The sequence below is a fragment of the Pelophylax lessonae genome (genome assembly GCF_965119305.1).
Source record: "Pelophylax lessonae genome assembly, chromosome: 10".
Lineage (NCBI taxonomy): Eukaryota > Metazoa > Chordata > Amphibia > Anura > Ranidae > Pelophylax > Pelophylax lessonae.
Window position 1 is genome coordinate 225,852,466 of NC_138777.1, and position 72,089 is coordinate 225,924,554.

Sequence of the window (72,089 nt, forward strand, 5' to 3'; positions counted from 1 at the left end):
AAACATTCTGTGCTCACTTTTTTTAGCCTGCAGACACAAGGGAGAGTGAGTTACGTTTCAGGGAAAACAAGAATAGATGGCGGTATTGAAGACTGACCATAGAAACTGGAAGTGCTGGGTTGTAGATTTTGGGTCCATTCAAGCTTGGACACCTCAGCTGTTAATTCTATTGGCAGCAAGTAAGAATTAGGAAGGATATATTGTTGCCTTTATCAAAGACACTAATGGAAGCCGATATTGAAACAAAATTGGTAGTGGTTTATGTTTGCCAGCTCAGCTCCAGAACTTATTGCCCCAGTTTTAAGAGCACTCTGAAGTAGCTCTGTTCTGCCACTAGGAAGTACAAAAGGATACCCTAAAGGTAGTTAATAAGTTAGTTCTCCCATTAAGGGGCCTACGTAATTCAGCTGGGGGTCAGAAACTTGCTTTGAGCTCTGGTGTGCACTCCACAGAGGCCAGTACCAAGGTTCTAGGCTGGGTCAGTCGGAGGCTGTGCCAATCAAGGAGACATTGCCATTTGTTCTGTTCACTCTCTACTGCAGGGGTGGGGAACCTACGTCCCGGGGGCCGTATGCGGCCCTCAAAGTCATTTGGTCCGGCCCCCCATGCAGCTGAGTCTGTGTCTCTCAGCTCATCTGTCAGAACGGAGCCAATGCTTCCTGTATAGTTCCGGCTCCGTTCTGCCAGTCTGAGTGAGTCACAGGCGGAGTGATATCAAATGCACTCCGCCTATGAACATTACAGGAAACATCGCCACTTCCTCTAGCACGGCGCCGCTGCTAGCCAGCATTTCCCACCAGCAGCACACACAGCAGTACCAGCCAGAACCAGCAGTACCAGCCAGAGCAAGCAGTACCAGCCAGAGCCAGCAGTACTCACAGCAGTATAAGCCAGAGTCAGCAGTATCCACAGCAGTACCAGCCAGAACCAGCAATACCCACAGCAGTACGAGCCAGAACCAGCAGTACCCACAGCAGTACGAGCCAGAGTCAGCAGTACCTACAGCACAGTACCAACCAGCAGTACCCACAGCACATTACCAGCCAGCAGTACCAGCCTGAGCCAGCAGTACCCAAGGCAGTACCTACAGCACAGTACCAGCCTGAATCAGCAATACCCACAGCAGTACCAGCCTGAGCCAGCAGTACCAGCCAGCAGTACCCATAGCACAGTACAAGCCAGCAGTACCAGCCTGAGCCAGCAGTACCCACAGCTGTACCCACCAGCAGTACCAGCCAGCTATACCCACCAGCATTACCCACCAGCAGTTCTTTTCAAAACTTACCACCACAAAGTCGACTGCGCTCCAGACTGACCGACACAAACCTGGAAAACCAGTTGCGAGTAGCAACATCATTAATACCAGCTAACATCACACACCTCACCAAAGAGAAGCAGTTGCAGCCATCCCATTAGGGGTGAGTTAATTAAATTTTTGACCAAATATAACAGGCACATTTTTAAGTTGATAATTTTGTACGGCCCCCGAATGATTTTATAAATACCCAAAAGGCCCTTGGCAGAAAAAAGGTTCCCCACCCCTGCTCTACTGTGATGTTGGATGTCATGCTGCGTTATTCCCTCCAGACAGTAGGGGGAGAGACATAGCTGAGAAAGCCTATTGACTTCTATGCAGAACTCTAAGAGTCATGGGAGTTGTGGTCAAAGAGTTGTGTACCCTTACTGCACCTACACTGCATGCTGGTTTATTAACATTGTCAGTAAGTGCACCAACGCTTCTTAAAGGGCCCCAATGATAGCTGACAGAAAAAAAAACATAAAGGACTGCCCCTCCTGCAAAACCATCCTGTAAATCACTTTTGTTTCCTTCTTCCCTTTCTTTCATTTCTTTGGACAGTGTACATCCAGTCAGTCTAGGCCTAGCATAGTCACCATCAATGCACTTTGGCAGTATAGTTTCTGTGTTCCATAAATTAAGCTTTATTACTTCCCACTGCTGCACTTTAGATGATCTTGCTACTGTTTATGCTGATCTGGATGCCAAGCGTCATTTTATGCCTATTTGTTATTACTATTCACTCTGTATGCTAAATTGTATTATTACCATTGTTGATCCATTTAAATGCTTGTTTCGATACCATCTCTATCGGGTGACAATAGATTGAGTTTGCCTTTACTAACTGGTTCAGTGCCTGTTTTCTTTAATATGATACTACTAATGGGTACCAAGTATTATTTTTGTGATTGATAAGTAGCGGTGTGCACTATGTGAGCACCATCATCCACTAGTGGTGTTAACTTTGTACTGCAAGCTGCAGCCCCCATAGCATTCCTAAGGCTCTATTCACACCAGCGTGTTTTGTAAATGCACTCAAAATTATGCTTTGTGGTGCAGATTTCCAAAACGTGTAAAAATGCACGCTGTCCTGATGTGTCATTCATTGTTAATGGCAGTCCAAAAGCGGAAAGAAAGCACATGTTTTGCCGCAAGAAATGCAGCAAAATGCACATAAACAAAATGTACAAGGGTCAACGCGGCAAAAAGCTACATGAGCTACATTTGTCCCATTGACCTGAATGGGCTGCTCTATGTGTGTCATGTGAAAAACACACAAAAAAGTACAAATAAACACATGTTTGGAAAAAGCTAGGTGTGAATGGGACCCAAATGCGAGCGAGCGTAAAAAGTATTTTACATAGCTATATTTCCAGCATTCAGTTGATGCCATGTCTTGTATAAAAGATATACATCAAGCTTAGTGTGTCACATCTGGCCCATTCGATGAATCACAGGAAAATACGAGAAGATGGAGCTGCATCCATCATCCCTTCAACGCTACAATGTTGCAAGATTATTTTACATTACGGGTGAAGACACAAAATGCTTTGGAGCAAGTTTAATGCCAACACATTTACAATGAGATTATATTCTTTAGGAAATCCACAGGACTATTTTCACGTTACTAAAAAACAACTCCAGGGTGAGCCAAATTGAAATAAAAATGTATCTTTTCCTGTTTAGATCTATAGAAAAAAATGACTTGGTAACCACACTCAAGGGCCAGCTTTAAGGATAGTGGGTATCCTTAGGACATCAGTATTGACACATGAGTTCCATGAAAGCTGAGTTTTTCATTTTTGGAGATGCTGGAAAGTTAAACTACATGACAATTACTTTCACCTCTCAAGGACTATTGGTGAGATCTATGTGATGAGTTTCTGGGTCTGTACACCTGCTGAGCCGACTATGAGGGGCTCCCACTATCACTACTCTACGTTACTGGATCTGTACACCTGCTGTGCCCATTATGATGGTTTACCACCATCCCTGCAAAAAGTTTTTGGGTCTGTACACCTCATGTGCCCACTATGATGGGCTCCCACTATCCCTACTATAAGTTCCTGGATCTGTACACCTGCTGTGCCCACTAAGAGAGCTTGCCACCATCTCTGCACTAAGTTCTTAGGTCTGCATGCCTGCTGTGCACATTATGAGGGGCTCTAACCATCCATGAATGGAGTTCCTGAATCTCCACACCTGCTATGCCCATTATGAGGGGCTCTCACCATCCCTACATTGAGGGACTCTAATCATCCCTACATTGAGTTCCTAGGTCTAAACATCTATTGTGCCCATTATGAGGGGCTTACAAGATTCCTGGACTTAGTTACTGGGTCTACATTTAAGGGGGTGTTGATCTCCTTCCCTTTTTTGCCACTTGGTGGTGCCCTCCAGTAAAATATACTGTATAATGTGAGTGAGTTGCAGGGCCAGGGGGGTTCAGGTGAAGAGTACCAGGAGGAAGGAGCTCAGTTCCATAGATGGCCCCCATGGGACTTAGTGGGGCCCTTTCTGCAAACATGTGAAACTTCCAGTGTCTGGTATTCCCAGATGGGGCATCAGGGGAGGTCAGGAGGGGTCATTGTGCCTGCAGAATGGCAAAAGTGCCAACTGCAGTCAACCAACAGGGTGAGAAAGTATAAAACATTCTGTGCTCTAAAGTGATATTTGACCTGTTTTTTTTTTTTTATATGGAATTGAACAGCCTGAAATCATATGTACTATAATTGTGTTCCCTGACCTTGTTGTAGACAAGTTGTCTACTTTGAAATTAGAAAGTAAAGTTTTAAAAGCATATTGGTCTCATCTCCATTATTACTTGTGGCCTATCCCAGGGACCAGAACCTGGCTCGTCCAGGAGAAGTTCGGGGTGAGGTGATACATTTGCTGGGGAATGGGCACTTTATTTGCTCCCTTCAAGAGTGGGGACACACACTAATGCTAAGAAGGGCAAGAGGACTGTTAGTGGTACCCGGAAAGAAAATGTTATGCCCACATCGTATTGGCCCGGCCTACATGTATACCTGCTGTGATTATTATGAGAGGTTCCCAGCATCCCTGCATTGAGTTCTTGGTTACGCACTCCTGTAGTGTTCACTCCCATCATCCCTGCATTGGGTTCCCTGGTCTGTATACCTGCTGAGCTCATTATGAGGGGCTCCCAACATTCTTGGACTGAGTTTCCTGGTCTGTACATCTGCTGTGCTCACTATGAGGGGATATGAACATTCTTGCACTGAGTTCCCAGATCTGCACACTTGCTGTGCTCATTATGAGGGGTTCCCAACATTCCTGGACTGAGTTGCCAGATCTGCTCACCTGCTGTGCTCTTTATGAGGGGTTCCCTGGTCTGTACACCTGCTGAGCTCATTATGAGAGGCTCCCAATATTCCTGGACTGTCACGTACCAGTCGGATCAGAACTGCATCCATAACCCCCAGAGATTAAACTCGGTTATCTTGGCTACTGTGGAGGCACCACCTACTCACATTTTGCGGATGTATTCTGCAAACAGAAAGCAGAAGTCCTACCTCCACATCATGCCTTTGGCTGTGCAATCAACCTGATTCCTGGAGCACCTCTTCCAGGAGGAAAGACCTATCCTCTGTCCCAACCGGAGCAGAAGTCTTTGGAGGAATACATACAGGAAAGTTCAAAGAGTGGTTTTATCCGCCCTTCCTCCACACCCGTAGGGGCAGGATTCTTCTTTATTGAAAAAAAGGGTGGAGGTCTTAGGCCATGCATTGATTATCAAGGACTGAACCAAATTACTGTAAAATATTCTTACCCTTTGCCTCTCATTCTGGAGTTGTTTGAAGTTTTAAAAGGAGCTACTATTTTTTATAAAACTGGACTTATGGGGGGCATATACCTTGATTTGAATAAAGGAATGCGATGAGTGGAAAACCGCTTTTAATACTTGGTATGGGCATTATGAATATGTAGTTATGCCTTTTGGCCTCTGCTGTTTTCCAACATTTCATGAATAAACTGTTCCAAGACTTTAGGAACAAATTAATCATAATATACCTAGATGACATATTAATCTTTTCGAAATCTTACCCTGAAGCTTGTTTTTCACGTGAAGCAGGTGTTATAGCGCTTACGTGAAAACCACCTTTATGCCAGGTTAGACAAGTGTGCTTTTCATCAAAGTCAGGTACCGTTCTTGGGGTATATCATCAGTCCTAAGGGTTTCCAAATGGATCCACAAAAACTGATGGCTGTTCTCCAGTGGCCCCAACCAAACACACTCAAAGGTGTCCAAAGTTTCCTGGGGTTCACCAATTATTACAGACACTTCATAAAAGGTTTTGCCACCATTGCTTCCCCCCTTACATCTATGACCAAGAAAGGGGCAAACTGTAAGGTGTGGTCCTCAGAAGCAATATCTGCTTTCCAGAAATTAAAGATTTAGCATGGCTCCAGTTCTCTAGCATCCCAACCCAGATCTTCAGTATATCATTGAAGTAGATGCCTCTGAAGTGGGAGCTTGGGCTGCGTTTTCTCAAAGACAACCAAGATCTGGCAAGATTCAGACGTCTCTTGGGAGGGGCCCTAAAACCTATTTATTCTATGGGTCATAGTGGATAATTTTTCATTTTTTTCTAAAATGTCTCACTTTGTCCCAACATTCTTGGACTAATGCCTCGTACACACGCATCGATAGTTGGCCGACCGATCGGCCGTCTTTTGTCCAGTGTTGTTGTGTTGAAATGTGCTCTATTCTGCACACAAATTTTCTCGGCCAACAAAAACCAACTGCAGAAGTGATGTCATGTGCTGGTTTACTTTCAGTGTGTTTTTTCCTCTCTGAGCATGCCCAGTCTTGCTCATCAGATTTTTGTCTGCCGAAATCTGTACTGACTGACGGAAAATCCGCCGTTCTGTTGACGGCCAACAAAAATTTTATAGCTTGCACACCAGATTTTGTTTGGCCGAAAAGTCGGAGTCGGTTGTTGAAAGCATCATACTAACAAGCCGACAATCGGCCGATTGGACGTTGGCCGAAAATTCACGGCCAACTATCAATGCGTGTGTACGAGGCATACGTTCCCAGATCTGCACACCTTCTCTGCTCATTTTAAAGGGGCTTCCAACACTTCTAAATGGAGTTCCCTGGTCTTTACACCTGCTGAGCTCATTATGAGGGGTTCCCAACATTCCTGTATTGAGTTTCTGGGTCTGCTCACCTACTAATCTCATTATGAGGGTCTGCCACAATCCTTCTTTGTTTTATATTATGGACAATCCAACAGGAGGAGCTGGGAACACAAAAGGGGCAGGGACACCCAATTCTCCCAGCTGGATAGTAACAGAGTCAGTAATTATGTCAGGAAGATTACACTGTTGGAGTATCAAAGGCAAAAAAGAAGCCAGGGGCCAGCTTGGTCCACAAAGCTTTACCTAAAGAGGACCAGGGCTTTTTTTCAGCGGGAACGCGGGGGAACGCAGTTGTGGCACCTCCAATGGGTGCTGGAGGGTCACTGATGCTGGCTGCTGGGAGATCTATTGTTGCTGGAGGGGATCTATTTTTGCATGGAAATCTATTGTTGCTGGTGGATGATCTTTTGGTACTGAGGGTTAATTGTTGCTAGAAGGGATCTACTGTTTAGGGAGGAGTCCACTGTTGGTGGCTGTTAGGGAGTCTATTGATGTTGGCTGCTGGGAGATCTTTTGCTGCTGCTGGGGGTCTATTGCTGCTGGGGGGGGTCTATTGCTGCTGGCTGTGGGGGATCTATTTTATTGCTTTTCTTGTTATCATAACTTAATCCTATACATTCCAATACAAAATTATACTTGGCCCTATATTCTCTAAAAGGGACTGTACTGGAAGCTGGGTAGGGGGTGGAACCAAGGGTCAGTGCTCGGACGTTGGAAGGGGTGGAACCAAGGGTTAGTGCTCGGAGGTGGGTAGGGGGGTAGGTGGGTAGGGGGCGGAGACACGGGAAGTAATTTAGAAGGGGGGCTATTCTCTGAGAAAAAAAGCCCTGAAGAGGACTAACCCTTGAAGAAAACCTGTTAGTAATAAGTTGAGACCCTGTAATCACGTTCACCTGCAACCTGACTTTTGTCTTCCTCTTTAAAAGCTTTAGCTCTATTTTTCACACCATGCATAAAAAACTAGCCTTAACCCACAGCACAGAAAAAAAAATTCTTATGCAAGTCAGCTTAATAAAGTAGTCCTTCAACTTAGGAACAATTACTGTCATTTATCAGCCTGAACGGCAATAAGGCAAGAATCGACAGCTCTCAAGAGCCGCAGCGCTTGCTGGGTATAATGATATGCAAAGCCACAGCACTCCACGGCACACCTGTCTCCGGCTCATCAATACATCTTTCTGTACCTACAATTTATCAATAGAAATGTGGTAACCTATGAAGGCATGGCAAAGAAGATAAATATGACCCGGGGACTGATTAAAAAAAAAAGAATCGGGAACATTTGAATTTTAAGTGATAAAGTGGCAGCTGCTTCTAATTCTCATGCGGAAATGGGATCCTCGCGGCCTTTGTTGAACAGGAGTAAGATGGCGTGGAACACAGCGAGCATAACAGCTAAAAAATAAATAAAATAGCTGAGATTTATGTTTGTTCAGCTGTTAAAGGAACATGTCTGTCAATTATTAAACTTTTATATTTAAATCATAACTCCACAAAAAAACTCTTACTTATCTCCTATTCTATTAAAATTTGGCCCCAAAGGCAAAGGTGTAACTAGAGCCTTCAGGGCCCCGGTGCAAGAAACCATGAAGGCCCCCCCACCAGGCCCCGGACCAGGGCCCTTCCCACTGATCCCGGAGCCCTTTACTCCCATCATGGGACCCTTTATTATGGTCCCACAGCGGGCCACCTTCCTGCCGTCTTAGCAGAGAGCCCAGTCGCAAGTGCGACCTTTGCGACCCTGTTAGTTCCGCCACTGGTGTCATTAGTTTCTTTATTTTTGCTGTTTTATCTGAATAATTTACAGCAAAAGGAAGCAGTAAATAACTAATACAACCATAAAGCTGGGGTACTGCTTCATTCTTTTTTTTTTTTTTTTTTTTAACCCAGACAACAGATTTACAGTTAAGATTTCTTCAATAAACAAGTAAGAAGAATCACAGATTTCGTTGTTTTCGATTGGCCTGTCTGATCTGTGCAAATACTAAAACCTGGTTTAAAAAAGTTCTATTTAAGTATGAATTCATAACCCAAAAAAGTCCTCTTTTATTGCCGTCAGCCTCCTCCAAATCTCCAAATTCCTTTTTCTTTTTTTTTTTCCTGCTGCGATCTGACGTACTATTAGAGGGTGGCTACCTTTGTTCTTCATGGCCCTGCTGTATGTAGGAAGGCATCCACCCTGTCTTGGTCTCACTTTATGTAGGAATGTAGCCACCCTGTCTTGGTAACACTCTATGTAGAAATGTAGCCACCCTGTCTTGGTAACACTCTATGTAGAAATGTAGCCACCATGTCTTGGTAACACTCTATGTAGGAATGTAGCCACCATGTCTTGGTCCCACTGTATGTAAAAATTTAGCCACCCTGTCTTGGTCCCACCGTATGTAGGAATGTAGCCACCCTGTCTTGGTCCCACTGTGTGTAGGAATGTACCCTCCCTGTCTCAGTCCCACTCTATGTAGGAATGTAGCCACCCTGTCTCAGTCCCATTGTATGTAGGAATGTAGCCACACTGACTTGGTCATGCTGTATGTAGGGATGTAGCCCCCCTGACTTGATCCCACTGTATGTAGGAATGTAGCCACCCTGTTTAGGTCCCAATGTATGTAGGAATGTAGCCACCCTATTTAGGTCCCACTATATGTAGGAATGTAGCCTCCCTGTCTTGATCCCACTGTATGTAGGAATGTAGCCACCCTGTCTCTATCCCACACTATGTAGGAACGTAGCCACCCTGACTTGATCCCACTGTATGTAGGAATGTAGCCGCCCTGTCTCTATCCCACACTATGTAGGAACGTAGCCACCCTGACTTGATCCCACTGTATGTAGGAATGTAGCCACCCTGTTTAGGTCCCAATGTATGTAGGAATGTAGCCACCCTATTTAGGTCCCACTATATGTAGGAATGTAGCCACCCTGACTTGATCCCACTGTATGTAGGAATGTAGCCACCCTGTCCTGGTCATGCTGTATGTAGGAATGTAGTCACCCTGTCTTGGTCTCACTATGTGTAGGAACGTATCCACCCTGTCTTGCTTCCTCCCAAGATGGACTATGGGATATGTAGTGTGCATAGAGCAGTGCACATGACTGCAACTACCTTGCGCTGCTTGTTCCAAACAAGTGAAGAAGAAAAGGAGGGGTTCAGGAAGATGTTACAAGGAAGCAGAACATAGTAGGAAAGTTCCAGTCATTTTTTGTATTTAATTAAAGTCAGTGGCTACAAAAAGTGTATCTGCTGACTTTAAACACACACTCACCTGTCCCACGGTCCAGCGATCCGGCCCCCCAAACCCTCACTTCTCTCCCCCGCCTCTCCCCAGCACTGGCATCACAAGTGTGGGCACCCGGCTGTGACAGCTGGTGGCTTCACAGCCAGATGTGCACTGCGCATGCGCGAGTCGCGCTGCGCCTCCTCATTGGCCCGGGCAATCTTCTGGGACCAGAAGATTGTAGGGAGGGAGGGGGAGAGGGGAACTTAAGCTCGGGGCGCCGCAGTGCTCCGAGCGGAAGTGGGAGCGGGTACCTGTCAAAACTAGGTACCCGCTCCCCCCCACCCCCCCAAAAAAAAAAAAAACATGATAAATATGGCATGTCAGGGGGTGAGGAGTACTTAAAGCGGAAATTCCACTTATGGGTGGAACTCCGCTTTAAAGAAAAATGAATTACAGGCCTACTAAGTAGAGGATGTGTTTGGACGATTTTTGAGGATTCATTTAGTGTCACATTAGAAGCTGTTTAGGAATCCATATGATGGTGATCCATGAACTGCAGGTTTTCCTGCACCAGTAAAAGTTCACGATTTGCTGATCGCCCTTTATTCTCGCTGTGTTTATCTAAGCATCGCTGTGATTATGAACAATAACTCAGACCATCAATATTCTCGTATTTTGCAGAGTTCGTGACACGATATAAAAGATTTATCTGCTGGCGAGGATCTTCCCTCAAATGTCCTGAAATAACAGAGGCTCCTGCAGTTGCTGTAACTCAGTGCTAATGACCAAATGTAAGAGTATACAGCACCTCCGAGGAAATACGGCCTGCTGCCTCCCTGCAATAACACAATAACTCTTTTCCAAATATTTTATTCCAATATATTTATTTTTAATGTGCTCGACATTCATAACCACCGGAAGAGCCATGCTTGGGGTTCAAAGGAATTAAAGTGATATATTTTACGGATTATTTATTTCTCATCATCATATACTCTTGACTTAGTTATCACACTACTGTATATAGACCCAATTATCTCAGTCTCTAACCCAGAGGAGCTTACAATTAAAGGATTGTACCCCAGGCACAGCACACACATACACAACCTAAGGCCGGTTCACCAACTATTATGCTTTTGTAAGAAAACCGGAGCAGCCAGGTCTACAGCACATATTCAATGAAGAATATACACCGGCCGCTTTATTAGGTCCACCTTGCTAGTACCGGGTTGGACCCCCTTATGCCTTCAGAACGGCCCTAATTCTTTCAGCCATAGATTCAACAAGGTGTTGGAAACATTCCTCAGAGATTTTGGTCCATAGTGACATGATGACATCACGCAGTTGCTGCAGATTTGTTGGCTGCACATCCATGATGCCAATTTCCTGTTCCACCACATCCAGTGGTGGCTGGTGCTAAATTTATTGGGAGGGGCGGCAAATAACCTACTCCGCCCCCAGGTCCGCACTCAGCCCTCCATGGTCCCCAGCACTCAATGCCTACCCCCCCGGGTGCGCACTCAGCCTTCCACGGTCGCCAACACTCCATGGTTCCCCTCACTCAGCCCTCCAAGGTTTCCCGCACTCAGCCCTCAATGGTCCCCCGCACTCAGCCCTCCACGGTCAGCCCGCACTCAGCCCTCCACAGTCACTCTGCCCTCAGCCATCCATGGTCAACCCGCACTTGGCCCTCCACGATCCCCTGCATTCAGCCCTCCACAGTCCCCTGCATTCAGCCCTCCACGGTCCCCTGCATTCAGCCCTCCACGGTCCCCCGCACTCTGCACTCTACGGTCAGCCTGCACTCAGCCCTTCATGGTCCCCTGCACTCAGCCCTTCATGGTCCCCTGCACTCAGCCCTCCACGGTCACCCTGCACTCAGCCCTTCATGGTCCCCGGACTCAGTCCTCCACAGTCACCTCGCACTCAGCCCTCCACAGTCACCCTGCACTCGGCCTTACACGGTCACCCTGCACTCAGCCCTCCACGGTCACCCGCACTCGGCTCCCACGGTCACACCGCACTCGGCCCTCCACAGTCACCCTGCACTCAGCCCTCCACGGTCACCCTACACTCAGCCCTCCACAGTCACCCTGCACTCGGCCCTCCACGGTCACCCGCACTCGGCCTTCCACGGTCACCCCACACTCGGCCCTCCACAGTCACCCTGCACTCGGCCCTCCACGGTCACCTGCACTCGGCCCTCCACGGTCACCCCACACTCGGCCCTCCATGGTCACACCGCACTCAGCCCTTCACGGTCACCCCACACTTGGCACTCCACGATCACCCCGCACTCAGCCCCCCATGGTCACCCCCCACTCAGCCCTCCATGGTCACCCCCCACTCAGCCCTCCAAGGTCCCCCGCATTCAGCCCTCCATGGTCACCCCCCACTCAGCCCTCCAAGGTCCCCCGCATTAAGCCTTCCACGATCATCCCGCACTCAGCCCTCCATGGTCACCCCGCACTCAGCCCTCCACAGTTTCCTCAGCTTCTCCTTCCGGCCACCCCAATCTGCCTTCTGTCCTGATTGGCTGGGAGGAGAAGTCAGAAGACAATAGCGAATACTGATTCGCTAGTGTCATAAGTGGGTGGGTTCACAGCGCAGTTCACTGCGCATAAAGCCCAACCTTTTTCAAGCCAAAGAGCCTCAGGCTGTAAACATGTGGCTTGAAAAAAAATATACTCATAGAAACCCTGCAAGATATGGGGCAGCGCCCCAGCACCCCTATGGACCGGACACTTCTGACCACATCCCAGAGGCAGTGCCGGGATATGGTCATCTAGAGCACAGGTGCACCCCCCCCCCCCCCGAGATGTATGATTACCTGTTTGCGTCAGCAAAAATCCCTGCCCCCGCCCCCCCAAAAAAAATCAAGCACTAATCTGCATGCTTACCCTCTAAGCATCATCAATCCCCCTTCCTCCCAATACAAATCCCCCCTGCTGAAATCCTCCCTCCTGGCACCAATCTTTGCCTCCCCCCCCAGCTCAGATCCCCCCTCTCCCCATATGCCCCAAGCACAAATTCCCTCCCCCCGAAAAACTTCCCCCTCCTAGCACAAATCCTCTGCTCCTCAAATTTCCCCTTCGCACACAAATCCTCTTCCCCACACTCCAAATCCCACCCTCCTAGCACAAATCACAAATCTGAACTTAGCACAATTCTCAACCAACCCCCCCCCTTCCCACACCATATTACCTTTCCTAGCACAACCCCCCCCCCCCCCCCCCACACACACACAAATTCAACCCTCCTAGCACAAGTCCTCTTCACTCATCCCCCCTGCCAACACAAATCCTCCCAATTCTCCCATTCTAACACACCTCCCCAAATTTCCCCTTCTAAAACTAATCTTACCCCTGTCACCCACACATCCCCCCCCCCCGATTCCCCCTCCCAGCACAAATTGTCTCTCCCCCCTGACTTGTATCTTAGAGTAGACTTATAGGAAAATCAGCGAGCCAATCACACAAGCAGGAAATTACATTTCTGGGGATGTTCTGTATACCTTCTGTATAAAGAATGCCTCCAGGCGGCTATATTACATTTTACAGAAAGGTAATTTTTAATAACATTCAATTACAATATGACTTGTGTAGCAATTGTATACACTGTATTGTTATTTTTTATATGATTTGATTTTTTTCCCCTATGAAAGTAGAGTTACCCTTTAATCAGTTCCGGATCATCCAGCGCATATATACTGCGGCAGGGCGGCCCGACTGCACAAAATCATGTACATGTATGTGATTTTGTGCAAGCAATCTAGGGGGCACACGCGTGCCGCGCCCACTGTGATTGGACACAGCAGGATCCAATCAGTGGGTCCCACCTATCATTCGGAGGAAAAGCAGAACGGTCTGTCTATGTAAACAAGGCAGGCCGCTGTTCTGTCAGGGAATAAAAGAGAGATCTTGTGTTTCAGAAACATAGATCTCTCTTTTCTTCCAGTGCATCCACCTCCCCCACAGTTAGAAAGCACTCCCTAGGAGCACACTTATTTCCTTGATCACCCCTGGTGTTAACCCCTTCCCTGACAGTGCCATTTATACAGTAACAGTGCATTTTTTTTTTTTTTTTAGCACTGATCACTATTGGTGTCACTGGTACCCAAAAAGTGTCACTTAGTGTCAGTTTTCTCTGCCGCAATATTGCAGTCCCGCTAAAAAATTGCTGATCGCCGCCATTACTAGTAAAAACAATAAAAAAATAAAAAGTCAATAAATGTATCCTATAGTTTGTAGATGTGATAACTTTTGCACAAACCAATCAATATATGCTTATTAGGATTTTTATTTTTTATTTTTTTTTACCAAAAACATGAATCAGAATACATATTGGCCTAAACTGATGAAGAAATTAGATATTTTTTTTCAAATTTATTGGATATGTTTTATAGCAGAAAGTAAAACATTTTGTTTTCTTTCAAAATTGTGGTTCTTTTTTTTTTTTCGTTTATTGCACGAAAATTTCAAATGATCAAATACCATCAAATGAAAACTTTATTTGTGGGGGAAAACAAAGACATCAATTTTATTTGGGTACAGCGTTGCATGATGGCGCAAATGGCAGTTAAAGCAACGCAGTGCCTTATCACAAAAAAAATGGCCTGTTTATAAAGGGGGTGAAACCTTACGGAGCTGAAGTGGTTAAATTCATTTTTGCAGATGAAAAGGTGCAGCTTCAGTTAAAGAAGGAGGTGCACAATTGTAGCAAAAAAACATGCAATTTCCTAGTTCTGAGACTAGTCTTGTTTAAAAATCCCAAAGTCGCTCATTTGAGACAAAAGTAATTTTGTGAAGAATAAATAGAGGAAACAATGAATGTGAGATCTGGAGAGGTGCAAAGGGTCAATGAATTCATCTAAGTGACATGGAAAATTAACAGCTGGGGATAGGAGGGCAGAATCAGTACAGAGGTGCTTTGTGACAATGTAGTGGTCATGATCAAAAGATTTAATTGTACAAAATAATTGCAACATTCTTAATTGACCACTAGATGGCAAGCTCAATCCTGGCATCTGAACAAAACTGCTCACAATAGTATTTAACTGATCGTTTTTCTCTTATAATATATATACTGTATGTATATATATATATATATATAATCAATTATAATATGTATATATATATATATAATTAATTATATATATATGTATGTGTGTATATATATATATATATATATATATATATAAAATCAATTATAATATGTATATATATATATATAAAATATCATTAACTATATATATATATATATATATATATATATATATATATATATATATATATATATATATATATACATATGTGTGTGTGCATATATATATATATATATATATATATATATATATATATATATATGATATAATCAATTATAATATGTATGTATATATATATATATATACAATAAAATATAAAAATAATTTTATATATCTATATATGTGTGTGTATATGTGTGTATATGTGTGTATGTATGTGTGTATATATTCTAAATATATAAATATATATATATATCTTTATTTTATATATATATATATATATATATATATATATGTGTATATATATATATATATATATATATATATATATATATATATATATATATATATATATATATATATATATATATATACACACACACAGAGTCCTGGCCTCAATCCAAAAGAACACCTTTGGGATGAATTAAAACAGGGACTGCGAGCCAGGCCTTCTCGTCCACATCAATGTCTGACCTCACAAATGAGCTTCTGGAAGAATGGCCAAACATTCCCATAGACACTCCTAAACCTTGTGGACATCCTTCCCAGAAGAGTTGAAGCTGTTATAGCTGCAAAGGGTGGGCCAACTCAATATTGAACCCTATGGACTAAGACTGGGATGCCATTAAAGTTCATGTGCGTGTAAAGGCAGGCGTCCCAATACTTTTGGTAATTTAGTGTACTTTAGATGATAGGTATTTATATATGTAGCTCCAACCATTAACACAGAGCTTTACATACTACACATCCATATCAGTCCCTGCCACCAAGGAGCTTACAATCTAAGGTCCCTATCTCACATACATACATACTAGGTCCAATTTAGATAAGAGCCGATCAACCTACCAACATGTCTTTGGCATGTGGATGGAAACCCATGCAAGCTCCTTGGAAATAGTGCCCTGTTTGGGATTCAAACCAAGGATCCTAGTGCTGCAAGTGCTAACCATTGAGCTGCCCTAAGCTGCTGTTAGCATTTTTTATTAGGGGAGCGGGGGCTGGGAAATAATGCGGACATTGCATTATTCATGTAAGGTCCACTTTAAGTCCTGAGGCCACGTATTTTGGGATGGTCACGCACAACACAATAAAACCTATAAACCACTGAAGGAATATTACACTCGGCAAACAAATTGCATCCATAATTCTTTAGCATTGCTACAGAGAATGGGAGACAGGTTAAGTTGCCAGGGAGTGGACGAGGAGCTGATACAATCACCAAATCATAATGTTCAAACAGCATGAAGTCATAAAAAGTAGGTGAAGCATGTTCCTCCCTGGCGTCTCGTGACAATAACCACCTTCTGCTGTGGAGGAGAGCCTACATTACCCAATCATTCTAAATCTAATATGAAAGGGGTAAAGCATGGCTACATTTTCCTACGTATGTCATCTGGATAGCACAAAAAGCGTAGAGGGAGCAGAAGCACCAAAGGTTGGAAGGAAGGAATGCAATCAGGAAAGGTTCTTAGGCTGGTCCAATGTCTAAGGTCCCTATCCCTATCTAAGGTGTTCCCCTTCTCCCATGCATACATACTGGGAACAATTTATACAGGAGTCAATTACCTCCTAGCTTGTCTTGGGAGCGTGAACATGGAATGGCCAAAGCAGTGGGTTGGTATTCACTTGAAGCGCTCCCCACCCCCCCGAAAGGGCCCGCTGATTTGCCACATGCTCCCTTCCCCACTAGTTCAGTGACATCAACATTCTCCCTTCTGGCTCAATGAACAGTGTAGGGCAGGCATCACTAAATGGCAGACCAGGAAATTCTAGAGCACTTCATGCTTCCCTCTGCTGACCATCTTTATGGAGATGCTGATTTGATTTTCCAGCAGGACTTGGCACCTGTCGACACTTCCAAAACTACCAATACCTGGTCACATGATCATGGTATCACTGTGCTTGACTGGACAGCAAACTCGCCTGACCTAAACTCCATAGAGAATCTGTGGGGTATTGCCAAGAGGAAGATGAGAGACACCAGACCCAGGGGCGTAACTACAGGGGTTGCAGGGGTTGCAACTGCAACCGGGCCCAATGCTCCAGGGGGCCTGTGCAGCTCCCCTGTACACCTGGATAGGAGGGGCGGTGGGGGCAGCATGTAGAGAAATCACTGTCCTCCTTTTTCCTCCTGTAGCTGCAGGAGGAAAATAGAGGAGATTGGTTCTTCTGTATGCTGCCCCCAAAACTCCTCCTATCCAGTTCACTTGTGTTCTGCTGTTTCTGGGCCCCTGTGTGCTCCCCTGGCCAGGGGACCATGGGGCCCTTCATGGTTTCTTGCACCGGGGCCCTGAAGGTTCTAGTTACGCCTCTGACCAGACCCAACAATGCAGACAAGCCGAAGGCTGCCATCAAAGCAACCTGGGCTTCCATAACACCTCAGCAGTGCCACAGGCTGATCGCCTCCATGCCACGCTGCATTGGATGCAGTAATTTATGCAAAAGGAGCTCCGACCAAGTATTGAGTGCATACTATACTGTACATGGTGATGGACATACTTTTCAGTAAGCCAACATTTCTGTATTAAAAATCCTTTTTTTTTTTTATTGGTCTTTTGTAATATTCTAATTTTCTGAGATACTGAATGTTGGGGTGTCACTCGCTGTAAGCCATAACCATCAAAATTAAAAGAAAGTAATGCTTGAAATATATCACTCTCTGTGTTATGCATTTATATATAAAATATAGGAGTTTCACTTTTTAAATTGAATTACTGAAATAAATAAACTTTTTGATGATATTCTAATTTTATGAGATGCACCTGTATGTACATCCTGACTACAGGTCCCTGTAGCTAACATAATAAACAACAATACATGATAAAGCATACTGTTAGCTGGAGCACCTCTCCCTAGAGGGAAGCCCTCCTAGCAAACTGTAGAGCAGGGGTGTCAAACTCAATTTAATCGTGGGCAGCCTCAGCAGTAGGGTTGTCCTCAAAGGGCCAGTTGTGTCTGAGGTGCACTATGTACAGAGTGCAATGTTCAGGAGTGCATTACGTGCAGAGTTCAAGTCTACACTATGTACAGAGTGCAAGGTTCAGGAGTGCGCTACGTACAGAGTGCAGAGTTCAAGAGGACATTACATACAGAGTGCAGAGTTCAGGAGGACATTACGTACAGAGTGCAGAGTTCAGGAGGACATTACGTACAGAGTGCAGAGTTCAGGAGGACATTATGTGCAGAGTTCAAGTCTACACTATGTACAGAGTGCAAGGTTCAGGAGGACATTACGTACAGAGTGCAGAGTTCAGGAGTGCGCTGCGTACGGAGTGCAGAGTTCAGGAGGACATTACGTACAGAGTGCAGAGTTCAGGAGGACATTACGTACAGAGTGCAGAGTTCAGGAGGACATTACGTACAGAGTACAGAGTTCAGGAGGATATTATTTACAGAGTGCACAGTTCAGGAGGACATTTACGTACAGAGTGCAGAGTTCAGGAGGACATTACGTACAGAGTGCAGAGTTCAGGAGGACATTACATGCAGAGTTCAAGTCTACACTATGTACAGAGTGCAAGGTTCAGGAGTGTGCTGCGTACGGAGTGCAGAGTTCAGGAGGACATTACGTACAGAGTGCAGAGTTCAGGAGGACATTACGTACAGAGTGCAGAGTTTAGGAGGATATTATTTACAGAGTGCACAGTTCAGGAGGACATTTCGTACAGAGTGCAGAGTTCAGGAGGACATTACGTACAGAGTGCAGAGTTCAGGAGGACATTACGTACAGAGTGCAGAGTTCAGGAGGACATTACGTGCAGAGTTCAAGTCTACACTATGTACAGAGTGCAAGGTTTAGGAGTGCGCTACGTACAGAGTGCAGAGTTCAAGAGGACATTACATACAGAGTGCAGAGTTCAGGAGGACATTACGTACAGAGTGCAGAGTTCAGGAGGACATTACGTACAGAGTGCAGAGTTCAGGAGGACATTACGTGCAGAGTTCAAGTCTACACTATGTACAGAGTGCAAGGTTCAGGAGTGCGCTGCGTACGGAGTGCAGAGTTCAGGAGGACATTATGTACAGAGTGCAGAGTTCAGGAGGATATTATGTACAGAGTGCAGAGTTCAGGAGGACATTACGTACAGAGTGCAGAGTTCAGGAGGACATTACGTACAGAGTGCAGAGTTCAGGAGGATATTATTTACAGAGTGCACAGTTCAGGAGGACATTTACGTACAGAGTGCAGAGTTCAGGAGGACATTACGTGCAGAGTTCAAGTCTACACTATGTACAGAGTGCAAGGTTCAGGAGTGTGCTGCGTACGGAGTGCAGAGTTCAGGAGGACATTACGTACAGAGTGCAGAGTTCAGGAGGACATTACGTACAGAGTGCAGAGTTCAGGAGGACATTACATACAGAGTGCAGAGTTCAGGAGGACATTACGTGCAGAGTTCAAGTCTACACTATGTACAGAGTGCAAGGTTCAGGAGTGCGCTGCGTACGGAGTGCAGAGTTCAGGAGTACATTATGTACAGAGTGCAGAGTTCAGGAGGATATTATGTACAGAGTGCAGAGTTCAGGAGTGCGCTGCGTACGGAGTGCAGAGTTCAGGAGGACATTACGTACAGAGTGCAGAGTTCAGGAGGATATTATTTACAGAGTGCACAGTTCAGGAGGACATTACGTACAGAGTGCAGAGTTCAGGAGGACATTACGTACAGAGTGCAGAGTTCAGGAGGACATTACGTACAGAGTGCAGAGTTCAGGAGGACATTAAGTGCAGAGTTCAAGTCTACACTATGTACAGAGTGCAAGGTTCAGGAGTGCGCTGCGTACGGAGTGCAGAATTCAGGAGGACATTATGTACAGAGTGCAGAGTTCAGGAGGATATTATGTACAGAGTGCAGAGTTCAGGAGTGCGCTGCGTACGGAGTGCAGAGTTCAGGAGGACATTACGTACAGAGTGCAGAGTTCAGGAGGATATTATTTACAGAGTGCACAGTTCAGGAGGACATTACGTACAGAGTGCACAGTTCAGGAGGACATTACGTAGGAATGCACAGCGATTGTTTACGCGCCTGTGTGCACAGGCACATTACAATTAATGGGCTGTATTTTAGCTCAAAAAGCTGTACTGAGCTTTTTCAAGCCGCAAGATGCTCAAACAGGAGTATCGTGTGCAAGAGGGGTTACGCCTGAAATTTACGGCTGAAATGGAGATGCTCAAACAGGAGTATTGTGTGTAATGGGCCATACACACTATACAATTTTCTTTAGATTTTTTTCCTTTAGACTTACCAAAACCATATAACATGAGGTCAAACACTTTCAATTTGCATGCAGTCAGGCAGGCCCGTGCACTACATAGAAAAGGTAAATCTAAAGGAAATCTGACAACAAAAGTTGTATAGTGTGTATCCAGCTTAAGAGGCCTTAGCAAGCAATGTATTACTTTTTGGCAGTTGCTCAGTTTCAACTTGTGACAGCAGATGGAGCCACTGAGCTCGCCATCTTTACCTTGTTTAATGCTTGCTGGAAGAGATATATCTGTTTCTCACTTTTTTTTTTCCCCCTTCGTCTTCCGCCGAAGTGATATATGTCCCTGCATGATCTCAAAGCCAGGGCAATTTAAAATAGGAATTTATGGGCTCCCTTAATGTATAAGAGGGCATAATTTTGTCAAAGTTTAGCACGGATGTAGGCATTTTATGACAATAATTTACTTCCTCACTCTATAAGTAATATGACTTGCAGATAAAAAACTTAGGTCAAGCATCTCAAAAATTAGATGAATCCCTTCAAATGGGACATAAAATGTAAATAAATAAAAAGGAAAAAAACTCGAAGTTCTGGTTTACTTTGTGTGATGGAATTATTCCTCGGGATAAATCATAAAAAGAAATGTTTCTGTAAAACAGAAGAACATCATACAATTTTGACCTCTCCCAACTGACATGATTATTACGGCGGCGGCATAGCGAAGAGTCTTCAAATAGAATTGTCTTTTTTTTTTATTTAACAGCGCGGAGTACGCGTTTCGTTAAGGGCGGTATAAAAAAAAATGAAAGAAGTTCTGTAAAACAAACTAAGCATTACAAATGTGTTTATGGATTTTGTTAGGAACGGCATAAAATAAAAATGAGGCATTTTATAGGCCTGGTCACATTGGCGTAACGACCTCCATTTTTAAGCTGAACTCCGGGCAAATATAAAAGACCAAAATGAATGCAGTAAGAATAATTATTAGTACATCAGTACATGGATTTTTGACCTTTTTTTATTTGCATACAAGCAACTTAAAGCGGAGTTTCACCCTAAAAACTATCTTTGCACCGTCCGCTAGCTTAGATGAAAAAGAATTGGATAATTAAAACATTTTTTTGTTTCATTTACCTTGTTTTTAATGAAAATATACTTACCTTCCTTCCTCCCTCTGTGGCCCACGACGTCACTTCCTCCTTGCATTGACTCCTGGGAGATGAGCGTCATTGATCGATCAAATTATACTTACCTTCCTTCCTCTTCCTCCCTCTGCAGCCCACGACGTCACTTCCTCCTTGCATTGACTCCAGGGAGATGAGCGTCATTGATCGATCAAATTATACTTACCTTCCTTCCTCTTCCTCCCTCTGCGGCCGCGGCCCACGACGTCACTTCCTCCTTGCATTGACTCCTGGGAGATGAGCGTCATTGATCGATCAAATTATACTTATCTTCCTTCCTCTTCCTCCCTCTGCGGCCGCAGCCCACGACATCACTTCCTCCTTGCATTGACTCCTGGGAGATGAGCGTTATTGATCGATCGAATTATACTTATCTTCCTTCCTCTTCCTCCCTCTGCGGCCGCAGCCCACGACATCACTTCCTCCTTGCATTGACTCCTGGGAGATGAGCGTTATTGATCGATCGAATTATACTTATCTTCCTTCCTCTTCCTCCCTCTGCGGCCGCGGCCCACGACGTCACTTCCTCCTTGCATTGACTCCAGGGAGATGAGCGTCATTGATCGATCAAATTATACTTACCTTCCTTCCTCTTCCTCCCTCTGCGGCCGCAGCCCACGAAGTCACTTCCTCCTTGCATTGACTCCTGGGAGATGAGCGTCATTGATCGATCGAATTATACTTACCTTCCTTCCTCTTCCTCCCTCTGCGGCCGCGGCCCACGACGTCACTTCCTCCTTGCATTGACTCCTGGGAAATGAGCGTCATTGATCGATCGAATTATACTTATCTTCCTTCCTCTTCCTCCCTCTGCGGCCGCAGCCCACGAAGTCACTTCCTCCTTGCATTGACTCCTGGGAGATGAGCGTCATCGATCGATCAAATTATACTTACCTTCCTTCCTCTTCCTCCCTCTGCGGCCGCGGCCCACGACGTCACTTCCTCCTTGCATTGACTCCTGGGAGATGAGCGTCATTGATCGATCGAATTATACTTACCTTCCTTCCTCTTCCTCCCTCTGCGGCCGCGGCCCACGACGTCACTTCCTCCTTGCATTGACTCCTGGGAGATGAGCGTCATTGATCAATCGAATTATACTTACCTTCCTTCCTCTTCCTCCCTCTGCGGCCTCGGCCCACGACGTCACTTCCTCCTTGCATTGACTCCTGGGAGCCGAGCGTCATCAATCCCAGGAGTAAATGTGCCTGCACCGGCCCTGCTCGTCACTTCCAGTGCAGGCGTGTCATTCCCTGTTGAACGGCTTCTGGGCATGCGCAGAAGTTGTTTAGGGATGACGCCCCTGGCCCGGAAGTGACGAGCGGGGCCGATGCAGGGCATTCTGATACCCCAACGTCACCGAGAGGACACGAAGAGGGTCTGGGACACTTCAGCTGCACACCCCTGAGATGGCAGCGCTGGACAAGACATTTTCAAGGTAAGTATTTCTTCTTATAGGTAAGTGAAACTGGGGACAGCTCAGAGACTATCAATGCTTAAATGCACTAGCCCTGACTGTCCCGGGGGTATTTTTATCTTATAAATTTTTTTTAGCCCGGAACTCGGCTTTAAGTACCTGAATTTGACCTGGAATTGGCATCTTGCAGTCCTTGTATAGCAGAGCTATGTGCCAAAGGGAAAAGCAGAACAAGGAGTGCTGAGAAGGAGCATGCTGATTTGAGGAGAGAGCAGAGTGGCAGAGAGAGGTGCTCATCAGTCTGCTGCTTCTCCTTACACTGTCCAGTCTAGGTTCATATATTTTAACCCGGGAGACCGAGGGCATCTAGTGGCAGAAAATATGTACTTTGGGGGAGCATCTCCAGATTGAAGCAAAAGATTTTGTTTAACCTCCCTGGCGGTCTGATTATGTCAGAATTTCTGTGCTGAAAGCTGTACATTGTTTTGCATGGAAATATGTTTCATATTTTAGGCCTGTATTTCTTAGGAATAACTCACTTAAATCTGTCCAAACAAGAGTCTAGTAGACATTTCGGATATGATAAAGTCTGAAACACGAAATCATAAATTATAATGTAATAATAATACATTTCACCAAATCCTTCATTGTTTTCGAAGTGGAGATATTTCATTATGAGGGAGAATCTGTACTCGGGGGCGCTGCCTGATCTGTATCGCAATCAATAGAGCACCGAGTCCGCACATCGCTGAGCTCAGTCGCAGAATCGTCGCTGTTGTCACTTTTAGTACCTGATGTCCCACCAATCGCTATCGCTCAGTCCTTCAAATAATTCCGTCGCTGTTTTCCAGTTCGCCCAAAAGCGTTTTTGAGCTAAAAGAACACTTTTTGGACGCCATGGAGGTTATCAATTTTCCAGGCACAAAGTATCGCAAGAAGTACAGGTAGGGCACTGGAAAAGCCTCTAGGTGAAATGCAGTGGCGGCTGGTGTATACGGGGAGAAGGGGCGCCGCCCCCCCATCCATGCGTCCGGCCCCCTAATCTACATTCAAGGAGTTCAATGGGGATTTTTTTTTTTTTTTAGCCATGTGATTAGAGCCAGAGTCTCTCACAGGCTAAAAAAAAGGGTGGGCTCCGGGCGCAGAGCAGTGCGCCCTGAGCCCACACAGTTGTCGGACTATAGTGAATGAAAATTCACTATTGTCACACGGATCCTCCTCCTGGTCAATCAGGAAGCGGGTTCTGAGACCCGTTTCCCAATTGGCTGAAAGGAGAAGCCATGCCATTGGGCATGGAGGAGGAGGAGGGAGGAGACGCAGAAGCTGCTGTCGCTGATGTCCAGGCAGGGTGAGTGATCCTGTCCTGTCCTGGGGGTCCTGTCCTGGGGGTCCTGTCCTGGGAGTCCTGTCCTGTCCTGGGGGTCCTGTCCTGGGGGTCCGGTCCTGGGGATCCTGTCCTGGGGGTCCTGTCCTGTCCTGGGGGATCTGTCTTTGGGGTCCTGTCCTGTCCTGAGGGTCCTGTCCTGGGGGTCCTGTCCTGGGGGTCCTGTCCTGTACTGGGGAGTCCTGTCCAGGGGGTCCCGTCCTGGGGGTCCTGTCCTGTCCTGAGGGTCTTGTCCTGGGGGTCCTGTCCTGGGGGTCCTGTCCTGTCCTGGGGGTCCTGTCCTGGGGATCCTGTCGTGGGGGTCCTGTCCTGGGGGTCCGGTACTGGGGGTCCTGTCCTGTCCTGAGGGTCCTGTCCTGGGGGTCCTGTCCTGTACTGGGGGGTCCTGTCCTGAGGGGTCCTGTCCTGGGGGGTCCTGTCCTGGGGATCCTGTCCTGGGGGTCCTGTCCTGTCCTTGGGGTCCTGTCCTGGGGGTCCCGTCCTGTCCTGGGAGTCCTGTCTTGTCCTGTCCTATCCTGGGGGTCCTGTCCTATCCTGGGGGTCCTGTCCTGTCCTGGGGGTCCTGTCCTTGGGGTCCTGTCCTGGGGGTCCTGTCCTGTCCTAGGGGTCCTGTCTTGTCCTGGGGGTCCTGTCATATCCTGGGGGTCCTGTCCTGGGGGTCCTGTCCTGTCGTGTTCCGGGGGTGTGCAGTCTGGTGTGGTCCGGGGGGGGGGTGTATGGTGCGGTCTGTAAGCCGCCCCCCTCCCCGGGCCACTGGTGAAATGGCATGATACAAAGTTGTAATTCTAACAGATTACACTGTATCATGTCATTTTCTTTTTTTAATCGCGGCGCTCGCAGGGAAGGGAACCGGAAGAAGGTGCCGGCATCGGCCGAGCACAGAGCGAGAGGACAGCGGGAGGATGGCTGCAGGAAGGCTGGGGAGGATGGCGGGGGAGGACAGTGGGGGATCGCAGGGGAAGGTGAGTATCATTCTGGGGTAATCCCGAGTGTGGTTTGGGGTTACCGCTTTTAGTACTGAAAATTAACCCCGAGCCACACTCGGGAATACCGCCAGGGAGGTTAAATATTTTATTAGGCTATTCCTCTTTTTATTTTATTTTTTTATTTTTGGCTGGAGTTCTGCTTTAACCACTTGCCCTCCGGAAGATTCACCCCCCTTCGTGACCAGATAATTTTTTGCGATACGGCACTGCAATACTTTAACTGACAATTGCGCGTTCATGCAACGCTACACCTAAATAAAAATGTCCTTTTTTTCCCACAAACAGAGCTTTCTTTTGCTGGTATTTGATCACCTCTGCGGTTTTTATTTTTTGCGCTATAAACAAAAAAAAAATGACAAATCTGAAAAAATATATATATTTTTTTTTCACTTTCTGCTATATAACATTCCCCAAAAAAATTAAATTTAAAAATCGAATTTTTTCATCATTTTTGGCCAATTTGTATTCTGCCACATATTTTTGGTAAAAAAAAAATCCCAATAAGTGTATATTGATTGGTTTACGTCTACAAACTAGGGTAAAGATTTATGTTATTTTTATTTTTTATTTTTTTCTACTAATAATGGCGCCGATCTGTGATTTTTAGCGGGACTGCGACATTGCTGCGGACAGATCGGACCCTTAACTGACATTTTTGACACTTTTGGGGGGACCAGTGACATTACTACAGTAAAAATAGTTGCTGTACTAATGACACTGGCAGGAAAGGGGTTAACACCAGGGGCAATCAAAGGGTTGAATGTGTCCCTAGGGGGTGCTTTCTAACTGTGGGGGGGTGCCCTAGGGGGTGCTTTCTAACATGGGCTTGCTGCATGAACACAGAGACCTGCGTTTCTAAATAAGAAAATAAGAGGAACACAGGATCCCTGTGTTCATAATTGACAGAACAGCAGTCTGCTGGGTTTACAACAGCAGAAATCGCCTCCGTGAATTGGCTTTCACTGTAGCGAATGGGCGCGTGTGCACGCCCCCGCTAGCGGTCCCATGAAGCAACCTGCAGGTACGTCGTTTCGTGGGACAGAGACAACCTGCCGCAGTATATGTACTGCTCGTGGTCGGCAAGTGGTTAATGGAACAGGATCAATATATTTTTTTTTTCTTTAGGTTAACAAACGCTTTAAAAATAAATTCTGTAATTTCCCCATTACAAATAAATACTCAAAATAAATATAATCACTAAGCCCCTCCCCTTCATGACATTGTTGAAAAGGGGAGGAGCATGGGTGACCTTAAAATGATGCTCCCCACCACCCCACCCCCAAATAAGTTATGCGGACGCCCATGAAGTCCACAGCTAGAAATTCTAGGGGGGGGGGTGTTTTTCTCAGCACAATAAAGCATGGAGACACGGATGGATTGGGGAGTTTGCGTTGAATATTACAAATAAATTAAAATAAATGAATTTTCTGTTTTTTTAACCACTTCAGCTCCGGAAGGTTTTACCCCCTTAATGACCAGGCCATTTTTTTGCAATTTGGCGCTGCGTTACTTTAACTAACAATTGCGCGTTCGTGCGACGCTATACCTAAATACAATTGACGTCCTTTTTTTTTTTTGCACAAATAGAGCTTTCTTTTGGTGGTATTTGGTTTTTAGATTTTGCAAATTAAACAAAAAAAGAGCGACAATTTTGAAAAAAAAAAAAAAACACAATATTTTTTACATTCTGCTATAAAACATTCCCAATAAAAAAAAAAAATGTAAAAAAATTTAAATTTTTAATCAGTTTAGGCCAATTTGTATTCTGCTACATATTTTTGGTAAAAAAAAAAAAAATCCCTAAAAGCGTATTTTAATTGGTTTGCGCAAAAGTTATAGCGTTTACAAACTACGGGATAGATTTTTGGACTTTTTATTTATTTATTTGTTTTTATTAGTAATGGCGGCGATCAGCGATTTTAAGGCAGGACTGCTTCATTGCGGCGGAGAAAATCTGATACTAAAGTGACACTTTTTGGGGACCAGTGACATTAATACAGTGATCAGTGGTAAATAATATGCACTGTTACTGTATAAATGAAGTTTAGGCAACCGCACTCCAAATTGAAAGTAAAGATGAAAAAAAATCTGTTTATTGAAGATGTCAAAAATCCATAATAACGCCTCACCAGCACCTTAGTTGATTGTTTGGACATTCATACACCAGAGCGTTTTTTTCCTCTCTTGCATCTCATTACTGTATAAATAAAACTGGCAGGAAAGGGGTTAATACTGGGGGTGATCAAGGGGTTAAATGTAAGCCTAAATGTGCTTACTAACTGTGTGGGGGGCTCTGTGGAAAGGCACACAGAGATCGGTTTTTTTGAGCTTAGCTGAGACACAGGATCTCTGTGTGCCTGTCTGACAGGAGAGCCGCCTGCTTTGTTTACATAGGCAGGCGGCTCTCCTGTCAGTTTCTCTGGAGATCGCGGGAGGCCAGCGGCGATTGTGTCTGCTCCTCCCGGGTCTGGCTCCCGCTTGTGTCTAATCACAGTGGGAGCGCGGCTCTGTCTCCACCGAGACCGCATGCGCATAATTAGTAATTCTGCGTGGGGCGGTCGGCGAGTGGTTAAAGCAGTAATAACAAATAATAATAATAACAAAACAATAAATAAAAAGTTTATATTTATGTTTTTATATAATAATATATTAACTATATATATAATAATATATAATAATATATTAACTATATATATATATATATATATATATATATATATATATATATATATATATATATATATATATATATATATATATATATAATAACTTTATATTTTAAACTGCTTCTACAATATTGGGAACTCCAGGGAGAGGCTCGGTTTTTTTTATCATGAACTTGTGAACTTTTATCGTGAACGGAAATGCGACTTTCACAAAGTATTTATGGCGAGCCGATTAGAAAACCAGCAAGGAAAAAAAAAAAAAAGAAATGAAAATGACACGGGAAGGTGAGACAAGGGCACATCATCCAAGGTAAGATTTGAATGTAACAGAAAATAAATGGCATTTAAATGCACCGAGAGAAAGTCCCCCGAGAAGTCCTGATTAGATTCTCACTTTGAATATCGTCAGCGGAGACCAGCAGGAGCCTCATTGCCCCGCGTGCAATCCCGCTGCATTCAGCATGCGTGTAAGTGACATGTTTTCTTGAAGATTCACACTTTTATTGCTACAGAAGATTCTCAGTAACAGAAAGATTGTTTAAAGATCATTGCATAAAAAAAAAAAAAAAAATATTAAATTGCGTTGGAAAATACACATTTAAAGCGGTTGTAAACCCAAAGTTCAAAAAAAAAAAAAAAAAAAACCTGCAAGACAAAGGCATAATGAGCTAGTATTGCAGACAGTTTTCACTCTGTTGCAGAGCTGGAGATTAAAATTCTTTGCAGCAAGGGAGGACTGGGCCAGGGGGCAGGGGGGGAAATCGCCCCCCTGGGCTGCTCTGATGCCTCATAAAAAGGCTGCACCGCTTCTGCCACAGACATGCCTAAAGGTTTCCTGGTGAAGAGAAGTAATAAAAGTCTCTGCCACTGGCCTACTGAGTGCGGGATGAAGACAATATTAGTTTTTTTCAGAATTGTCGCACTTTTTTTGTTTATAGCGCAAAAAATAAAAACCGCAGAGGTGATCAAAGACCCCCAAAAGAAAGCTCTGTTTGTGAGGGGGGAAAAAGAACATCAATTTGATTTGGGTACAGCGTCGCACGACGGCGCAATTGTCAGTTAAAAGAACGCAGTGCCGTATCGCAAAAAAATGGCCTGGTCATTTCTGAAGTGATTACAGCAAAGCATGTTATACAGCACAGTACTGTGTAATTTGGCCCTTTCTATCACCTAAAATACCTGTCTGATCCTGCCTGGCTATGTCCTCCCCTCTGTAAACTGACCACGGTATATCATGGCTCGGCTGCTGAGCCCTGACACTGTGGTCAGTCTACATGCCTCCGTCATCCGCAGCTCACCTGTCCTCCTCTGTCCTCCCCCCTCCCTCCCTGCCTGTCTGCTCCTGAGTCAGTGCCGGCATCCTCCCCTCTGTAAACTGACCACGGTATATCATGGCTGCTGAGCCCTGACACCGTGGTCAGTCTACGTGCCTCCGTCATCCACAGCCCTCCTGTCCTCCTCTGTCCTCTCTCCCCCCTCCCTGCCTGTCTGCTCCTGAGTCAGTGCCGGCATCCTCCCCTCTGTAAACTGACCACAGTATATCATGGCTGCTGAGCCCTGACACTGTGGTCAGTCTACATGCCTCCGTCATCCGCAGCTCACCTGTCCTCCTCTGTCCTCCCCCCCCCCTCCCTCCCTGCCTGTCTGCTCCTGTCGGCATCCTCCCCTCCTGCTGCTGTCGTTTTATTGGGGACAGTTGGGACAGAGGGGGAGCCAATCAGGGGGATCTGGTGGACCCGAGGCCCATCGGCTACCTGCGATCCTTCCAGAGACGGGAAGAACGGCGATCTTCCTATGTAAAAAAAGGCAGATTGCCGTTCTGACAGGAGAGAAGATAAAGATCCTTTGTTCCTGCTAAGCAGGAACACGGATCTCTGTCTTCCCCCAGTCAGACCATCCCCCACACAGTTAGAAAGCACCCCCAAGGGACACACCTAACCCTTTGATCACCCCTGATGTCAACCCCTTCTCTGCCAGTGTCATTAGTACAGTGACAGTGCATATTTTTAGCACTGATCACTGTAATAATGTCACTGGTCCCCTAAAAGGTGTCAAAAGTGTCAGTTAGGTGTCTGATTTGTCCGCCGCAATGTTGCAGTCCCACTAAAAATCGCAGATCCCCCCCATGTGAATGGGTATCGGGTACACTGTATCCCTACCCAATCACCAAAAAAGTGTACAAAAAATAAATAAAAAAGGAAACAAGTTTTTGACAAATCTTTTATTAAAAAATAAAAAAAAAATTAGTGTCCCTTGATGTAAATCAATTGTCAATTACGCCACCCTCCACATCGACGACCCGAAAAAACAAAAAGCTCCTCCTTTTAGGACGACCGCCCGCTGAATGCTTCCTCTGCACTTTGACAGTTCTTATATAGGTAGGGGCGGGGGCCACCTGGCAACGTCACCTGGGGGCCCTGCCCCCTTGTGATGTCAAAGGCCCAGCATGCTCTGGTCCATGACATTACAGGGGGGGTGCGGCCACCAGGTGACAGACCCCACGCATTCTTGTTATACTCACTGTGGAACCTAAGGGGTTAATCCTCTGCATTGTGTAAAAAGGCTGTCTGATTCTGTCTTCTCTGATCCTCCCCTTCTTCCACTGACTCCAGAATATGCGCAGATAAGGCAAAGCCTTTGGAGGCGCTCTGCACACTCCCAGTTTGGTGTTTTGGTATTGCTGGAGAGTTTTTTGGGAGGATGCATGTAATCAGCACAGGGCCATCAATTTTTATTTGGGTACAGCGCCGCACGACCGCGGAATTGTCAGTTAAAGTAACGCAGTGCCGAATCGCAAAAAGTGTTGATTCCACAAGTCCCTCCCCCTCACAGTTTGAAAGCACCCCCTAGGCTCACACTTAACCCTTTGATCACCCCTGGTGTTAACCCCTTCCCTGCCAGTGTCATTATTACAGTGACAGTGCATATTTTTAGCACTGATTACTGTAGTGATGTCACTGGTCCCCCCAAAAGTGTCAAAAATGTCAGTTAGGGGTCCGATCTGTCCGCCGCAATGTCGCAGTCCCGCTAAAAATCGCAGATCGCCGCCATTACTAGTAAAAAATAAATAAATAAAAATGACATAAATCTTTCCCCTAGTTTGTAGACGCGATAACTTTTGTGCAAACCAATCAAAATACGCTTATTGGGATTTTTTTTTTTAACCAAAAAATATGTAGCAGAAAACAAATTGGCCTAAAATGATGAAAAAAATTTTTAACATGGATTCCTATGGAACATGTTCAAATCAATGCATTTTTGTGCCTCTGCTTTTTTGGAAAGGGTCAGGGACTTTTTTAACCGCTTGCCGACCGCCGCAAGTAAATTTACTGCGGCGGTCAGCCCCTGCCAGGCAGAGTGACGTTAATTAACGTCACTAGCCTGGGAGGGTCTGGGGAGCGAGCGCGCGCCGCCGGAGGCGCGCTCCCGCGCGGTCACGGACCCCCCCGCGCGTGTGACCGGCGGACCCGATGTCCGCCGGTCACTCGGCGATCGTCGGGAGAGAGGGAGAAAGTCAGGCAGCGAGTGTAAACAAGCTGCCTGTCATTCTCCTCGGTGTTAAAACACTGATCAGACAGATCTACTATGTAGATCTGTTGATCAGTGTCCTTTCACCTCAAGCCACAGCCAATCACAGTTTGAATCACGCCCCTAGGGACACACACAGCCCCTCCCTCCCAAATAAAGTTAACCCCTTCACTACCAGTGTATTTTTACAGTAACAGTGCATATATATAGCACTGATTATTGTAGAAATGTCACTGGTAACCCCAAAAGTGTCAAAAATGTCAGTCAAGGGTCCGATCTGTCCGCCGCAATGTCTCAGTACCGCAAAAAAAAATTGCAGATCGCCGCCATTACGCGTTTAAAAAAAAACAACAAAAATGACAAAAATCTTTCCCTTTGTTAGTAAACGCGATAACTTTTGCGCAAACCAATAAAAATACGCTTTTTGCGATTTTTTTTACCAAACATAGGTAGGATAAAACAAATTGGCCGAAAATGTTAAAAAATTTAGATTTTTACATTTTTTTGGGGGGGAATTTCATATAAAAAAATGTGAAAAATATTGTTATTTTTGCAAAATTTACGCTCTTTTTTTGTTTATAGCGCAAAAAGTAAAAATCGCACAGGTGATCAAATACCACCAAAAGAAAGCTCTGTTTGTGGGAAAAAAAGGACGTCAAATTTGTTTAGGTACAGCGTTGCACGACCGCGCAATTGTCCGTTAAAGTCACGCAGTGCCGAATCGCAAAATACCCCCTGGTCGTTTAGCAGGAAAATCCTCCGGGGCTTAAGTGGTTAAGCACAAAACAGTGCTTTTTTTTTTTTTGCATTTTTGGTTCAATCTACTTCAATGGAGAAGCTGCAGAATAGCATGTAGTGCGTTTTTACTGCAATTTGGCTACGATTTGCGTCGTGTTTTTTAATCAGCCCAACAACAATTTTGTCAAAAAAAAAAAAAAAAGCATAAAAATGCATATAACGGCTAAGACGCTCCAATTTTTTTTTTTTTTTTTTTATATGAATAGGGGGATTATATGGAGGGATTTGTATGAGGTAGTTTTTTTTTTTTTTTTTTTTAATGTTTGTTGGGTATATGTTTTTAATTTGATTGTTAAAAAAATTTTTCAAATAAAGATTACTGAAAAAAAAAAGCTATAAAATTGCGATAAAATTGCGTATTCAAAAACGCAAAAAGAACAGCAAAAAATACTGCAGAAATGCTCAACAGCAAAATGCATAGATCACAAAATGCACAATCACTGCGTAAATTTTTGGCGCTATATAAATACTTAAATAAAAACGAAATATTCTCCATAAGACACAAAAAACACTGAGACATCTATCTGGTAATCTGTTTTGCTCAGCTGTGCTCATATTGTGCATTAATTAATTCATTAATTAATTAATGCAATTTGCGTCGTGTTTTTTAATCAGCCCAACAACAATTTTGCCCAAAAAAAAAAGCATAAAAATGCATATCACGGCTAAGACGCACCAATTTTATTTTATTTTTTTTTTGTTATGAATAGGGGCATTGTATGGAGGGATTTGTATGAGGTAGCTTTTTTTTTTTTGTTTTTTGTTTTTTTTTAATGTTTGTTGGGTATATGTTTTTAATTTGATTGTTAAAAAATGTTTCGAATAAAGATTATTGAAAAAAAAAAAGCTGAAAAATTGCGGTAAAATTGTGTGTTCAAAAATGCAAAAAGAACATCAAAAAATCCTGCAGAAATGCTCAAAAGCAAAATTCATAGATGTGAATGGAGCCTTAGATTGTAAGCTCCTTGAGGGCAGGGCAGGGTGAATGTACAACATTTGTAAATCTCTGTGTAAATTGTTGGCGCTATATAAATACTTAAATAAAAAAACTAAATATTCTCCATAAGACACAAAAAACACTGAGAAATCTATCTGGTAATCTGTTTTGCTTAGTTGTGCTCATATTGTGGACCAAGCCCCCCCTTCCCCACATACACACACAATGGAGTGTAATTATGAAAACAGTGAATGTGACATTCACCAAACATTGACTCCCGGATAATCAATCGCTGTAATATAAAAGACTTGTACCAAGAAGATAAACCTGCAGAGAATGTTTCATGAACATCACATTTCCTGCTTTAAAAATATACCCTAATATATATATATATATATATATATATATATATATATATATATATATATATATATATATATACTACTCATTTCATTCAAAGTCATTGTATTGCTCTTACAAATAGCAAAAAAAAAACAAAAAAAATTAAGAAAATACATTACTGCCTAAAATGTATTTTTGCCTTCTTTCTATGTAGCTTGTGTGGGCCTTATTTTACACCTTTGGATTCTTCCTTATTTAGGTTTGACAGAGTATTGGCATCTTTATTAATATTATTATTATTATTAATATTATTATTTTAACAGGAGCTATCTTTATTTACTTGAGAAATGATTATGTCTATGAAAAAATAACCAAAAATGTTTGTATTGCAAGAGTTGGGGGTTTGGGGGTGGGGGGGGTGGGGGGGTTGGCTGTGGGCGTATTAGAAAAGGTACATCTCTGGATTTTCCCATATTTAGGTCTTGTTTAACAGAATATTGGTAGCTTTATTTAGTTATTTTTTTCTTTAAATAGGAGTTATCTTAAATCACTTGAGAAATAATTACGTCTATGAAAAAAATAAGTGCCCATCAAAGGGATGTGGAGGGTGGCTGTGGGCATATTAGAAAAAATACATCTCTGGATTTTTCCTTATACAGTATAGGTCTTGTTTGACGGAATATTGCCAGATTTATTTTGTTTTTGTTTTTTTATTTAATTGGAGTTATCTTTATTCACTTGAGAAATGATTACATCTATGGAAAAAAAATGTACCAAAAATGTTACTTTTTTTTTAGAAGGGTATTGGGGGGGGGGGATGTGGAAGTATTAGAAAAGTTACAATGAAGAATCCTGAAAAATAATTTAATTTTAGTGTCTTACCCATTACCTATCTAGAGTCAATGTCATATTAATGGAGGCCCATTAAAATGCAGATATTTGTTATTTTAACCCAAAAAAAAAAAAAGCTGCTATGGCCTTAGCATTTTTTTTTTTTTTTGTATTGTGTACTTTAGGATGTCTCCAAAATTAAAAAGGGCACATAATGTCCATATATGAATTGTATAAATATACTTGTTATTTATAAAAACTGTATGGTAAACTTCTATTGCTCTCTGATTCCTTCAAAATACACACATTGCATTGGAAATATAAAGTATAAACTCTGAAATAAGGAGCATTTGCTGTTTGCTTCCCAGAGGGCAGAAATATAAAATAATAAGACTTTTTTTTTATTGTTTTGCAGAACATTAGAAAGAAATTTGATAGATCTGAAAGCACTCCAAAAAGTACAACACCTTAAAAGTAGCTTTTTTTTTTTAAATGAAAATATTGCATTAAAAATTTTGATATAAATATTTGCTATAGGCCAAAAAAGAATTGCTGACAGTAGGATAGTTAATTTTTAACATTGTTCATTTTAGCGACCTATTGAGCTAAAATTAATAATGTTAAGCTATATCATATTGAGTTATATTTGTGCTCACAAAAAAAAAAAAATGGTCTCTCTCTTTATATATACGTATGTATACAAAATATTTTTTTTCTGTTTTTGTTTTTTTTTGGTTTTCATATTTTTACCTTTTTTATAAATATCTCTTGCTCTCTCATTATATATACTTTATATTTAATTTATACTGTGTGTATATATGTTTTATATATATATATATATATATATATATATATATATATATATATATATATATATATATATACTATATATACATATATAGTATATATATATATATATATATATATATATATATATATATGTGTGTATATATATATATATATATATATATATATATATATATATATATATATATACTATTTATTCCAAAATTGCAGTGTTTTCTTGCTTTAATATTCATAAAATGAATATAATGTAAAAAAAATTATATATATATATATATGTATGTGTATATATATATATATATGTATATATATATATATATATATATATATATATATATATATATAATTTTTTTTTTTTTTTTTTTTACATTATATTCATATTAAAGCAAGAAAACACTGCAATTTTGGAATAAATAGTATAAATATAGTATCAAGTGATTGTTATAGATTTATATCACTATGTATCTGCAACATTATATCAAAGGCAAAATGCTTTGGTATTTCTGTGTTAAACAATGTGGTTTTTAGCAACACTAATATATAATATATATTTGCACATTTATTAATGCTTATGCGCCCTTATATAAATGTATTGGGCTTCTGAGAGGATAGAATGGGGTACAGCGTGTTATTGACATAGTGTGTTATTTTTTGTGCATTCAATTTTCTGCCCAAGTAAGAATTCTAAATATACTTAATAAACATACGTATGGTGCTGATGTCATCTCAGATGCATTTTATTGACTGTATAGCCCAGTAATAAAATTATAACATTATTTCTTTTGTTTTATCTATGGCACAAATTATTCATCTCTGTATGTGGACAGAACAGAAACATTTTGCTGTTATTCTGCTGCCATCTCAAGGTCAGAATTGGTCTATTTTTGTCTGTGTATTTTTTTTTTTTTTTTGCAAACCAAGAACAATGCTGAGAGCTTGTAAGAAAAAATAAGGTTTGAATCACCGTTGTATATTTTGGCCTGTGGTATTAAGAAGATATTGGATCACCGAGAATGTTGATCGGAATAATCCAACTGTTTTATTATCTCTTTTATATAAAAAAAATAAAAATAAATAAGATGATTTAAAATATTTTATTCATGCAGGTAATTATGTTTTTACTTTTTTTTTTTTTTTATCTATTTTTGTTTGTTCCTTCTATGTATGATGATTTGGGTGATATTTTTAAGAGGCTGACCATGCAATACTAAACGTAATAATTTTTCATTTTAATTTTTTTTTCCTGTATGTGGATATGTTCTTTTTCTAAGCAAAGAATTTGTAAGCACATTTTGTAAAACAAAAAAAAAAAAGAAAATAAGTATGGATTTTCTTATAAGATATATTGTGAAGTATTTTCTTTATTTTAAGGTGAAGTATTTATTTATTTTTTTTTTGCGCAGAGGTTGAAAATACAAATAAAAATAGTTACAGGTATACTGGTGAAAATATGAAGATGGTTTCCACTTTAATGGTGCAAGTTGCCATATTTAGTTGGTAGGAGCGAACAGTTTATACGTCTTCCTGATAAAATGGGTTTTCCTCCTAGAAAAAAAAAAAAAAAACATATGTGAAAAAGCTTCAAGCCAAATTGTCTCTAGTGTGTGTGCATGACTGTGGCAAGGATGTAAGCTGTAAATACCTTCTGACATCAATCGCTCAAGTTCTTGGTATAATTCTGCAAAAAATGTTGGTGCTATAAAAATAAAAATAAAAATAAAAAATAAATAAATAAATAATTTAAAAACAAATAAGGGAATAACCACTTGCAGACTGCCCCATAGCAGTTTTACTGCTACAGGGCTGCCGCGCTGTGCAGGATCAGGTACATTTGCGTGATCCTGCACTTTTCCCACAAACAGAGCTTTCTTTTGGTGGTATTTGATCACCTGTGCGATTTTTTGATCACGCGCTATAAACAAAAAAAGTGCGTAAATTTTGCAAAAATAGCAATATTTTTCACATTTTTTTATATGAAATTCCCCCCCCCCAAAAAAATGTAAAAATCTAAATTTTTTAACATTTTCAGCCAATTTGTTTTATGCTACCTATGTTTGGTAAAAAAAAAATCGCAAAAAGCGTATTTTGATTGGTTTGCGCAAAAGTTATCGCGTTTACTAACAAAGGGAAAGATTTTTGTCATTTTTTGTTGTTTTTTTTAACGCGTAATGGTGGCGATCTGCGATTTTTTTTGCGGTACTGCGACATTGCGGCGGACAGATTGGACCCTTGACTGACATTTTTGACACTTTTGGGGTTACCAGTGACATTTCTACAGTAATCAGTGCTATACATATGCACTGTTACTGTAAAAATACACTGGCAGTGAAGGGGTTAACTTTTTTTTAAAAGGGCGGGGCTATGTGTGTCCCTAGGGGCGTGCTTTCTACTGTGATCGGCTGTGGCTTCAGATGTATGAACAGTGATCAACGGTTCTACATAGTAGAACCGTATGATCATCCTTCATACACAGGGGAGAATGACAGGCAGCTTGTTTACACTAGCCGCCTGACTTTCTCCCTCTCCCCCGACGATCGCAGAGTGATGTCCGATGTCCGCCGGTCACACGAGCGGGGGGGTGCGTGACCGCACGGGAGCGGGAGCGCGCCTCCGGCGGCGCGCGTTCGCTCCCTAGACCCTCACAGGCTAGCGACGTAGACCTACGCCGCTTTGCCTGTGAGGGGCTGACTGCCGACGTAGATCGGCGTTAGGCAGTCGGCAAGTGGTTAAAGGACAATTGCGCGGTCGTGCAACGCTGTACCCAAATGGATGTCCTTTTTTTCCCACAAACAGAGCTTTCTTTTGGTGGTATTTGATCACCTCTGCGATTTCTATTTTTTGCGCTATAAACAAAAAAAGAGCGACAATTCTGGAAAAAAAAACTTTTTAAAAAATATTTTTTACTTTCTGCTATATGACATTCTCAATAAAAAAAAAATAAAAATCAAATTTTTTCATCCTTTTAGGCCAACATGCAGTCTGCTACATATTTTTGGTACAAAGAAAAATCACAATAAGCGTATTTTGATTGGTTTGTGCAAAAGTTATCACGTCTACAAACTAGGGTAAAGATTTATGTCATTTTATTTTTTTATCTTTTCTTTCTTTACTAGTAATGGCGGCGATCTGCGATTTGTTAGCAGGACTGTGACATTGCGGCGGACAGATCGGACCCCTAACTGACATTTTTGACACTTTTGGGGGGACCAGTGACATTACACTACAGTAATCAGTGCTAAAAATATGCACTGTTACTGTAATAATGACACTGGCAGGGAAGGGGTTAACACCAGGGGTGACCAAAAGGTTAAATGTGAGCCTAGGGGGTGTTTTCTAACTGCGTGGGGCATGGGCTTGCTACATGAACACAGAGATCTGTGTTCCTAAATAAGAGGAAAACAGGATCCCTGTGTTCATAACTGACAGAAAAGCCGTCTGCCGTGTTTACAATGGCAGACGGCCATTCTGTCTCCACAGGGAGCGATCGCCGGTGCCCGGCAGAAATCGCAGCCGCCGGACCCGCTGATTAGCTTCCCCTGTGGCGAATGGTCGCACCTGCGCCACTGCTATCAGTTCCCCAAAGCGACGTACGGGTTTGTCGTTTTGCGGGACAGAGCCAACCTGCCGCAGTAAAACTATGGCGGCTGGTCGATAAGCGGTTAAAGGGGTGCAGTGCAAGCGCGTTTGTAGCGCGTTACCTGTATTTGCAGTGCAGAAAAATGCAGCATGCTCTACTTTTTTTTTTTTTACCTGCACTGAACTGCACTGCAATGATGGGAACTATGCCTATAGGAATACCTTGATTTTGGGTTGTTTATGCAGTTGAAGTGCAGTTCAAAATGCATCCAACTGCAGCCAACTGCGTTCGGTGTGAAAGCTGCAGTGATGACTGTAGTATCAGTGTTTGCAGCCGGCGATTCCGAAGCCCAAAACCCATCCCCTCCCCCCTGTCAGAATGGAGATCTGCATTGCTTATATTGGCCCCCCTGTTCCATTGGCCTTTGATCCCTGTCCTGCTTATTTTACTGAAGATCAGCAGGTGCCGGAGGACATCCAGCATCCAGTGCCCAGCACCTGCAGATCGACTTCTGCTGTGAATAATCACAACAGAAGCGGCCCGCTGGTGGGGCGCTCATGCCCCCTGCAGGCAGAAATGCATAATCACGTGTATATTTGTTAATCTGCAGAGGAGAGCTGCCCTGTAGCAGTAAAACTGCTATGGGGCGGTCTTTAACCACTTGCCGCCCTCCCTATAGCAGATTGACGGTGGCAAAGTGGTTGCACTATCCTGACTGGCCGTCATATGACGTCCAGCAGAGCGGCGATCGGTGGTGCGGTATGTCACTCTGACTCACCGCATCTCTGATCCCGCTAATGACATAGGCTCTTTACCATGTGACCAGCTGTGTCCAATCACAGCTGGTCACATAGTAAATAGAAAGTGTCGTTGATCGACTTTCCTTAGTTCGTGCATGATGGGGGGGGGTCTGTGCTGGTAATCAGAGCATTGATTACCAGTGCAGACCCTTGGGGGGGGTGCCACTAGAGCCACCAGGGATTGCCCACCCACGGCCACCAGGGATGCACACCCATGACCACCAGGGATGCCCACCCATGGCCACCAGGGATGGCAATCAGGGCTCAGTGACTCTTTCAGTGCCCTCCCCTTAAGAGCTGCCCATGATTGCCATCTATCAGTGCCGCCCACCAGTGCCCATCATTGCAATCAATCAGTGCCGCCCACCAGTGCCCATCATTGCAATCAATCAGTGCCGCCCACCAGTGCCCATTATTCCCAACCAGTGCCGCCTATAAGTGCCCATCAGTACCGCCTATCAGTGCCCATCAGTGCCACCTATCAGTGCCCATCAGTGCCTATCAGTGCCGCATATCAGTGCCACCTATCAGTGCCCACCAATGCTGCATATCAATGCTACCTATCAGTGCCACATATCAGTGCCAATTTGTGCTGCATATCAGTGCCGCCTATCAGTGCCCATCAGTGCTGCATATTAGTGCCACCCAATCAGTGCCACCCCACCAGTGCCTCCTCATCAGTGCCTGTCAGTGCAGCCTCATCAGTGCTCATCAGTGCAGGACAAAAACGTATCTATTTACAAAATTTTATAACATAAACATAAAAACTTTTTTTTTCTTCAAACTTTTCGGTCTTTTTTTATTTGTGTAGCAAAAAATAAAAAACCTTGCGGTGATCAAATACCACCAAAAGAAAGCTCTATTTGTGGGATAAAAAAAATGACATAAATTTGGTGTAGGTACAGTGTTGCATGACCGCGCAATTGTCATTCAAAATGCGCTAAAAGCTGTAAAATTGGCCTGGGCAGGAAGGGGGTGAAAGTGCCCTGGTATTGAAGTGGTTAAATTAACGCAGTGCCGTATCGCAAAAAATGGCCTGGTTAGGAAGAGAGGTAAATCTCCGGCAGCCAGTGATAAGTGATTAACAAAAGATCATTTAAAACCTGTGTTGTATGACTTGTCTTTGGATTTTAGTATCGTAAAAAGGCTTGTCAAAAAATAGAATCTAATTTAACCTCTTGCCGACCGCTCACTGAGCTGGTACTGCGGCAAAGTGGGTCGTTATCGTCTGGCGACGTAGACCTACCTCTCCAGACTCTCCCCTCTCTCGGCGCCACGTGCGCCGCCGGAGGCTCGCTCCCGCTGTATTCAGACACAGCGGGAGTCGGGCCAGGGGAGGAGAGGTGGTGATCACCGCCGCTCTTCCCCGATCGTCGGGGATCGAGTGAGGAAATCCGCCAGCTTGTTTAAACAAAGCGGGAGGACCTCCTATGTGACAGGCAGGGACAGATCACAGGATTCAGCATAGCTGAACCTGCGATCTGTCCCTGTGTCACACAATCCCCTCCCCCCACACACGTCAGTAAGCATGAGGCATACATTTAACCCCTTGATCACCAATAAAGTTAACCCCTTCCCTGCCAGTGTCATTATTATAGTAACAGTGCATATTTTTAGCACTGATTACTGTAGTAATGTCACTGGTCCCCCCAAAAGTGTCAAAAATGTCAGTCAAGGGTCCGATCTGTCCGCCACAATGTCGCAGTCCTGCAAACAAAAATCGCAGATCGCCGCCATTACTAGTAAAAAACAAACAAACAATAAAAATGACAACTCTTTCCCGTAGTTAGTAAATGCGATAACTTTTGCGCAAACCAATCAAAATACGCTTATTGTGATTTTTTTTTTTACCAAAAATATGTAGCAGAAAAAAATTGGCCTAAAATGTTAAAAAATTTAGATTTTTAATTTTTTTTGGGGAATGTTATATAGCAGAATGTAAAAAATATTGTTTTTTTTTTTTTTCAAAATTGTCGCTCTTTTTTTAAAAAAATTAAAAATTGCACAGGTGATCAAATACCACCAAAAGAAGTCTTTATTTGTAGGGGAAAAAAAACATAAATTTCATTTGGGTACAGCGTCGCACGACCGCGCAATTGTCCGTTAAAGTAACGCAGTGCCGGAACTGCAAAATATGGCCTGGTCAGTAATGGGGTAAAATCTTCCGGTCTTAAAGCGGTTAAAAATACGCTCATTGAGAATTTTTTTGTCAAAGACTTGTAGCTAAATACATTTTGGCCTAAATACTGTATATGACAAAAAATTGAATATATTGGATATTTTTTAACTGTCAAAGTAGAAAATGTCAATTTTTTCGCAAAATTTTCGCTAATTTTTTTATTAATATCGCAAAAAATGAAAAGCGCAGAGGTGATCAAATAACACCAAAAGGAAGCTCTGTTTGTGGGGAAAAAAGGACGTAAATTTAGTTTAGGTACGGCATTGCATGACCGCGCAATTGTCAGTTAAAGTCGCGCAGTGCCAAGTTGCAAAAAGTGGCCTGGACGTTAAGCAGGAAAATCCTCCGATGGTAAAGTGGTTTAAAAGAAAAAAGTTATATTATAGTAAAATAATAACCACTAAACCAAGACAATAGAAGTACAGGGACAACGAACTATATACCTTGGTATTACTTTGCGCATTGGTACGATGATTTATTTTTTTTTGAGAAAAAAGGTAGCAACGTTCGAGCTCACCGCTTACTAAAATTTAGACTCAACGCATTTTCTAAAGGTACAAGAGTGACGTTTTTCTGCTGCTGGCAATATGACATGTATGCAGGGTTTTTGATGATACAAAGATCTTCTGCTCCCTGTATTCCGTTATGTATTTGTCATGTATAAGAGACAAACAGAACAAAACCACAAAGCAGTATAGAGGGCTACAGTCCTCTAAGCATTGATGTATCAGATATACCCACCAGGCTTGTAGAAAATGGTCACAGAGGAGCTCCAGAAAAAAGGGACAGCATTATGGCCATTTTTTGGAGGGTACGTTTTTTGACACCTTACCTATAGTTCCTTCATACTGCAGATTTCTGAGCTGTTCTGTTTTGCATTCCATCTTGCTCAGGCCCAGTGGCATCCAGTCCATAAGGGGCTCAGGGGTGCTGCCCCCAAAAGTTTGAACATGTTAAAGATTTATTAGTCATATATATTGTCATTAAAAAAAAAAAAAAAAACATTTCATTCATGAAGTGCGTGCGGGATGCCAGACTGTGGTTGTCTATTAGGTCCTTAACCACTTTCTGCCTGCGCTATAGTCAAATAAAGGCTACAGAGCGGGGTTCCAGTGCTGGAAGGGCGTCAGTGCCTTCGAACTCGGCTGATCACAGAACAGGGTAAAGGGCCAATCACAGCGGGCCCTTTACCACGTGATCAGCTATCAGCCAATGACAGCTGATCAGGAAAGTATACAGAAACCAGTAATCTGCCTTGGTACCTACCATTGCTACTAATTGGTGCCATCTATCAGTGCCCACCAGTGCTGGTAATGAGTGTCCACCAGTGCTACCTATCTGAGCCCATCAGTGCCCATCAGTGCCACCTATCAGTGCCCATCACTGCTGCCAATCAGTGCCACCTATCAGTGCCCATCAGTGCTGCCAATCAGTGCCCATCAGTGCTGCCTATCAGTGCCCACCAGTGCCACCTACCAGCGCCCATTAGTGCTGCCAATCAGTACCACCTATCAGTGCCCATCAGTGCTGCCTATCAGTGCCTATCAGTTCCACCTATCAGTGCCAATCAGTGCCACCTATCAGTGCTGCCTCTCAGTGCCACCTCTCAGTTCCCTTCAGTGCCACCTCTCAGTGCCCATTAGTGCCACCTATCAATGATGCCTCATCAGTGCAGCCTCATCATTGCCCACCAGTGCAGCCTCATCATTGCCCATCAGTGCTGCCTCATCATTGCCAACTCATCAGTGCCCATCAGTGCCGCCTATCACTGCCCTCCAGTGCAGCCTCATCATTGCCCAGCAGTGCAGCCTCATCAGTGCCCATCAGTGCTGCCTCATCATTGCCAACTCATCAGTGCCCATCAGTGCCGCCTATCAGTGCCCTCCAGTGCAGCCTCATCAGCGCACATCAGTGTAGGAGAAAAACTACCTGTTTGCAAAATCTTATAACAAACTATGAAAACATTTTTGTTGTTTTTTTTTTTAATTTCCGGTCTTTTTTGTTTCTTTAGCAAAAAATAAAAAACCCAGTGGTGAATAAATACCACCAAAAGAAAGCTCTATTTTTGTAAAAAAAAAAAAAAAAATGATAGCAATGTCATTTGGGTACAGTGTTGCATGACCGTACAATAATCATTCAAAGTGTGAGAGTGCTGAAAGCTGAAAATTTGCCTGGGCAGGAAGGGGGTGAAAGTGCACTGTAAGCAAGTGGTTAAAGTTTTGATAAGCACGTGATTGAGGCTGAGAGCTGTAATTGGCTTGTTTTAGATTGTCCTCCACTTTTGATTTTGCGAATCTATATTGTTTTTTTTTTATTTTTGGTCTCATGTGATTGGACCTTTCTCAATGCGTAAGGTAAGGCAGGTCTTTGAGCATCATCGCATCCGTCACTTCGGGTTTCCGGCTTCTCATCCTATGGAACGCAAGGTGTCCCGGATGGTGGCATGCTGTGTATTCTATGCAATTGTTCTTCTACAGATGTGAGTTTTTGGCTTTTTTGTTTGCACCCCCCTCCCCCCCCCCAAAAAAAAATATTTAGCACCAGCCGACAGACCTTTCCAGTTTTTGACAATAAGGCCACAGGAGAGAGAGGCATTTCCTGCACAAAGCTGCCTTACTGACCAGCGATCCCACCGGAAATCACTGCAAGTACAATTTTAACCACTTTACTAACGGAGGATTTTCCTGCTCTACGTCCAGGCCACTATTTGGGATTCGGCACTGTGCGACTTTAACTGACAATTGCGCGGTTATGTAACGCCGTACCCAAACTAAATTTACGTCCTTTTTTTCCTACAAACAGAGCTTTCTTTTGGTGGTATTTGATCATCTCTGCGCTTTTCATTTTTTGCTATATTAATAAAAAAAAGCGCCAATTTTGAAAAAATAACAATATTTTTCTACTTTGACAGTTAAAAAATATCCAATATATTTAATTTTTGTCATATATTTAGGCCAAAATGTATTTAGCTACATGTCTTTGACAAAAAAATTCTCAATGAGCGTATTTTTAACCGCTTTAAGACCGTAAGATTTTACCCCATTCCTGACCAGGTCATATTTTGCGATTCGGCACTGCGTTACTTTAACGGACAAGTGCGCGGTCGTGCGATGGTGTACCCAAATTAAATTGATGTTTTTTTTTCCCCACAAATAGAGCTTTCTTTTGGTTGTATTTGATCACCTGTGCGATTTTTACTTTTTGCGCTATAAACAAAAAAAGAGCGACAATTTTGAAAAAATAACAATATTTTTCACATTTTTTTATGTGAAATTCCCCCCCAAAAAAATGTAAAAATCTAAATTTTTTAACATTTTAGGCCAATTTGTTTTCTGCTACATATTTTTGATAAAAAAAATCTCAATAAGCGTATTTTGATTGGTTTGCGCAAAAGTTATCGCAGCTACTAACTACGGGAAATTTATGTCATTTTTATTGTTTTTTTTTTAACTAGTAATGGCGGTGATCTGCAATATTTTTTGGGGGACTGTGACATCGCGGCGGACAGATCGGACCCTTGACTGACATTTTTGACACTTTTGGGGGTACCAGTGACATTACTACAGTAATCAGTGCTATAAATATGCACTATTACTGTAAAAATGACACTGGCAGGGAAGGGGTTAACTTTTATTGGTGATCAAGGGGTTAATGTATGCCTGGTGCTTACTGACGTGTGTGGGGGGAGGGGATTGTGTGACACAGGGACAGGTCGCAGGTTCAGCTATGCTGAATCCTGTAATCTGTCCCTGCCTGTCACTTAGGAGATCCCCCCGCTTTGTTTACACAAGCGGGCGGATCTCCACACTCGATCCCCGACGATCGGGGAAGAGCGGCAGTGATCCCCGCCGCTCCTCCCCTGGCCCAACTCCCGCTGTGACTGAATACAGCGGGAGCGAGCCTCCGGCGGCGCGCGCGCGCCGCCCACAAGGGGAGGAGTCCAGCGACGTAGACGGTAACGAACCACTTTGCGGTAGTACCCTCAAAGTGAGTGGTCGGCAAGTGGTTAAAGTCTCAAATCTTATCATTTAAAAAAGTAAAAATTATATGGAGGACCTTTGCATAGAAATGTTAGGTATTAAAATATTTTTTTTTTTTTTATTTTAAAGCCACAAACTTAAAAAAAAAAGGAGCCTGCAGAGGTAACTTTTTACATTAGCTCAATATTTTCTGCGGAGTTTTTAGCTCACATTACTTAACATTTTCCAGAAGATTTCGGCTCTTATTCGACAGGTCCAGAAACCTTTTTCGCAAGCCTGAAAATGATGTGGGCTACGAACAAATGGAAAGGAAGAATCTTTGGGATGTGAACCGTGGTTTCCCCGCCACCATAGCAAGCAAAGGTTCTTCATCGTACAAGCTTCTTGGTTGCCACCAGCTCCACCAAATTTCTGATTTAGGGGATGGACATTTCCTACACAGGAAATGAGTGGCCCAGTGAGAACCTTTACATACATGTGCAGTGTTGGGGGTAACGAGTTACAAAGTAACTGATTACAGTAACTACATTACTTTTTTTGGTAACTAAGTAATGTAACTAGTTACAATATTAATATTGGTAACTACACTACTTTACTAGGCTATAGGAGGTAACTACACTACTTTACTAGGCTATAGGAGGTAACTACACTACTTTACTAGGCTATAGGAAGTAACTACACGACTTTACTAGGCTATAGGAAGTAACTACACTACTTTACTAGACTATAGGAGGTAACTACACTACTTTACTAGGCTATAGGAGGTAACTACACGACTTTACTAGACTATAGGAGGTAACTACACTACTTTACTAGGCTATAGGAGGTAACTACACTACTTTACTAGGCTATAGGAAGTAACTACACTACTTTACTAGGCTATAGGAGGTAACTACACGACTTTACTAGGCTATAGGAGGTAACTACACTACTTTACTAGGCTATAGGAGGTAACTACACGACTTTACTAGGCTATAGGAGGTAACTACACTACTTTACTAGGCTATAGGAGGTAATACACTACTTTACTAGGCTATAGGAGGTAACTACCCTACTTTACTAGGATATAGGAGGTAACTACACTAATTTACTAGGATATAGGAAGTAACTACACTACTTTACCAGGCTATAGGAACGCGCTATCCTGCATTACCCAAGCCGTGCGATACAATCGTTATTTCGAAGAATAGTGAAGGGATGAAGTTTATGACTTTTTGTTGCACTTTATGTTTTATTCTGTTTTCAGGTTTTGTTCTCATGTTTCCCAAAGCCTGTGTTTATACAATAAATTCTATGCAGAAAGAGTGTCATGTATCTTCTTCTACACGGTCAATTAAGAAAGAGGAGAGTAAAGTAATAAGTAGTGAAGTTACTTTTCAAATGCAGTAACTAGTAAAGTAATCTCATTACAATTTACAGAAGTAAATAGTAACTAGTTACATTTTTTGAGTAACTACCCCAACACTGTACATGTGTTTATGGTAGAACCACTCTTAGATATACACTATATTACCAAAAATATCGGGACGTCTGCCTTTACACGCACATCAACTTTAATGGCATCCCAGTCTTAGTCTGTAGGGTTCAATATTGAGTTGGCCCACCCTTTGCAGCTATAACAGCTTCAACTCTTCTGGGAAGGCAGTCCACAAGGTTTAGGAGTGTGTCTATGGGAATGTTTTACAATTCTTCTAGAAGCTCATTTGTGAGGTCAGGCACTGATGTTGGAGAGAGAGCCTGGCTCGCAGTCTCCGCTCTAATTCATCCCCAAGGCGTTCTATCGGGGTGAGGTCAGGACTCTGTGCCGGCCAGTCAAATTCCTCCACTCCAAACTCAATCATCCATGTCTTTATGGACCTTGCTTTGTGTGTTGGTCCAAATCATTTGGTGGAGGGGGGATTATGGTGTGGGGTTGTTTTTCCAGGGTTGGGCTTGGCCCCTTAGTTCCAGTGAAGGCGTCAGCATACCAAGACATTTTGGACAATTTCATGCTCCCAACTTTGTGGGAACAATTTGGGGATGGTCCCTTCCTGTTCCAACATGACTGCGCACCAGTGCACAAAAACAAGGTCCATAAAGACATGGATGAGTGAGTTTGGGGTGGAGGAACTTGAGTGGCCTGCACAGAATCCTGACCTCAACACCTTTGGGATGAGTTAGAGCGGAGACTGTGAGCTAGGCCTTCTTGTACAACATCAGTGCCTGACCTCACAAATGCGCATCTGGCAGAATGGTCAAACATTCCCATAGACACACTCCTAAACCTTGTGGACGGCCTTCCCAGAAGAGTTGAAGCTGTTATAGCTGCAAAGGGTGGGCCAACTCAATATTGAACCCTACGGACTAAGACTGGGATGCCATTATAGTTCATGTGTGTGTAAAGGCAGGCGTCCCAATAATTTTGGTAATGTAACGTAAGCAGTGTAATGTATCTGGGAGGTCAAGAAACCTTTTTCACAAGCCTGAAATGATGTGGGCCATGAACGGATGAAAAGGAGGAATCTCTTGGATGCAAAATGTGTATTCTCCACCATCTTTGCAAGCAAATAGCCATCACAAGAGCTTCTCATTTGCCACCACCTCCACCAGACAGGATTTAAAGAGTAACTCCACTTTTGTTGAGAAAAAAATATTCCCCCCCCCCCCCTGGGTAATCTCTGTACATTACAAGGATTTTAACAAACTTTGTTGCAGGCAGGCTGGCTCGTACAGGAAAAGAGATGTAGATCTACGTCGCTCGCCTATGAGGAGCTAGGGGGCGAGCGCGCGCCGTGCTCCTGCCCCCAATCTTTAGTGGGGAAGCCGATGCGGGTGTCAGGCGGCTCCGATTGCCGCCTGACACCCGCGATCGCTCCCCGCTGAGAGAGAAGAACGGTCAGCTGTTGTAAACACAACTGACCGTTCTTCCCCCTGGAATGATCACAGAGCCGCTGTGATCCTTCTATATAGGAAAACAAGTCTCTGTGGTCATCTCAGAAGCCACGCCCCCCCCCCACAGTTAGAAACACTCCCCTAGGTACACATTTAACCCCTTGATCACCTATACTGTTAACCCCTTCCCTGCCAGTGTCATTATTACAGTAACAGTGCATATTTTTAGCACTGATTACTGTAGTAATGCCATTGGTCCCCCCAAAAGTGTCAAAAATGTCAGTAAGGGGCCCAATCTGTCCGCCGCAATGTCGCAGTCCCGCAAAAAATCGCAGATCGCCGCCATTACTAGTAAAAAAAAAAAAAAACAATAAAAATTACATAAATCTTTCCCGTAGTTAGTAGACGTAATAACCTTTGTGCATACCAATCAAAATACGCTTATTGCGATTTTTTTTATACCAAAAATATCTAGCAGAAAACAAATTGGCCTAAAATGTTAAAAAAATTTAGATTTTTTAAATTTTTATTTTTTGAGAATGTTATATAGCAGAATGTGAAAAATATATATATTTTTTTTTTTTTCAAAATTGTTGCTCTTTTTTTGTTTATAGTGCAAAAAATTAAAATCGCACAGGTGATCAAATACCACCTAAAGAAAGCTCTATTTGTGGGGAAAAAAGGACGTCAATTTTATTTGGATACAGCGTCGCATGACCGTGCAATTGTCCGTTAAAAAACGCAGTGCCGAATCGCAAAATAGGGCCTGGTCATTAAGGGGGCAAATCCTTCCGGTCTTAAAGCTGTTAAGGGATAGACGTTTCCTACACTACGTTGTCTTACTATATAGCGGTCCTAGACTGTTCAGGTAGATTTATTTAGCCTATTTTAACCCAAAATGGCTTAAAACCTTAAAACTTATAATAAAAATATTACAATTTTAGAATATTAAAGATTTGTAGGATCTTAACATTTTAAAATATCTTATAATAAAAATATTTAACATTTAAAATATTAAAATTTTAGGATATTAAAGATTTTTTAGGATCTTAACATTTTAAAATATCTTATATTAAAAATATTTAACATTTAAAATATTAAAATTTTAGGATATTAAAGATTTTTAGGATCTTAACATTTTAAAATATCTTATAATAAAAATATTTAACATTTAAAATATTACAATTTTAGGATATTAAAGATTTTTTAGGATCTTAACATTTTAAAATATCTTATAATAAAAATATTTAACATTTAAAATATTACAATTTTAGGATATTAAAGATTTTTAGGATCTTAACATTTTAAAATATCTTATAATAAAAATATTTAACATTTAAAATATTACAATTTTAGGATATTAAAGATTTTAAATATCTTATCATTTTAAAATATCTTATAATAAAAATATTTAACATTTAAAATATTACAATTTTAGGATATTAAAGATTTTTTAGGATCTTAACATTTTAAAATATCTTATAATAAAAATATTTAACATTTAAAATATTACAATTTTAGGATATTAAAGATTTTTAGGATCTTAACATTTTAAAATATCTTATAATAAAAATATTTAACATTTAAAATATTACAATTTTAGGATATTAAAGATTTTTTAGGATCTTAACATTTTAAAATATCTTATAATAAAAATATTTAACATTTGAAATATTACAATTTTAGGATATTAAAGATTTTTAGGATCTTAACATTTTAAAATATCTTATAATAAAAATATTTAACATTTAAAATATTACAATTTTAGGATATTAAAGATTTTTTAGGATCTTAACATTTTAAAATATCTTATAATAAAAATATTTAACATTTAAAATATTACAATTTTAGGATATTAAAGATTTTTAGGATCTTAACATTTTAACATTTTTAACATTTTAAAATATCTTATTTTTTATACAGGGGACCTTTATATACTGTATGTGTGTGTATTTGGTATTAGAACCTCTCTTACAGAAGGCAACTAGTATTTTTGGCTTAAAGGATATTTGTATAAACCATTACATTTTTATGCCTTAACATTAAAAACAGCATAAAAAAAAAGAAAAAAAAAACAAAAAAAAACTTGTTTGCTTTACACAAAAGAAAAAAAAAATCCAATTTCCAAACAGAGTCTGGCTGTTATTTGGCAGGTCGAGAAACCTTTTTTTTTTTTTTTTTTTTTTTTAGCAAGCCTGATAATGATGTGGGCTGCAAACAAAAGAAAAGGAGGAATCTCTGGGATATGAAATGTGCTTTCCCCACTGCCTTAGCAAGCAAAGGGCCTTCATCGTATCTAATTATTTTTTTGCCACCAGTTTCAGAACTTCAGAACACTTTGCATTTGCTTGACATTTCCTAAGACGCTCCGGCTGTTATTGGGCAGGCCACAAAATCTTAAAATAATTTGGACCGTAAGCGAATTATTCAGGAGCAATCTCTAGGATGTTAAACTTGCTTCCCTCACTGCCGCACCAAGTGAAGGGTCTTCAACGCCAAAGATTCTCATTGCTATTAGCTCCACCACACTTTTGATTACAGGGATAAATATTTCCTACACTATGCTGTCTTATTGTCCAGTGGTCCCACTTATAGATAGTTCAGGTAGGTTTTGATAAGCCTAAAATGGCTATATAAAATATATATTAAGATATTAAAAATTAAAAATATAATATACATACAATTTAAAAATATGATATACATAAAATTTAAAAATATAATATACATACAATTTAAAAATATAATATACATAAAATTGAAAAATATAATATACATGCAATTTAAAAATATAATATACATGCAATTTAAAAATATAATATACATAAAATTTAAAAATATAATATACATACAATTTAAAAATATAATATACATAAAATTTTAAAATATAATATACATACAATTTAAAAATATAATATACATATATAAATATACAGTGTCTTACATATCGGTAACTAGTATTTTAGGTTTCAAAATATTGAGGTGGTTCATATAAAGCATTATTTTTTTTTATTTCATACAGTAAAAATAAAAAAAAATACAACTTGTTTGCTTAGCACATAACTTGCGGAAGTTTCACCCTTTTGCCTTCCTTAAACACTTTTTCCTAAGGTTTTAATACTGAAACAACATTGACTCAAAAATTTTCCAACAGACTTCTTGTATTTTTAGGTTTAATCAGTGTAGTTAAATTGAAATTATTATTTTTTATGCTCTAAAATTGAAAAAAATCTTGTTTGCCTCGCACAAAACTTCCAGAAGTTTTACCATTTTCTTTTTCTTCGACACTTTCATTTTAACACTTTGCATTTACTTGACTTTTCCTAAGACGCTCCGCAATACTATAGGGCAAGCCGAAAAGGCTTTATAAATTATATGGGCCTCAAATGAAAAGGAGAAATCTTGGGACATGAAATTTGCTTTCCTTCACCACTGCAGCGAGCAAAGTGCCTTCAGCGCAAAAACTTCTCGTTTGTCACCAGATCCACCAGTCTTGGATTTAGAGGATAGATATTTCCTACACTATACTGCCGTTTTGTCCAGTGCTCCAACTTATAGACAGTTCAGGCAGATTTTGATAAGACTCTCTAGGCCCAAAAAAGCTTAAAACATTAAAAAATTATATTAAGATGTCTAAACATTTTCATGTTATAAAGAGGATTTTTACAATTGTGTGTATATTTTTTTAAAACTTCATTAACTAGTATTTTAACCACTTAAGCCCCGGAGGGCTCAAAGACCAGGGCCTATTTTGCAATTCGGCACTGCGTGAATTTAACGGACAATTGCGCGGTCGTGCGATGCTGTACCCAAATGAAATTTACGTCCTTTTTTTCCCATAAACAGGGCTTTCTTTTGGTGGTATTTGATCACCTGTGCGATTTTTATTTTTTGCGCTATAAACAAAAAAAGAGCGTCAATTTTGAAAAAATAACAATATTTTTCACATTTTTTTATAAAAAATGTAAAAATCTGAATTTTTTAACATTTTAGGCCAATTTGTTTTCTGCTACATATTTTTGGTAAAAAAATCGCAATAAGCGTATTTTGATTGGTTTGTGCAAAAGTTATTGCGTTTACTAACTAAGGGGAAGATTTATGTCATTTTTTTTTTTTTTAACTAGTAATGGCGGCGATCTGCAATTTTTTTTGTGGGACTGCGACATTGCGGCGGACAGATCGGACCCCTGACTAAAATTTTTGACACTTTTGGGGGTACCAGTGACATTACTACAGTAATCAGTGCTATGTATATGCACTGTTACTGTAAAAATGACACTGGCAGGGAAGGGGTTAACTTTATTAGTGAACAAGGGGTTAAGTGTGTCCCTAGGGGCGTGATTCTAACTGTGGGGGGGGTATGGCTTTTGGAATGACCATAGAGACCGTGGCTTGTGATGTAACCACAGAGACATACAATCCTACATAGCAGGATTGTGTAGTCTTTGCAGTTACATCAGGGAGAATGACAGACGGCTGTGTTTACATCAGCCACCTGCCTTTCTCCCTCTCCAGCAGGAGATCGCGAGTAGCCGGCGGACATCGGAGCCGCCGGTCACTCGCGCGGGGATCCCTGTGAACGAGCGGGGGTGGGAGCGCGCCTCTGGTGGCGTGCGCTCGCCCCCTATTGGCTCATGGGCGAGTGACGTACCGGTACGTCACTTTGCCCAGGAGGGGCTGACCGCCACAGTATATGTATTTACGGCGGTCGGCAAGTGGTTAAGATTCAAGGTGTTCGGGAAGTTCATATAAAGCATTATTTTTTATGCAAGGAAAAAAAAACTTGTTTGTGTCACTTTTTTTTTTTTTACATTTTGCATTTCCTTGATACTTCCTTCAGAAGTTTTAGCACTTTGCATAAACTCAAAAATTCCTAACAGACTCCTAGTATTTTAGGTTTAATGGTATTAAAGTGGAGTTCCGGCCTATTTTGAAACTTTAGTGATTCCTGGAGTGCTCACTATGCTGATCAACAATTGGGTATTTTTTTCGGGGGTCCCTTACCTTATTTTCACGGGCATTTTTGATTGTACTTCCTCCTTCTCCCCCCTCTGTGGCCGCGGCCACCGACATCACTTCCGCCTTTGCATTGCATCCTGGGAGCTGTTTGTCATCCCTCCCAGGAGGCTGGAATCAGGAAGAACTCCCAGAACACTCCCTGGAATCAGGAAGAAGGACACAGCAGATTACACTGTGGCTTCAGATGCCCACATCCAAGATGGCCGCATTCAGACAGCGTTTTTAAAAGTAAGATTTTGACTAAAATCCAATACTGTACACCTTGTAAGTATGAAAATAGCGGTTCTGTAAAGGGCGATGGATTAGTATTATAGGGGTATTTTTGGTTAAAAAAGGTATTTGAGGCCGGAACTCCGCTTTAAGGTAGTTCATATCAGACACTGGCGCTGCTCTTTGTGTCCCTAGGTTTATATGTAAACAAGAATTATGCTAATTGGCAAGTATAGAATAAATTTGTATAAATATAAGTCACCATAAAAAAAAAACATAAATAACAATATGTCATCATAAAAAAATATATAAACAATATATTACCAAAAAAAGTAAAAAAATCATCCAAACCATATGTTATATGTGCAAAATCGCAAACAGTTAACATGTGCAAATCATTAATGGTGCAAAATACGCCAAAAAAGTGCAAGTCTTAAAATTCCAAACTTACTTTATGAATACATATATATGAAAATCATAAATTATTCGTGAAAAAAAGTTTATATGGTTGTGAAAAATAATTCTTAAAATTGTGCATAAATTTGTGAAGTCCTGTGAATAAAAAATGTGTACACAGTGTCTATAAGATTCCACTCGTGATCTTGCTGCTCCTTCTAGTGCCAGAAAAAGAAAAATCTAATTTGCCTCTCATAAAACCTGCAGAAGTTTTACCATTTTGCCTTTCCTCAACATTCCTTGCATTTACTCAACACTTGCCAAGATGCTTGGCTGTTCTTAGGTGGGCCGCAACGCCTTATAAATGATGTGGGCTGCAAGAGAACGAAATGGAGGAATCTCCGGGACATGAAACTTTTTTTACCCCTCCATGTCTAAAAGACTCCTAGTATTTTTGGTTTAATGGTATTATGGTAGTTTATATTAGTGATCGACCAATATCGTTTTTTTAGTGCCGATACCGATATTTTGGTCATCTGATATCGGTATCGGCCGATATTGGGTGATATTTTCAGACATTTAAAAAAAATGTTTTTATTTTTATTTTATTTTTTTTCACAGGTATTATTGTGGAGGGATTTGGGGGTCTAAAGGATCCCAAACCCCTCCTCTGCACTTAAAAGCATTCAAAACAGCCAAGTCATTTTTTTTAATCTGGCGCCGAGTACCCGGAAGTGATGTCATGACATTACTTCTGGGTTTTTACATGGAGACACGAATGCGGCTTTGATCGTGTCTTCTCTTCAGCGACCGTGCAGGTAGGGTGCCTGGGTCTCCCGGTGGGACGGGAGACCTGGGGTGAGCCGCGGAGGGCGGCAGGAGGGGGACGTCCCCTCCCGCTCCTTGTAATGACAGCCGAGCGTCTTCTCAGCCGCATCAGTTGTCATTACAAGACAGCCGACCATCAGCTATGGATGCTGCTACTGGGGTGATGCCTCTAGCTGCAGGCATCACTCCAGTACAAACACTTTCCTGGAATATCGGCAATATCTGTAACCTCAGGGGCCAATTCCGATATATCGGGGAAAGTGCATATTGGCCCCCGATATATCGGCATTGCCGAAAATCGATCAATCCCTAGTTTATATCAGGCATTATTTTTTTATGCTGTAAAAAAAAAAAAAAATACAACTCGTTCACGTCATTCAAAGCCTGCAAAAGTTTTAACAATTTGCATTTGTGCAATTTCGAATAGACTCCTAGGATTTTTGGTTTAACTGTATTAGGGTAGTTCATATCAGATGTGGTTGTTTATGCCATAAAAAAAAAAAAAATACACAACGTTTGCCTCGCACAAAACCTGCAGAAGTTTTACCATTTTGCCTTTCTTCAACATTCCTTTGAACACTTTGCATTTACTCAACATTTCCCAAGACGCTTTGCTGTTCTTGGGCAGGCCGTGAAGCCTTAAAACCTATGTGGGCCGGGAGCGAATGAAAAGGAGGAATCTCCAGGACACGAAACTTGCTTCCTCCCTGTCAGGGTCCGGACTGGCGGCAGATGGGGACACTAGGGGTGGATCCTCTGTGTCAGTGAGGGAATGGCGTGGACCGTACCAGGGGACCGGTTCTAAGTTGCTACTAGTTTTCACCAGAGCCCGCCGCAAGGCGGGATGGACTTGCTGCGGCGGTAGCAACCAGGTCGTGTCCTCTGGTAGCGGCTCAACCTCACTGACAGCTGAGACAGGCGTGGTACAGTAGGACAAGGCAAAGGCAAGGTCAGACGTAGCAGAAGGTCAGGGCAGGCGGCAATGGTTCGTAGTCAGGGGCAACGGCAAAGGTCAGATATACAGGCAGGGCAATACACAAAATGCTTTCTCAGTGCACTAAGGCAACAAGATCCAGTAAGGACAGGAAGGGGAAGTGGGTTTATATAAGATTTGTACTGATTGGACCAGGCACCAATTAGTGGTGCACTGGCCCTTTAAATCTTAGAGCAGCGGCGCGCGCGCGCCCTAGGGGGCGGGGCCGCACGCGCCGGGAGGAGGACAGGACGGGACCCGGCATGCGCCGGGAGGAAGAGAGAACGGGACCCGGCAGGTCAGTGCCTTGGGACACAGGGGGACAGCGCTCACGGTCGGGGACAATGACCGGAGCGCTGCTGCCCGCAGAACGCCACGAGCGCTCCAGGGAAGCCACGGGACCCGGAGCGCTCGGCGTTACACTCCCCACCAAAGAGGCCTGCGTTGTAAAAAGCTTCTCGTGTGCCACCCCACAAATCCACCTTTCGAGCACGCGATTGCGGTCCGTGCTGCTGCTAATCAAGTGGCAAAGGCAGACACAGCCACACATGTAGAACATTTTTTTTTTTTTAACACCATCTCAGTTTTAATTGTTAAAGTATTTTATTCAGAAAGCGACTTTTGGTCCTTAAAAAATACAACTTGTTCACTTCATTCAAAACCTACAAAAGTTTTAATATTTTTAAAATATTTCTGCATTTCTTGACAATTTCTCCAGAGGTTTTAACACTTTGCATTAATTCACACATTTTTAACAGTCTCCTAATATTTTAGGTTCAATAGTATTGTAAGTTTATATAAAGCATTATTTTTTTATGCAGCATAAAAAAAATACCTTGTTTGCCTTGCACAAAACCTACAGAAGTTTTAACAATTTGCAATGAGAAATGAAGAGGAGAGCCGCTCAGGTGAGGCTAAATATCCCGGTGCAGGTCAGATCCGCCATCCAGAAATGTACTCAAACCAAAGAAGTTGGACCGCACTCAGAGAAGATGAAATCAATGATATCCTTTATTCCTCATAGATAAATCCATACAGACAGTGCATCAGAAGACATGCCAGGTTGACGCGTTTCACGATACAGAGGATCGCTTACTCATAACCACACAATGGGATGTCGGTGAGAGACCAACACTTGTAGACAGATTATCAGCGGATACTGTTGCGTTGCAATTAGACACACCTTGAATCAAATCACTGCAAGGAGGTCCACAAATGTGAGTCAACACACCTTCAAACCACATGTTGGAGATAAATAATCATAGAAACCTCCAAAGAGGTAACTGGATACAAACAATTTGCAATACCTTGACACTTCCTAAGTTTTAATACTTGCATTGACACTAGCAAACTCCTCATAGTTTAGGTTTAAGGGTATCAGGTTAGTTCATATAAAGTGTTGTTTTTTTTCATGCAGCAAAACAAAAAAAATATACCTTGTTTGCCTTGGACAAAATCTGCAGAAGTTTTAACAATTTGCATTACCTTGACACTCCTGGATTTTTAACACTTTGCATTAAAAAACCCCCCACAAAAATAGAATCTATTTTGCTTTGCACAAAACCTGCAAAAGTTTTACCATTCCGCATTTCCTTGACACTCCTTCGCCTTTTTAACACTGCATTAATTTTTTTTTATTTATGTTTTATTAAATTTTTCGACAATACATAAAATCATGAAAGGAAAAAATCTGAAAAAGAAACAACAAATAACAAGTAAAATTAGGTTTATACCTCTATACATCTGTGTCAATACCAGCTTTAATGCACCTTAATAGTTTCTAAACCAAAGGGAAAAGAAAAAAATAATGAAAAAATAACACTTTGCATTAAAAAAAAAAAAAATCTATTTTGCCTTGCACAAAACCTGCAAAAGTTTTACTATTTTGCCTTTCCTAAACACATTGCATTGACTCAACAATTTTCTAACAGACTCCTCCTATTTTAGGTTAATAAAGCGTTATTTTTTTCTGCAGCAAAAAAAAAAAATACATCTCATTTGCATCACACAAAACCTATAGAAGTTTTACCATTTTGCTTTTCCTTGACACTCCTGGCTTTTTAACACTTTGCATTTAAAAAACCACAAAAATAGAATCTCTTTTGCCTCACACAAAACCCGCAGAAGTTTTACCATTCTGCCTTTCCTTGACACTCGCCTTTTTAACACTTTGCATTAAAAAAAAATAAAAAGTTAAAAAAAATTTTTGCCTTGCACAAAACCTGCAGAAGTTTTACCATTTTGCCTTTCCTCGATACTCCTCGCCTTTTAACACTTTGCATTAATAAAAAAAAAAAAAAGGAAAACACACCAAAAAAATCTAGTTTGCCTCGCTCAAAACCTTCAAAAGTTTTGTCATTTTGCCTTTCCTCGACACTTCTTCGCCTTTTAACACTTTGCATTAATAAAAAAAAACAAAAAAACACCCCAAAAAAAAAAATCTATTTTGCGTCGCACAAAACCTGCAGAAGCTTTACCATTTTGCCTTTCCTCGACATTCCTCACCTTTTATCATTTTGCATTTACTCGACATTTCCCAAGACGCTCCGGCTGTTCTTGGGCAGGCCGCGAAGCCTTAAAAAAGGATGTGGGCCGCGAGTGAATGAAAAGGAGGAATCTCCGGGACGTGAAACTCGCTTCCTCCCCACCAAAGAGGCCTTCGTTGCAAAAAGCTTTCTCTCGTTTGCCACCCCGCGTATCCAACTTTCAAGCGCGCGCTATGCGGCCCGTGCTGCCGCTAATCAAGTGGCAAAGGCAGACACAGCCGCACATGTAGAACATTTTTTTTTTTTAACACCGTCTCGGGTTTTAATAGTTAAGGTATTTTAGTCAGAAAGTGAGTTTCGGTCCTTAAAAAATAGAACTCGCTCACGTCATTCAAAACCTGCAGAGGTTTAAGCATTTTGACAATTTCAGAGGTTTTAACTCAAACATTTCTAACAGTCTCCTAGTATTTTAGGTTTAACGGTATTAAAGCATTATTTTTTTTATGCAGCAAAAAACAAAAATACCTTGTTTGCCTTGCACAAAACCTGCAGAAGTTTTAACAATTTGCAATACCTTGGCACTTCCTAAGCTTTAACACTTGCTTTGAAATTAATAATTTTCTAGCAGACTCCTCGTAGTTTAGGTTTAAGAGCCCATTGAGTAGTACAGGACCCGTTCTAATAGGAGCGACACAAGTCGCTCCGACTTAGAAAAAGGGTCCTGTACTACTTTGGGGCGACCTCGGAGCGACTTGCATAGACTTCCATTATGTGAAGTCCCTGCAAGTCGCTCCGAAGTCGTGGTGCACAGGACTGACAAGTCGTCTCCCCAAGTCGTGCAGAGTTGTGTCGTGCTAGTCTGAATGGGCTCTAATGGCCTGTACACACGATCCGAAAATCGGACGAAAATTAACTCTTGTGAAAGGATCGGACGATAATCGGGTCGTTAGTACACAGCTTACGAGAGGCGATCACGACAGTTCACCCGATATTATCCGGTCGTGCAAGCATAAAAATTTTGATCGTATTATAACACATCGTACGATAATCGTATTATCAGTATGTTGTTGTCCGAAAAAAATGGTGAGCAGTAGACAGCGCATGAGCAGTAGACATCATTTTCCCCTCACACGCTACAGCCTGGTTACGCATACCGGAAGCTAAGAATTATCGTCCGAGAAAATTCGTATCGTGAGTAACCTCTCCCGTTAAGCGAATATTATTGAGAGCTGCTAGAATACGAAAAATAACGGATGGAACGTCGCCCGATTTTCGGATCGTGTGTACTGGGCATAAGGGTATCAGGTTAGTTCGTATAAAGCATTATATTTTTTATGCAGCAAAAAAAAAATAGAAAAATAAAATACACCTTGTTTGCCTTAAACAAAAGCTGCAGAAGTTTTAACAATTTGCATTAACTTGACACGTCTTTCATAAGTTTTAACACTTTGCATTGACTCAAAAATTTTCCAACAGACTCCTCGTATTTTAGGTTTATAAAGCGTTATTTTTTTTGCAGCAAAAGAAAAAAAAATGCATCTCATTTGCCTGACACAAAACCTGCAGAAGTTTAACCATTTTGCCTTTCCTTGACGCTCCTTCGCCTTTTTTTTTACACTTTGCATTAAAAAAACACAAAAATAGAATCTCTTTTGCCTTGCACAAAACCAGCAGAGATTTTACCATTCTGCCTTCACTTGACACTTCTTCGCCTGTTTAACTCTTTGCATTAAAAAAAAAAAAAACACAAAAAAAAAATCTATTTTGCCTTGCACAAAACCTACAGAAGTTTTACCATTTTGCCTTTCCTTGACACTCCTGGCTTTTTAACATTTTGCATGAAAAAAACCCACAAAAATAGAATCTCTTTTGCTTTGCACAAAACCAGCAGAGGTTTTACCATTCTGTCTTTCTTTGACACTCGCCTTTTTAACACTTTGCATTAAAAAAAAAAAATATATATTTTTTCTCGCACAAAACTTGCAGACGTTTTGCCATTCGGCCTTTCCCTGACACTCCTCGCCTTTTAATACTTTGCCTTTCCTTGACACTCCTGGCTTTTTAACATTTTGCATTAAAAAACCCACAAAAATAGAATCTCTTTTGCCTTGTACAAAACCAGCAGAGGTTTTACCATTCTGCCTTTCCTTGAAACTCGCCTTTTCAACACTTTGCATTCAAAAAAAAAAACACACACAAATAAAAATCTATTTTGCCTTGCACAAAACCTGCAGAAGTTTTGCCATTCGGCCTTTCCCCGACACTCCTCGCCTTTAAACACTGCATTAAAAAAAAACACAAAAAAATAAAAAAATCTATTTTGCCTCGCACAAAACCCGCAGAAGTATTCCCATTCGGCCTTTCCTCAACACTCCTCGTCTTTTAATACTTTGCATAAAAAAAAACACAAAAACAAAAAAAAAACTATTTTGCCTCGCACAAAACCTGCAGAAGTTTTGCCATTCGGCCTTTCCCCGACACTCCTCGCCTTTAAACACTGCATTAAAAAAAAAACACAAAAAAATAAAAAAATCTATTTTGCCTCGCACAAAACCCGCAGAAGTATTCCCATTCGGCCTTTCCTCAACACTCCTCGTCTTTTAATACTTTGCATAAAAAAAAACACAAAAACAAAAAAAAAACTATTTTGCCTCGCACAAAACCTGCAGAAGTTTTGCCATTCGGCCTTTCCCCGACACTCCTCGCCTTTAAACACTGCATTAAAAAAAAACACAAAAAAATAAAAAAAATCTATTTTGCCTCGCACAAAACCTGCAGAAGTATTCCCATTCGGCCTTTCCTCAACACTCCTCGTCTTTTAATACTTTTCATAAAAAAAAACACAAAAACAAAAAAAAAACTATTTTGCCTCGCACAAAACCTGCAGAAGTTTTGCCATTCGGCCTTTCCTCAACGCTCCTCGTCTTTTAACACTTTGCATTAAAAAAAAAAAAAAAAAAAAAAAAAATCTATTTTGCCTCGCACAAAACCTGCAGAAGTTTTACCATTCTGAGTTTCCCCAGACTCCTCGTCTTTTAATACTTTGCCTTTCCTTGACACTCCTGGCTTTTTAACATTTTGCATTAAAAAACCCACAAAAATAGAATCTCTTTTGCCTTGTACAAAACCAGCAGAGGTTTTACCATTCTGCCTTTCCTTGAAACTCGCCTTTTCAACACTTTGCATTAAAAAAAAAAAAAAAAACACACAAATAAAAATCTATTTTGCCTTGCACAAAACCTGCAGAAGTTTTACCATTCGGAGTTTCCCCGGCACTCCTCGTCTTTTAACATTTTGCATTAAAAAAAACACAAAAATATATAATTTGCCTCGCACAAAACCTGCAGAAGTTTTACAATTCTGCCTTTCCTCAACACTCCTCTCCTTTTAATACTTTGCATAAAAAAAAAAAACACAAAAAAAAATCAATTTTGCCTCGCACAAAACCTGCAGAAATTTTACCATTTTGCATTTTCTTGACATTCTTCGCCTTTTAACACTTTGCATTTACTCGACGTTTCCCAAGACGCTCCGGCTGTTCTTGGGCAGGCCGCGAAGCCTTAAAAAAACGATGTGGGCCGCGAGCGAATGAAAAGGAGGAATCTCCGGGATGTGAAACTCGCTTCCTCCCCACCAAAGAGGCCTTCGTCGCAAAAAGCTTTCTCGCCTATCCACCTTTCAAACGCGCGCTCGGCGGCCCGTGCTGCCGCTAATCAAGTGGCAAAGGCAGACACAGCCGCACATGTAGAACATTTTTTTTTTAACGCCGTCTCGGGTTTTAATAGTTAAGGTATTTTAGTCAGAAAACGACTTTCGGTCCTTAAAAAATTCTATTCCCTGCCATCGAAACTTGAAAATCATTGGCAAGACATGAATATTACTATGCGGCGCAATTACTTCTTTTTAAAATACGAATGTATGGTGAAATATATTATGCATATTGTCTTGAAGCGCACCTTTAGGCCACATTCACTTTTCGGCTGTCATAGCTGCCACCGGGTGACATTTAATGAAAAATGTTGGCTCTGGCTGACAGGTGGGTAATAAAGTGCGAGGTAGGCAGCCCTACTTGACTATCCCTCATTGCATGCGAATTTTCACTTACATCTAAATACTATCACTCATGTCCACACCGGGACCCCTATGCATTGTTAGATTGTCACTCATAAATATTATAACCGATTCATTATAGTTCCAGCTTTTGTACGGGAAACCCTTAACGTCAGTCATGTTGGCCAACAAACCATGGCAGGTGTGGATTTGTACGCCTAGCAAGTGTCCATCATTGTCACTGACAAGCATACATTTTTAAAAAATTGTCACTCACGACCGAATAATTATCCCCCTCCGCTCGACTGATGTGTCACTCATAAAAACCGTAATTAAATAGCAATAATTATTCCGAATGTCAGTCAGGTTATCATCGCGCTTTGGGTAGGGTCTTCAACCTCCATCAAAATTTAATCGGGAACTTGTTGAAATCCCCTCAAATTGGATGTATTTTGCAGTTTATTGTATTTGAAAAGCCTTGGCTGTGGGGGGAAAATAATGAAAGGCTTTTCGCTTTCCTTCGGGAAAGTCTCTCGCAAGGGCTAGGTGACGCCGCCGCGCCTAAAAATAAAAAAAAAAATAAAATAAGGATAATAAACCAGGCGACTGGTGAGGGGGGGGGGGACATGAGGGGAGGGGGGAAAACTAAAAAAAAAATGAATAATTAAAAAAACTTGGCGCAATTTGCACTCCAAAATGTGAAATATCACCGCAAGCGTCAAGCAAAAGTGTGGCCATGTTGTTTGTAAACAAACTTTTACCTCACGTCCTCTCCTCGCGTATAACGAACGCTAAAATGGGGACAGGCGGCTTATTACCGCGCCGCGCTGAGAGCTAATTTGGTACAGCAAGAGGTCGCTGATTAAAAAGAAATCGGCGAGGTGTTTTTGTACCTAATTAGCTCGGTAATTAGCCGCCTGCCCCCATTTTAGCATTGGGGATACATGAGGAGGGGACGTGAGGGAAAAGTTTGTTCACAGACAACATGGCCGCACTTTTTCTTGACGCTTGCGGCGATATTTCGCATTTTGGAGTGCGTTTTACCTCAGGTTCAAGTTTATTGGGGTCTGAGGGGTTGGAGAAAAATAAAATACCTCACAGGGATTGAGTTTGCAATGTGAGAGAGGGGGGAGAGGATAGAACACACAGCACACAGCACAGCCATGACAGCATAGCTCAGTGTGAGGAGACAAGCTGCTGCTGCTGTGTGTTCTCTCATGATTTGCACTTCATTGTATTATTATTATTTTTTATTATTATTTTATTTTGGTTTGCACACACAGGACGAGCCAGTCACGTGACGCCGCCCGTCACCTACACGACGCCAGGTAACCCAGGAAGCCGCCGGCCACGCCCCCTCCTCCTCCTTTCCTCCCCTTCCACCGCAGCCGAGCCCCCGCAGACGGCCACGCCCCCTCTCCCAGGCCCACCTGATCTGTCAAGTCGAGTCACGTGACCGAGCCCTGCACGCCGCCATTTTGGAACGCCTGAGAGGAGAGGAGAGAGAAGTGAGTAGGTGTGCGGGGCGGCAGTGTGCGGTCATGGTGGCTCTGAGGGGGGGAGGAGAGGGTGAGGGTGGGAGTCCGGCCATGGCTGGAGGGGGTTCTGTGTGTGAAATTCTCCTGAGGGTGGCTGTTCATACCTCCCCTAAGACCCCCAAAACAAAGGCCCGGCCATGCAGGACTGCTGGGGGGGAGGACTATAAGTCCCAGCGGGTCCTGACAGTTGGGCTGATGTATGAGAAGGTGAGGGGGGATAAGGGTCAGCTGGTGTCCATGGAAACCGGTCAGGGGGATGGGAAGGTGTGGTTGCTATTGGCAACAGTTGTAGGGTGACCATGGAGACCAGCCAGCAGCAGAGGGGGTGTGATCATTATTATTACTGGGCTGGGACTTGTAGTTCACCTGTGAGGCGAGACCATGCCAGGGTGTGTGGTTTGTAGCATGCTGGGAGTTGTAGTATCCAGGGACCGCAAGGGATGCTGGGAGTAGTAGTTTTCAGGGACCGCAAGGGATGCTGGGAGTAGTAGTTTTCAGGGACCGCAAGGGATGCTGGGAGTAGTAGTTTTCAGGGACCGCAAGGGATGCTGGGAGTAGTAGTTTTCAGGGACGCTGGGAGTAGTAGTTTTCAGGGACCGCAAGGGACGCTGGGAGTAGTAGTTTTCGGGGACCGCAAGGGACGCTGGGAGTAGTAGTTTTCGGGGACCGCAAGGGACGCTGGGAGTTGTAGTTTTCAGGGACCGCAAGGGATGCTGGGAGTAGTAGTTTTCAGGGACCGCAAGGGATGCTGGGAGTAGTAGTTTTCAGGGACCGCAAGGGATGCTGGGAGTAGTAGTTTTCAGGGACCGCAAGGGATGCTGGGAGTAGTAGTTTTCAGGGACGCTGGGAGTAGTAGTTTTCAGGGACCGCAAGGGACGCTGGGAGTAGTAGTTTTCGGGGACCGCAAGGGACGCTGGGAGTAGTAGTTTTCGGGGACCGCAAGGGACGCTGGGAGTTGTAGTTTTCAGGGACCGCTAGGGACGCTGGGAGTTGTAGTTTTCAGGGACCGCTAGGGACGCTGGGAGTTGTAGTTTTCAGGGACCGCTAGGGACGCTGGGAGTTGTAGTTTTCAGGGACCGCAAGGGACGCTGGGAGTTGCAGTTTTCAGGGACCGCTAGGGACGCTGGGAGTAGTAGTTTTCAGGGACAGCGAGGGATGCTGGGAGTTGTAGTTTTCAGGGACCGCTAGGGACGCTGGGAGTTGTAGTTTTCAGGGACCGCAAGGGACGCTGGGAGTTGCAGTTTTCAGGGACCGCAAGGGACGCTGGGAGTAGTAGTTTTCAGGGACAGCGAGGGACGCTGGTAGTAGTTTTCAGGGACCGCGAGGGATGCTGGGAGTAGTAGTTTTCAGGGACAGCGAGGGACGCTGGGAGAAGTAGTTTTCAGGGACCGCGAGGGACGCTGGGAGTAGTAGTTTTCAGGGACTGCGAGGGACGCTGGGAGTAGTAGTTTTCAGGGACTGCGAGGGACGCTGGGAGTTGTAGTTTTCAGGGACTGCGAGGGACGCTGGGAGTAGTAGTTTTCAGGGACCGCGAGGGACGCTGGGAGTTGTAGTTTTCACGGACCGCGAGGGACGCTGGGAGTTGTAGTTTTCACGGACCGCGAGGGACGCTGGGAGTTGTAGTTTTTGGGGACCGCGAGGGACGCTGGGAGTTGTAGTTTTTGGGGACCGCGAGGGACGCTGGGAGTTGTAGTTTTTGGGGACCGCGAGGGACGCTGGGAGTTGTAGCTTTTGGGGGCCGCCAGGGATGCTGGGAGTTGTAGTTTTCAGGGATGCTGGGAGTTGTAGTTTTCAGGGACTGCGAGGGACGCTGGGAGTTTAGTTTTCACGGACCGCGAGGGACTCTGGGAGTTGTAGTTTTTGGGGACCGCGAGGGACTCTGGGAGTTGTAGTTTTTGGGGACCGCGAGGGACGCTGGGAGTTGTAGTTTTTGGGGACCGCGAGGGACGCTGGGAGTTGTAGTTTTTGGGGACCGCGAGGGACGCTGGGAGTTGTAGTTTTTGGGGGCCGCGAGGGACGCTGGGAGTTGTAGTTTTTGGGGGCCGCGAGGGACGCTGGGAGTTGTAGTTTTTGGGGGCCGCGAGGGACGCTGGGAGTTGTAGTATCTAGGCACAGTGAGGAATACTAGGATCAGCAAGGGATGCTGGGAGTTTTAGTTTCCAGAGATGATAGGAATGGTAGTATCTTAGGGACAGCAAGGAATTCTGGGAGTTTTAGTATCCAGGGACCACGAGGGGTGATGGGAGTTTTAGTATCTAGACGCAGTGAGGCATGATGGGATTTGTAGTATCTAGGCATAGTGAGGAATACTAGGGTCTAATAACCGCAAGGGATGCTGGGAGTTTCCAGGGTCTGTGAGGGATGCTGGAAGTTTTAGTATCCAGGTCCGGGAGGGATGCTGTGAGTGGTAGTATCCAGGAACTGCCAGGGATGATGGGAGTTGTAGTATCTTGGGGACAGCAAGGAGTTCTGGGAGTTGTATCCAGGGGCAGCGAGAGGCATGATGGGAGTTGTAGTATCCAGGGACTATGAGGATGATGGGAGTTGTAGTATCTTAGGGGCAGCAAGGAATTCTGGGAGTTGTATCCAGGGGCAGCGAGAGCATGATGGGAGTTGTAGTATCCATGGGCAGCCAGGCATATTAAGTTGTGGAAGTAAACGCATTGATTTAACGTTTCAAAAACAGTTCCATTCCTGGAATGTTGGGATTTCTATCTGTCAAATTGCTTTTGTGTCCTCAACCAAACTGTTAAACCATCCAATGGCTGGAGTCATAACTGATCACATGTGCAGCACCATGGCAACTGCAGATTAAACGGAGGCCAAGATGGCAGCTTCCTTGGCTAAAAAGGATAGGAGGGTTTAGTTCCGCTTTAATGTGGCAGTGAATGCTGAGACGTCTGATTTGACCGTTGTAGTGCTGGAATGTGTTAGTCAATGGGATGGGTGAAGGGCTTGCTGGGACATCTGGTTCCCCATCCCATTGATGTAATATGGGGTTCAACAGGACATGGCAGGGAATGGTGGGATGTCTGGTGGCACACAGGGATGTGTTCGGGAGCATTGGGGCTTGCTGTAAGTTTCTGACTAGTAACAGTGTTGGCACTCTGCTTACAGTGTGTCATCGCCTGGCAATATGTGAGCGTTCTAGATGCCCATATGTAGCGGTGTCATAAACTGGGTGTCACAGCCGGCTGGTAGAACCCAGATTTTCAAGTTTGTTTTGAAATGTAAGATATTAACAACATTTCTGTGGTACTGCGCTGAGTGCCTACAAACCACATCCTGGATCTGCACTGAGATCCACCCAAACTACTAACAAATCAATCGCCGACCTGCTGAGATGACAGAAGATAGCAGAGCTCTGTTCAGTTTTAGATGTCATAAAATAATGAAAATGCTGCTGGGGTGAAGATGGGCGGCAGATTTAGGACTGGGGCACAAAAAAATAAAATAAAATAAAGCAGGGATTACATTTTTCTTTTCAGTAGATTTTTATTCAAAAGTTTAAAGTACAGAAATGCCAACGTTGGTAGACAAATATCAGAGAAAAGTGGATGCTTCCTCCAATACAGTCAAGGGCCCAAATGTTACGGACAGGACCCAAATAATGAGCCTAAAAGGCTGGGCATCTGTTTACCAAGAGAGTGAACTTGGTGACTATAATCACCCTCTAACAAATACAGAATAAAGTCATATCTATAAAAGAACATCACATTAGCAATCAGTCAAATGGTTACATAGTTAGTGAGGTTGAAAAAAGACATCAGTCCATCCAGTTCAAATGGTAACACAGGAACAGTGAACGAAATGTGGGAGCGATGACAATAGGGGTTATGGTCACTACCTCAAGGCACAATGCTTTGCTCCCATTATTGAGTTGGAATGGGGGAGGCTCTATGGACGCTCCATGTGCATCTATATAAAAATCAGCAGTTAGAAAGGAAGAGGAGGAGTTGGAGGGGAAAAAGGGAAAGAACAAAAAAGAAAAACGGTCCCTTTGATCTGGGTTCCCGACCACAGGGTGCCACCGCCCCCAGGGAGCCTGAAGTTATTTAACCTCCCCCCCCAGGGAGCCTGAGGGTATTTAACCCCCCCCCCCCGGGAGCCTGAGGGTATTTAACCCCCCCCCCCGGGAGCCTGAGGGTATTTAACCCCCCCCCCCAGGGAGCCTGAGGGTATTTAACCCCCCCCCCCAGGGAGCCTGAGGGTATTTAACCCCCCCCCCCCAGGGAGCCTGAGGGTATTTAACCCCCCCCCCCCAGGGAGCCTGAGGGTATTTAACCCCCCCCCCAGGGAGCCTGAGGGTATTTAACCCCCCCCCCCAGGGAGCCTGAGGGTATTTAACCCCCCCCCCCCCAGGGAGCCTGAGGGTATTTAACCCCCCCCCCCCCCCAGGGAGCCTGAGGGTATTTAACCCCCCCCCCCCCCAGGGAGCCTGAAGGTATTTAACCCCCCCCCCCCCAGGGAGCCTGAAGGTATTTAACCCCCCCCCCCAGGGAGCCTGAAGGTATTTAACCCCCCCCCCCCCCCAGGGAGCCTGAAGGTATTTAACCCCCCCCTGCGCGTGTGTGTGCCCGGTGGACCCGATGTCCGCCGGACACTCGCGATTGTCCGTTACAGCGGGAGAAAGGCAGGCGGCTAATGTAAACAAAGCCACCTGTCAATTCTCCCTGTGTAAGAATTGAGATCTTACGGTTCTGCTATGTAGGACCGTTGATCTCTGTTCTCACACCTCAAGCCACATCCAATCACAGTTAGAAGCAGGCCCCTAGGGACACACTTAACCCCTCCTTCTCAAATAAAGTTAACCCCTTCCCTGCCAGTGTCATTTTTACAGTAACAGTGCATATGTATAGCACTGATTACTGTAGAAATGTCACTGGTAACCCCAAAAGTGTCAGTCAAGGGTCCGATCTGTCCACCGCAATGTCGCAGTCCCGCAAAAAAAATCGCAAATCGCCATTACTGTTAAAAAAAAAAAACAACAAAAATCTTTCCCTTAGTTAGTAAATGCAATAACTTTTGTGCAAACCAATCAAAATACTCTTTTTGCGATTTTTTTTTTTTTTTTTTTTTTTTTTTTTTTTTTTTTTTACCAAACATATGTACCATAAAACAAATTGGCCTAAAATGTTAAAAAAAATTGATTTTTTTTTTTACATTTTTTTTGGGGAATTTCATATAAATAAATGTGAAAAATATTATTTTTGCAAAATTGACGCTCTTTTTTTGTTTATAGCGCATGATCAAAAAATCGCACAGGTGATCAAATACCACCAAAAGAAAGCTCTGTTTATGGGAAAAAAAGGACGTCAAATTCGTTTAGGTACAGCGTCGCACGACCGCACAATTGTCCGTTAGTCACGCAGTGCCGAATCGCAAAATAGGCCCTGGTCAGAAAGGGGTTAAAATCTTCTGGGGCTTAAGTGGTTAAGACTGTTAGGTTTTCCAGGGTAATGCTTAGACTAAACAAACTTTTCTATACATTCTTAAGCTGCATTCCCATGGACATTTAAAGTAATGGTAAAATCTCTTAACAAACATGTTATACTTTACCACCTCTGTGCAGTTGGTTTTGCACAGAGCAGCCCGGATCCTCCTCTTCTAGGGTCCTTCTTTGCTCTTCCTAGCCCCTCCCTCCTGTTGAGTGCCCCCACAGCAAGCAGCTTGCTATGGGGGCTCCCAGCCCAGCTGCAGCTCTCTGTGTATCCATTCAAACACGGAGCGACAAGCTGGCCCTGCCCCCTCTTTCCCCTGATTGGCTAACTGACTTTGATTGACAGCCACTGGAGCCAATGGCACAGCGGCTGTGTCTCAGCAAATCAGAAGGGAGAGTCCCAGGCGGCCAAAGGACTCGTGGACATTGCTTGAGAGATGGGCTTCAGGTAAGTATTAGGGGGTGCTGAGGAGGCTGATACACTCAGAAGGTTTTTTTATCCTAATACATAGAATGCATTCAGATAAAAAACATTCTGACTTTACAACTCCTTTAAGCATGCAGTAAATCCCAGCAGCAAAAATCTGACTTTTGGGGCTGACGGCTGTAGTTTAAACAGCCAGCAATTACCTGTGTTGATTGTGGCTGGATGCACTTTGTGTGCAGGTAATTGCTGGCTGTGTGTACAGTCCCAAATAGCTGCAGCTGCTGAGTCTTTACAATGTAATGACAGGCTGATCCGCACACAGCTGCCAGTCCCAGCCACAGGAATTCGTAGACCTTTGCTGCTGGGATTTGGCGACGTGGCTACACGCTCGAGTGTTTACAGCCTTATAAGATGGCAGAGCTTTACAATTTGAGTATGGGTTTACTTTAACCACTTTACCACCGGAGCATTTTGCTGTCTTACGTCTGGACCACTTTTTGCGATTCGGCGCTGTGCAACTTTAACTGACAATTGCGCGGTCGTGCGATGCCGCACCCAAACAAAATTTACGTCCTTTTTTTCCCCACAAACAGAGCTTTCTTTTGGTGGTATTTGATCACCTGTGCGATTTTTACTTTTTGCGCTATAAACAAAAAAAGAGCGTAAATGTTGAAAAAACAACAATATTTTTCACATTTTTTTTATATGAAATTCCCCCCCAAAAAAATGTAAAAATCAAAATTTTTTTTAAATTTTTGGCCAATTTGTTTTCTGCTACATATGTTTGGTAAAAAAATTCACAATAAGCGTATTTTGATTGGTTTGCGCAAAAGTTATTGCGTTTACTAACAAAGGGAAAGATTTTTGTCATTTTTGGTGTTTTTTTTTTTTTTTAACGCGTAATGGCGGCGATCTGCGATTTTTTTTTTTTTTTTTTTTTTTTTTTTTTGCGGGACTGCGACATTGTGGCGGACAGATCGGTCCCTTGACTGACATTTTTGACACTTTTGGGGGTACCAGTGACATTACTACAGTAATCAGTGCTATACATATGCACTGTTACTGTAAAAATGACACTGGCAGGGAAGGGGTTAATTTTATTGGAGAGGGAGGGGTTAAGGTATGCCTGGTGCTTACTAACGTGTGGGGGGGGGAGGTGACTGTGTGACACAGGGACAGATCGGATGTTCAGCTGCGCTGAACACTCCGATCTGTCACTTGGGAGATCTGCCCGCTTGTGTTTACACAAGCGGGCGGATCTCCACACTAGATCCCCGACGATCGGGGCAGAGCAGCGGCGATCGCCGCTGCTCCTCCCCTGGCCTGACTCCCGCTGTGACTGAATACAGCGGGAGCGAGCCTCCGGCCGCCCACAAGGGGGAGTGTCTGACGACGTAGGTCTACGTCGTCAGACGATAACGAGCCACTTTGCCGCAGTAGTACTACGGTACTCAGTGGCAAAGTGGTTAACCACTTGAAAACCGCCCGCAATATACTGTTTGAGGGGTGGCCTGCGCAGGAAAAGACATACCCGCATGTCGCTGCCTGCTTCCATGTTTAGGGTGCCCGCATACCAACACCCATTGTGACTGTACACAGTGGGAGTCTGCAAGCAGATCCCACCCAATAACTCATGGCTGGGACCTGCTAATCGGCTGTGTCCAATCATAGCCCAGAGACCTGTATTGATAATCAACACAGTGCTCAGTACAGAGGGAACAATCTCTCTATTTCTTATCCCTGCAAAGCAATTGTTGCAGAAAAGATCTCGCCATGTATGGCCATCCTTGTTAAAAAGCCCCACTCTGTGCAAAATCAATCACTAATCTGTTAGACTGATAAATTACTGTTAAGCTCCATTTACCAGCAGCATTGTCATCAAATGCTCCTCTGAGTCACCCTTCAGATTAGGTAACGGAAGTGACTTTCCATAGGCAGAATACTTACTGCGCATGCGTAGCAGGTTTGCTCATGTGACAGAACACCTGCAGTCAGAAGGCAGCAGCAGACATCTTACTACACCCAGCTACTTCTTGAATTTCACATTTTATTTATCAATAAACTGGGCGGATATAAATAAATATAGTATACTGACATCCATAATGCTGTTTTGAATGTTACATTTTGAAAGAAGCTAGACGCCAGCAGTAGGAAGGTGGCTGGCGCCATCTTGGTACACCCCGCACTGCTCAGCGCTAAACCTTTAGGCTTTGAAAATGTAACATGAAAGCAGCATGACAGATCTCAATATACGATATTGATTTGTATACACTCGCTTTATTCCTTAAATGACTGAAT